General features: G+C 41.2%; 1 protein-coding gene and 1 long non-coding RNA gene across 2 annotated transcripts; one reads left to right on the top strand and one right to left on the bottom strand.

Moving 5' to 3' along the window:
• Positions 1-35,850: 35,850 nt before the first annotated feature.
• Positions 35,851-46,878, bottom strand: lsm3 (LSM3 homolog, U6 small nuclear RNA and mRNA degradation associated). Its single transcript, XM_033625801.2, has 4 exons — positions 46,749-46,878; positions 43,653-43,763; positions 43,373-43,468; positions 35,851-39,563 (listed from the first exon to the last, which is right to left on the bottom strand). The coding sequence occupies exons 1-4, from the start codon at positions 46,767-46,769 to the stop codon at positions 39,483-39,485; spliced, it is 309 nt and encodes a 102-aa protein (XP_033481692.1). The 5' UTR covers positions 46,770-46,878; the 3' UTR covers positions 35,851-39,482.
• Positions 46,879-48,779: 1,901 nt separating this feature from the next.
• LOC117256727 (uncharacterized) lies at positions 48,780-51,413 on the top strand. Its single transcript, XR_004501661.2, has 2 exons — positions 48,780-48,900; positions 50,301-51,413. It is a non-coding gene; the product is annotated as an uncharacterized LOC117256727 (long non-coding RNA).
• The last annotated feature ends 20,676 nt before the right edge of the window (positions 51,414-72,089 follow it).

Here is a 72,089-nt window from a genome sequence, read left to right as displayed (position 1 = left end):
CAACACTGCCCCCACGGTTCCCGGTGGTACTGCTCCGTTTGGCCCGTATCCGTAAGCTTTATGGAAACGTGCAGAAATACGGACAAAATGAACGCGGAGCACAGACAGAAGGCTCCGTCCGTATCCGGATCCGTATTTAATGTTGAGCATAAATAGGCCTTAAGCAGTTAGCAGATGGCACACTTATCCCAGTTCTTCCAAAATGGCTGACTTGCTGTCGATGAGGACATGTTCCTATTTCCTAAAGATACCACGATGCTTTTTTTTAACCAGGCTGCAAACATGTTTATTTTGGCTGTAAAGTTTGGCATTTAAATGTGGGGGTCTAAAGAGTGGTGCAGGAATGAGTCCTAAAACCCAGAACTGAGTTAGCATTTAAGCGCTCCCGGTTCCCTCGTCTTGAGGTCAATTGTTTTTCTGAACAGGTTTTTGGTTAAATGCTTGAAATAAAGTCTGCGATTAACACAAGTTTAAGAGACTTTCATGTTTTGTTAAGACATAAAATATGTTAGTAAGTACCCAAATTTTGAAGCTTTTAGATGTCTTTAAAAAAAAAAAAGCGGTTGCTAACAAGTAGCTAAATGACACTACAAAGCGTCTTCAGCTTCACAGCCTTGTTGTGGCGGCGACATTGAAGTCATGTAGCTGTGGTGTAGTGTCGTTCGTTTATAGCCTAATGTTAGCTTTTTACTTCTGGCAAAGGCATTAACACTTCAAAAATCATATAAGTGGTGTTCATTCGTGAAAATTATTTCGCTGAAAAAAATTATAAGTATCATAAATGTTTGTTTGCTACAGAGTTTCTTTTCTGCGATTATCCAAATTCCAACGGAAAAATTCTATTTTCCTATTTACAAAGGGAACAAGGGCAACATTAACTTCTGCATCGCTGTACAAAAAAAATGTCATCCCTGCAGCATTCTATGGAGATTGACTTGCTCTTAGAGTCAGCCTCAAGTGGCACTTTCACATGAGATTCATTTTTCAGCCCTGGAGATTGGTGCTTGGTTTTGTGGCAGCTGCAGTTTGTGACTGAGTGTCCTGTGCTGTCTGATAGTTTCACTGGAATGATTTGCAAGCTTGAAGACTTTCTTACAATCTGTGTGAAAGGTGTTTTTCTTTCTCTCGTCTGCTAATCCCAGAACAAATTTCTTGCAAAGCCACTACCGGTCATTTGTTTTATGTTAAAAGTGCTATGCAAATGAGATTAACGCTGATATGAAGCTCAGGGTTGAGCTGGTCACCTCAGCCATATCAGGTAGTTGCAAATTCTGTCTAATATATGCCCAGGGCGGTCAGGTAATTTTGCTTGGAGGGAAATAGCTGCACGGGTTCAGGATGTCACTCTGCAAAATTGGTCACCCAACAGTGTCCATCTGTCTGTCTGTCACATATGTTTCCGTCTACCTCACTGGGTCCCAGACGTCTCTGCTGGGCAGATATCTTTTTTTCTTCCTGCAGTCATGCATCTTTAATTTTTCCCCCTCATCTTTCTCACTACTTATTCCTTCGTCCTTCACTTAATCACTTTCATTCCCTCCTTCATTGTGTCTCAGTGCCTCTTGTTGTGCGCCTGCCTTCCCCTTCTCCCTTCCTATCTTCCCTCATTATGATCTCTCATCACTGATGCTGTCTAAGCCTGAATATAAGTGAAAATAAATTAAGTGTTGTTATAAGTAATGTCAGCGATAACAGAGAGGCACCAGGATGGATTTAGAGGTCACTGAAGACATTTTTAGAGCTTATTTTGCATCCAGTCACTCTTTCCTTTCATTCTTCCCTCCTCGACGCTCTTCTCTCTTCTCTCTCCTCCCCTGCACACTCTCCATCTCTCCTCCTCCTCCTCCTCCTCCTCCTCCTGGTCTGTGTGGTGAACCACATGGTTAACTGCGGTCCAAGCCCTAGCGGCTGTTTCTTGTAGACCTTGTGGCGGCACAATGACACCCTGGGCGGCCAGTTGCCACAAAGCTCCACAGTCAAAACAGCTCCATCAACCAGCAGCTGAATACTTCACGAAATTCTGTGGCCACTTTCGTTCAGGGTTAATCAGACAATTTAAGAGGAAAATATACCCATGGTTATAGAGCCGAGTGGTTGAGTCCCAGAGGAACAACGCATTACTCTGTTTAAGATTAAAGTCCATCAAAACATTCCTCTTTTTTTCCATGTGTGTCACAAAAAAATAGAATAAAAAACAAATCATATAACTGTGGAAAAAACCCCACAACCATTATATCAAGAATCAGTTTAACTATAGATACTGTCAGTATTCATGAAAACACCCACAAAACTCACATCCTTTTATGCTGAGGGGGAAAACACAGAAGTCTCCAAATACCGCCACCTTGTCAGTGATCTCGGCGTTAGACATCGACTGCAAAAGCTACCTTTTATGGCGGTATGATACGCCACCGGAAGGCGTCAGTTTGTGACATGGTCAGACCAAACCTTTTGTGGTGTTATGATATGCCACTGGCGGGCCCAACAGCACCTGTCGCGGCGGTATAAAACACCGCTGGCTGGCGTCAGTTTGAAACGCTGCCGGTAACGTAATATAAAAAGTAGAAAAGTCCCTTTGAGGTGGACAGGAGGGGCGGTCAATGGGTCCAACAAACCACACATTTCTTTAACCCAGGAGGCCAGTGTTCACTTCCTGTGTAAATATTGAGCCAAAGCATGATGTGCTTGTGTTGCATTAAATAAAATGACATGCTGTCCCGGAACATTAACAACAAACACAGGAAGATACCAAGCACACTTAATATTACACTTAATATTTTGAGTGCATAAGTGCGTTCACACTGAGAAGTATTGAAAAATGCAGTGCACTATGAGTACCCAGATGGTGCACTCAAAACGGTCAAGAAGTTGAGTGTGGAACTATGGACACTTCTCGCACTCAATGGTCGCCATCTTGGCTACGCAGCAGAAGGGGAGGGACCACTTTTCATACTGGAAAAAGTGGCTGAGGACTGTGTGACCGTGAACATCGCTGCATTGTACAAATACATGTGTTTTTAGCACTAAGCACCACTATACTGTTGTCTGGTATAAGCCAGCAGTATGTTTATTGGGTTAATTTAGCAGTCTGTAATGATTTGGTACCATGAACGATAATGCGAATGCTAATGCTAGTTTGCTAACTAGCTAATTGTGGTCGTCATTTCCAGTGAGTGCACAAAGGCCGTGTTTGGTTTGATACAACACTACTCTGTTGAAATTTGCGTACTACACCAATAAGTACATAAAGTCAGGTCCATAATTATTTGGACAATGATACAGTTGTCATCATTTTGGCTCTGTACACCACCACAGTGGGTTTTAAATGAAACAATGAATACCTGCTTAAAGTGCAGACTCTCAGCTTTCATTTAAGGCTTTTTTCAAAAATGTAGTATGAACCGTGTAGGAATTACAACCATTTCTTCACACAGTCCTCCAACTTTAAGGGCTCATAAGTATTTGGACAAACTAACATAATCATCAATTAAACAGTCAGTTTTAATACTTGGTTGCAAATCCTTTGCAGTCAATGACTGCCTGAAGTGTTGGACACATAGACATCATCAGATGCTGGGTTTCTTCCCTGGTGATGCTCTGCCAGCCCTTTACTGCAGCCGTCTGCACTTCCTGCTTGTGTTTTGGATGTTTTGCCCTCAGTTTTGGCTTCAGCAAGAGAAACGCATGCTCAGTTGGATTCAGGTCAGATGATATGACTTGGCCGTTGCAGAACATTCCACTTCTTTGCCTTAAAAATGTCTTTGGTTGCTTTTGCAATATGCTTCAGGTCAATGTCCATCTGCACTGTGAAGCATCGTCCAATGAGTTTTGAAGCATTTAATTGAATCTGAGCAGATAATGGTGCCCCAAACACTTCAGCTTTCATCCTGCTGCTCTTGTCAGCAAGACAAGACTTCACTAGAATAAATACAGAGGGTTTATCACAAGATGCAAACCGTTGGTTAGCCTTAAAAATGGAAGGCCAGATTAGAGTTTGTCAAAAACCATCTAAAAAGCCTGTACAGTTGTGGAACAGCATACTATGGACAGATAAAACAAAGATCAACTACCAGAATGATGGGAAGACAAGAGAAGGAAGAAGGGAAGGAACTGCTCATGATCCAACGCACACCACCTCATCAGTGAAGCATGGTGGAGGTACTGTTATGTCATGGCCATGTATGGCTGCCAGTGGAACTGGTTCTCTTGTATTTATTGATGATGTGACTGCTGACAAGAGCAGCAGGATGAAAGCTGAAGTGTTTGGGGCACCATTATCTGCTCAGATTCAACCAAATGCTTCAAAACTCATTGGACGATGCTTCACAGTACAGTTGGACATTGACCTGAAGCATACTGCAAAAGCCACCAAAGACATTTTTAAGGCAAAGAAGTGGAATGTTCTGCAACGGCCAAGTCATATCATCTGACCTGAATCCAACTGAGCATGCGTTTCTCTTGCTGAAGCCAAAACTGAGGGCAAAACACACAAAACACAAGCAGGAAGTGCAGATGGCTGCAGTAAAGGGCTGGCAGAGCATCACCAGGGAAGAAACCCAGCATCTGATGATGTCTATGTGTCCAACACTTCAGGCAGTCATTGACTGTAAAGGATTTGCAACCAAGTATTAAAACTGACTGTTTAATTGATGATTATGTTAGTTTGTCCAAATACTTATGAGCCCTTAAAGTTGGAGGACTGTGTGAAGAAATGGTTGTAATTCCTACACGGTTCATACTACATTTTTGAAAAAAGCCTTAAATGAAATCTGAGAGTCTGCACTTTAAGCAGGTATTCATTGTTTCATTTAAAACCCATTGTGGTGGTGTACAGAGCCAAAATGATGACAACTGTATCATTGTCCAAATAATTATGGACCTGACTGTAGTTCACATAGTATACTACATAGAAGTGTACTAATGGAAGTATGTGATTTGAGACACAGCACTAGAGTCGTCTCCTTTGCTCTGAATCAGGGACTAATTTGTCACAAAGTTGTATAATTGCCTAGAGTTGGTTCGTGTTCTCACGGCAGCATTTACAAGCGGACCAGATCAAATGCCTTGTGTGAGAAAGCTGCTCTTGATTGGTCAGAATTTCCATGTGGGAAAAATCCAGGAAGTAAAGCAAACGTTGAAGAAGAGTACACTTGCAAGATAAATGTGACACTTTCTAATGTCACAATGGAGGGACAACTACGCAGGTTGATTTTAGCGCTGCTCATCGTGGACTATATTGCTGTCATTGTTCATTTTAGTCAAACCATACAGTTTGAAAACGAGGCGCGGCTCCAACTAGAAAACAATGTTTTGATGCATTGGATGTGCTGAATGTGCATATTAAGGCAGTACAGGAGGAGGTGCACATTAATAATCCTCCAGGACTGTAACATGCTCATGTTTAACCCAAACAATGTGTCATGTGACTGCAGTTGGTTCACATCCAGGTCGGAACACCTTCTCACTACAAACCAACTGCACCAGAGTTCATTTGTAACCAGACTGAGACCACCTCTTCAAGAAGGTCTCAGTCTGGTTGTTTTGGTGCACACCTGAGTGAGATTGCTGTGTTCACACCTGCCCAAATGAACCACACTTAGAGGGCAAATGAATTTGAGTTAAACTGAAACGAACCAAACAGGGCAGGTGTGAAAGCACCCTTAGTGTCTCAAAATAAGGAGAAACTTTTTAAAAATAATGACTTGGTATCGTTTCTTAATATTTTGAGTTTTAGGTCATGATTTTGAGATAGTAAGTAATGATTTTAAGTTCTTTTCTCATTTTAATGACTTACAGGATCATTTTTATTTCATCATACTGGCAGAAATAGGCTTCTATAGAGAAGAAGAAGAAGAAGAAGAAGAAGAGAGAAGCCACAGACTCAAAAATGAAGAAAATACCATGACAGAGAGTTGCTTAACTACTCTGCTGATGTTTCTAGCTGCAATTCACATTTTCAGACTATTTTTAAGCATACCGCCAGGACCAACCTGAACTATAAATCTCCTGACACATCCATGTTTTTGCATGCTGTGCTTTGTCTTAATTGACCAAAATCGAGCCAATTATGGCCAATTTAGAAAAAGAGCCAGGCTCACGAAATTGTCTCTCTGTGGTGATGACTGGTAGACCAAAAATGGTAAATGAGTTGTTCTCTTTTGATCAAATATGTGAACTGCTTCAAACCACCAGCTTTAGATGTAAACACATATATTAATGTTGGCAATGTATGAACGGTTACCAACTTACAAATAAAGATTAAAAGGCATTTTGCCTCAAATCCTTTCTGCTAAAACCCCAACCAGCACATGTGTGAAGTGCTGTAAACTGCTCGGCAGGCAGCGTTCAGACACTTCATAAACTGCTGGATTTATAAAGTAAACTGAAATAAAAATTTCAGCTGTTGTTTGTCTGCGAGAGGAATCCTTATTTTCCTTATTTGGGAAATGTTTTGCTTCACTTTATTTAGTGGGTTATCTTGGTTAGTCTTTGTGGTCTCCTGCTGCCGGGAACCATCACACACACACATGCACACACATCTGGATTTATTATGTTTTGAATTTCATTTTAACAACATTGGAAAGTCAGATCTTTACCTCAAAACCCAGAAGGCATGCAGACGACAAAATGTGGAGAAAGTGAGGGAAAACTATCCTCCATGAGATCAACAAATTATTTCTATGATCACGTGTCCATTTATTCTCCAAGCTCACAGCCAGCTGCTTCTTTTCCCTTCTGTTTTTAGAGGGCAGCTCTCCTTAAACTGACTTAATGATAATTACTTGTTGGGAACTTACTACAGATTTATTTAATGCAGTGATATAATTCGTGCACACTTAGAGTTACTTCAGTTTGCAGTAGTTCTGACTGTAGTTAAGCTTCACCTCAGGTACAGTTTTAATGTCTTCTTTGGTTTTGTTTTGGGCAACTGTCCAGCAGTTTGGGTTTAAAAAAACACCTCTTAAGCATGTAAATGTTTCTCACTCAACAAGCCCTCTGCACTTAAAGAACGTCATATTAATTACTGCTCTGCCTCTGAATCCACACACGTTTAATTTTAAGCTGTTTGATCTATGCTGGTTTTTCTCCCTGGAGAGGACGGTCTCTTCTCATTAAATAAAAAAACTACCACTGACAAGGTCCACTGTAGTAACACCATCTTTGCTCATGAGGAACTTAGTAAAGAGTTTGTTGAGGAACATTCTCTCTGACTGCCTTCAGGAAATCAAATCCTGGTTCTCCTGTAACTACCTCTTAAATAGTGATAAAACTGAGTTACTTCTCATTGGCACCAAATCCACCTTAGCCAACACGTTCTCACTTCCACCTCGTCACATATCGACGTTTGGTCATGGACTTTCCACGTCCAGATATGACATGAAAGGTACCCTGGGTACATTGGCTGTTGACGTTCTGGGATGCTGTGTCAAGTTCTGCCTGTTACATGTGCACCGATCAGCCAAAACAACTTTGATTATCTTTTTCCAGTGCATTGTTCTGCTGGGAAACCTTTGGTTCTGGCATTCATGTGGATACCACCTGACATGTTCCACCCACTCAAACACCGTTGCAGACCAAGTACTCCCCCTCATGGCAACAGTACTCCCCAATGGCAGTGGCCCCCCAGCAGGATAATGCACCATGCCACATGGTGTTTGAGTGGGTGGAACATGTCAGGTGGTATCCACATGAATGCCAGAACCAAAGGTTTCCCAGCAGAACAATGCATTGGAACAAAACAATCAAAGTTAATCACTTCACCTGTCAGTGGTTTGAATGTTTTGGCTGATCGGTGTATTGCATTTTGTCTAAATACCCTATCTTTTTCACAGGAAATGTGCAGTTTCTGCTCGTCAGATGCAAAACATCTCCTTCAAAATAAACTTAAGTTTACACTTTGTAAACACTTTGTATTTACATTTCTTTCCTTGTGCAACAAAAGCACATGGTTAGGTTTAGAAAAAAACATCATGACTTGGCTCAGCATTCATATAGGAAAGTGAACACTGGGCTCCTGGGTGAAAGTCCAGTGTTTGTTGTCCCATCCACCACCAACAATAGTATAAACTGATGCCACTCGGCCGCGTATCAAACCGTCATGAAAGGATGCCTTTTTTCGTCGGTGTCTGATGCCGAAATCAAGCGACAGTATTTGATGACTTCATAATGAGAACAGGTTGTTTTCTGATATTCTTCACTGTGGTGACATCAGCTTTCTATGTCTGTATCATCTGCCTAAACTAAGGTCGCCTTTAAGTTGTATGTTCTTGCTTTACACTGCAGCAACAGGTGATTTTACACACATATACAGCGCCACCGCCAGGAGCACAAGCATCACACGCTGTGTGCAGGGTACCAGTGCTGTAGGGAGCACCAAAACAGCCCAATATGATCATCATCAACCAATCACACATATTGCATTCTCAATAAAGGCTGTCTCAGACACAACATGGTTTGAGCTGGGCTGCTGCTGGTTCAGTGAACACAGCACAGCAGCAGCATGAGCTCGCTTCTAGGTTATTGTTACAGTCATTAATACAGTCAGTTGCCACTGCTGAGCAAATTTTGTCATCAGTATCAATGCAGAACTCACACAGATGCTGTTGTATAGTGACCCAACAACCTCGCGGCCAGGTAATGCAGGCGTGTGCCTCTGTAGTGGAACATATATGTAAAGTTTGTAAAGTTTTGTGACTGTTCCTTTGTTATGTGGGAGCATAACAGCAAAGCAATAATGCAAAGGGCACCAAAAATGACCCACAGCAGCCTTTCACATACAAGTTAGCACAGGACAAGACATCTGTCATCAGGAGCCACAGACAAACTTAAATTTAAAAACTTAAACTCAATATGTAATGCCTCAGACAGGAAGTAAAGTGTGTGTTTCATCCTGCTGTCCTCAGCTCATTAAAACCTGTCAGTCGTCTCTCCTGAGGGAGCTGCCGTCCCATATGTCCTCACAGGTGTTAAAGAAGCAGATGGTGATAATGCAGCTGATCTGATACTAATGTTCACCATATTTCTAAAGATTTATCTTCACCGTTTTTTTTCATCTCGCTGCCTTCCACCAGAGAAAGCTCCACAGGCAAAAAATTTAAGTCAATGTTTTTGTGACTGGCTGTTTTACGCTGAAAACACACCAAGCAGCAGTGACGTGTGGCCTGTGGGGAGTTGCCAAGCAATGGCTATGGAAAGCTGCGGCTGTTGATTCTGCAGCAAAGTATGGCCAAACTAAAACTTGGAGATAGTTAAGGCTGCCCCCTAATAGTCAACCAAATGTTAGTCGATCAGAAAGGTCAATAGTCGGCAAGATTTCATTGGTCGCTTAGTCACAGAAAACATCCAACCAAACAAACGTGAAACTCGTGAGCTGCACCTATATGATTGGACCATGTGGGACTTTAATTTGAAAGGACAGACACAGGAAGTGGCCACGCTCAGCAGTCAGACAGGAGTCAGGTTAATTTCCAGGGCTGGTACCTGCGGTTATTCCACAGGCTAGTTAATAACATGTCGGGCAGGAAATCCAAAGTGTGGGATCATTTTGAGAAGGTGAAGGACGAACCCAAGGTGATATGTAAACTCATCTTCATTGGTCGACTACAAACATGACGTATCATCTGAAACATGGAAGTAGCTACATGCCCATTAGCCCACAGCGTCATTAACAGGCGGCTCGCTCAGTGTGTGACGTGCACTTGTAGATAAAATATAGGCCTATATTAATGAAGGTTCATTAGTACGGTTTTGTATTTCTCTGTAATGTAGCACAGTGTTAACAATGTTACTGATACTATTCTGCACCCGTCCAACCAATTGCGAGCAGCACCACTGAATGCAAGCCCACCAATTGGCTCACACAACTGTCAATCATGTTGTAAAATCCCAGTTACATAGCATTGAATTACTGATTAACACCAAACTTATCAGAAAAACGAATACTTAAACACACAGTAGCGTGATTAAAAACTACCTTAAATGACAAAAACATCTTTGGGAAAAATTTATTTGATGTGTACTTTGAGTTTTAAAAAACTCCATGTTCCATTCCCTAACATGGCGGGGGCGGGCTTTTTGACCTACAGCCAGCCACCAGGGGGCGATCAAGATGTTTCCACTTCACTTTTAGGGAGCTGTCATGTCGTTCATCTTTATCGACCCTTTAATTGTTAGTAAACTGTATGACGTTGTTTGGTGGGCGGGGCTTAGCTCCACAGACATTTGCTAGCACTAGCTGGCAAGTTCTGTTGGCTTGTTTTAGACAATGGAGGAAGATGATGTGAGTGGTGAATTCAGAAATATTCAATCCGAGTGCCAGAGCACACTTTGGCACAAACTGGACCATTTGTAAATTTGCAACGCTGTCTGAATGTACTGTTCAGTTATCCAAAGCACCACAGTCTTGGATTGGCAGAGTGCACTTTCCGCACTGGGGAGGCGTCTGGGGTCTGTGTACTTCACGGCCATTCGTTTTTCGTTGCAAAATAACAAATTGAAACATGGAAAACCAACCATTATCCGTTTTTTGTTTTGAAATGACCAAACAAAAAAGGAAAAAAAACATCCATCTCCCGTTTTTTATTTGATAATAAAGAAAAGAAAAACGGAAAAGGAGTCGTTATCCGTTATCCGATTTAATTTGGGAATTTAAAAAAAACCTGCGGGAAACTCCTTTCTCTATTTTTTGTTTGTTTCTTCTCTGTGACCAGTAAGTTGCATTCATGTGGTGTAGGAATAATCGGAAAAATGACCTTCCGACTGGGAAAATACACATGAACGCCTGCTCATGTCGGAAAAATAACTCAGAGATAATTTTGGAACTGGAGTTGCCGACTTGACTGAAATTGACGTCACTTTCGCAGAAAACTGGCGGACGAATAGGAACGTTTGGTCCATGGTAATAAAACTTTTTATTAGGCTAATTCACGTATTGCATATCATTTTTTGCAGACATGTAATGTGTAATGTGGTATGCTGTTAGTTGCTGTCCATGTAGAGTGACCTAGATTACTTAGAAAAGTTATTTATTAGCATAACATGTCAGATAAAGCAATATTCTAGTAGTTATAGGAAATGTACATGCTCTGTATGTACATTTCATAGCTCTTATGTGCTCAACGAACGACCCGTCAAGAGATGTGTGTCATCAGAGAGCGTCAGGCGGCACTGGGCCCCGGCAGCAATGTCTTTGGATGAATATGCAGGTTTTATTGCAGAAAATAGAAGAAATGGAATGTTCTGTGTTGATATTGCTGCTGCGTTATGTACCCCAGTTTCTGAGAGGAATGTGCGGAGGTGGTGTGCTGAGCAGGGGCTTGTCAGGACGAAAAAAGTGGTGGCTCACTCGTGGTGAAAAATAGAGAAAGGAGTTTCCCACAGGGTTTTTTAAATTCCCAAATAAAATTGGATAACGGATAATGATTCATTTTCCGTTTTTCTTTTCTTTATTATCAAATAAAAAACGGGAGACAGATCATTTTTCCTTTTTTGTTTGGTCATTTCAAAACAAAAAACGGATAATGGTTGGTTTTCCGTGTTTCAATTTGTTATTTCAAAACGAAAAACGAATGGCCGCAAAGTACACGGACCGTCTGGGGAGACGGAGCAGCAGAGCTCCGAGCAGAGTAAATGTCTGATTAAGTCAGACTGAATTTACGAACGCACCATGTCAGGTCACTCACTCTTCAGGACCGCCAGTGTTACTTGAATAAGTAAACACTGACCAACGGGACCAGACTGGCCGACCTGTATGCTCTCACTCAGTGGATGGATGATGTCACAGGAAGCTTTGTGGTTGATTACTCTGCCAATCTTACAAAGGCAGACGACACTGGAATGCTTTCCTCCAGTTTGTTTTGCTATCAAAGCTAACGTTAGCTAATGTGCAAAACAGTTAGTGTTACAGAGAAATCCAATATTCCTCTTAATCCCTCCCCAGTTTCTGATGAGGTGGACATGATAACCCTTAATACACATAACATTTTAAGCCATGACTCCTTCTATTCTGGCTCCCAATAACAGAAGACAACATTTTAAGACTCCTCTGTAGCCTACAGCCCTGTGAGTCATATTTTGCCTCCAGCTAATAAACTGACATCAGCCCTTAAATGGTCGATATGGTCTGAGTCCCAACAGCAAACACAGGAGCCACCATATGAGGTACTAGGTGGATGTTTGAGATGCTGCACAAAGCATTGGAAAACACGGGATGAGGCTTCATATCCTGTCTCATGCGTCACGATCGTGTTTGCTTTTTCAGTGCTTAACAAAAACCACAATGTTTGCTTAAAACAAGTGATGACTGTCACAAAAATAACTGATATTACAATGATAAGGCATACAGATAATATTTAATATCCCACTCTGTTATTTTAATTAAAAAAATGCTGCACATTGCTGCTCACATACACACAAGATGTGTGTGTGTGTGCGTGTGTGCGTGTGTGTGTGTGTGTGTGTGTGTGTTATTTTGAAAACGTCCACCTCGTGTGGGCGGTGTCAGCAAGCACCAACCACAAGTGACCAGTTCCCAAAAACATGTTTTTTATTTTTCCACGCCGGAATAACTCCTGTCCACTGGTCCCTGATAATTACAGCATACATGACATTATCCCAATGCATTGTGCTGCAACAGACTCTAACAATAAACCTTTAGGAGTCAGACAAAGGAAGTGGCGGGAAGCCAGCAGCGTGAAACTAACTCCTCTAGACGTGTACAGTATTGTTGCCGTGGTCATAACAAGCCAGGAGCTGTATATATGTTAACAAGCTCAGATATGCTGACCACGCCACGAGCTGCTGCTTCAGTGTTCGCTGATGTGACTGTGTGTGATGTAACTGAACCTGTGGTCATCTTGAGGTTTCTTAATTCAGAAAAGCATCAGATGGATAAAGTCCAGATGAAACAGCATTTCAAGAGTATCTAGCTTCAATGTTGTAACATATTTCTGAGTGAAACAGGTTAGGCAGTCAGGATATAACACTGAGGAATTTGAGTGCTCCATTTTATGTTAGTTGTAGAAACAGTCACAGATACAACTTTCCTTTAAAGTGGATACATTTAAGACTACAGGCCTGTAACCACTGTATTTTGGGGAAAGGAAGACACAGTGACATGCCGGCCCCTTCTAATCCCCAGGTCATCAAATAAAGATGCTTTGTCACGCCCCTTAGCATGTGATAGCTACGCCAAAGGTACACTTTAGCCTCTTTATGAGACGGACCTGGCTTTCAACTAACTAACTAATGTAAACCCATCTGCAGTAATGCTTGACACTGAGTGCAAGTGATGTGCGATAAGGAGCGAGAAAGTCTGCGAAGGGCGGACGGATTGGTGCATGATGCAAACACAAGACTTTCACTCAGGTGATCGCTGTTCATGTCCCGTGTGAAAGCCGTGTGAAAGTCAGCATTATTTTAACATAGCGTTACATAACGCTCATCGCATCCAGATGTTAATCATGTGAGGTTTTTACATCACAAACGTCCTTATTTTATCTCCAAACATGATCTTTTTTCTAAATCTAACCACAATCATTTCACCCCAGCTAGCCAAAATGGCCTGGCCCAGAATCGGCCTGAACGCGGCATGCCAGATGACGTTAGCCAGGCCACGTCCGTTTGCCAGGTTTGGCTGAGACTTGGCATGAATGATGCCCCAGAATCGGGCTAAATCAGCTGGCCAGATTGAGGCTGCCAACACTGCCATCACTGGCCATTATCAAAAATAGCCTGGCCCAGAAGTGGCCCAAACTTGGCACGTCAGATGGAATTAGCCGGGCAGCATCCGGTTGCCCGACTCAACTGATACTTGGCATGAATGATTCCCCAGAATTGAGTCAAATCAGTTGCCCAGATTCTGGCTGCTGACACTGCCATCACTGGCCGTTATCAAAAATGCATCAGCCCAAAGTTGGCATGCTGGAAGAAACAAGTTAGGCCACATCCGGTCGTTCCAGATGGGCCAGAGCCTGTTTTGGTGCTGGCCACCGCTTCATCCGGCAGCCGCGTCTCTGCCGGGATAGGCCCATGTTTACAATGCTTAATCAGGCCTAGATTTGGCAATCTACAGCTGGGACCTGTTTTGGTGCTGGTCACTGATTCATTTGCCTGCCATCTGTCAGAATAGGCTTGTATGTGTAATACCTACATCTGGGCCAGATTTGGTAAAAATTAAACGGGCCAAAGCTGGCTCACATCTGGCACCATGGAGCCAGAACACAACCAAGTCAGCCGGCACTCAGCCAGAATTGGGCCGAGTCCTTTGGCTACCTGGGACAACATTAGCCATGTGTTACAGTGTGTTTCAGCTGTGCATCAAATACAGATGCTAAAGGGTGCAGTGTACATCGCTATGAGATGCCAAGGGACGTGACAAAGCGTTCGTCTTCGATGACTTTGATGACCTGGAAATGACAACAGATTGGAAGTAGCAAGCTGTGGCTAGCTAGCTAATTTATAGTTAGCTCTGTGCACCTAAAAGTTGCAGATTTATTGAAGGGTGGATGTCATGATATTATTGGTTTGAATCAGTCACTGTATATAAAGATGGATAACATGACAGCTCCCCAAAAGTGAAGCCAAAAAAATCTTGATCACCCCCTGGTGGCCAGCCAAATTATAGGTCATAAACCCCGCCTCCTCCCTGTCTGCACATGGGACATGGGCCAAAGTAAAAACTCAAAGTACACGTCAAATTAATTCTTTCCTAAGATGGTTTCTGTCATTTAAGGTAGGTCTTATCAGCTGTCCATTCAAGTGTTCATTTTTGTAAAGAGTTTGGTTTCAAAGGTTCTGTACGTGACATTCAGAGCATATCATGATTGACAGCTGTGTGCGTCAATCTGTGTGTTTTAGGGCCGTTTCACAGTTGACGCAAAGGCACGTAGATGCGAACGCATTGGGACGCATCGAGACGCATTGGCCGCCATGGTGCGTGATTGCATCTCAAAATGTGTTGTCCATCTTTTTGATACGCGACGCAGTGACACGTGTAATACCATGCGTTGCAAGCAGGGGTGAAGATGCAAGCGACGTACTTGATATGAACCACTTTTTGTTATTTACAGAAGAAGCAGGTATGAAATATGGCGGGCAAGGAGGAAAAACTTTGCGAACTTGTACGGGCACACCCACATTTATGTGACAGTTCTAGTGCCCTGCACTCTAATAAAATTGCAGTACTAGCTAGCTGGATTGTACCGGTGACTCTGGTACCCCCTACTGCGCGAACAATGTATTGCATTTCAAGTGCCATCCGTGTCGCTTGCGTTCAATGTGTTGACTATGAAAGGAAGTGCGTTGCCCATGCCGCTTGCTCACGTTGCGTGCGTCGACTATGAAACAGCCCTAAGACTGAAGCTTCCCAATCACTGCTGCGCAGACTCTGGCCCCAAATTATTTCACCAGTGCAAGATCCAGGATATTTTAGCTTCATGTTTGTACAGTAGGAGGAAGTGGAGGCGGATGTTCATCTTTATTTACAGTCAATGGTTTAAACTGGTTGGAACTAGCTTATATAAGCACGTCATATTTTGTGTTACAGGAAGAAATCATAACTAGATTTTGATATAAGAATTTTATAAGAAAATGATTTTTATTTTGGCATATATTGTTAAATAGGTGCACAGTAAGACTGGGATGTGATCTAACAGGGTTAAAAGGGCAATTTTCATTTCAACATAAACACTGTTAACAAGGCTGTAACTTCAGATACTTTTGGCGGCACAAAGTTTTTCATCTGACAGTAGTGACAGGGAGCAGGAAATGAATCAGGACTGCGGGTGTGTTTACAGATGAGGGTGTGTACCGTGATGGTCTGACAACCAGTGAGCGATTAAACATTGTGTCTTCACTCTCTCTGCAACATTTTCTCTTTTTATTTCATTTTTTTAAATGCACAGATATGTTTAAAACCCTGGCTAGACAGGATTAGTAATTCTGGGTCAGTCTTTTTCTTTTTCTTTTTGCTCTTAAGAGATTTTAGTGGTACCCTCCCATGTTAAAAGTTCAGAATTAATTCTCCAATTGATGCATTTTCAGATTTTAATTGCAGACAGCATTACTGCCCACCTGCAATGTTTTTAACAGACAAAAGAACCTCACATTCACAAATTCACCGTAGAGCTGTGTTTGCCACATGTTATTTACTTTATATATTAACAGGATTTCATTTGAATGTCTGAATTCCAGGGGCATAATTACCACTGTGGGTGGGCATGTCCTTTTAATAAAATCCTCTTTATGGTAACTGGTAATTACGGTAACTACTATAGACCCTTTAAGGGCCGACGTCACAATGATGTAATTTCATTGGCTGGAGGCAAAACACGACTCTCCACCACAGGACTGTAGGCTACATAGGAGTCTTGTTGTGTTACTGGGAGCCAGAATAGAAGGACTCGTGGCTCAAAACCAGCCGCCACTGCCCGTCAACAAAAACAAAGAGGATCAGGATAGGGAGAAAGTATTTCCTGTTGTAGGGATGAATAATGTTATGTGTATTAAGGGTTATCATGTCCACCTCATCAGAAACTGGGGAGGGATTAAGAGGAATACTGGATTTCTCTTTAACGCTAACTTTTTGGCATATTAGCTAACGTTAGCTGCCATAGCAAAACAAACTGGAGGAAACCGTTCGAGTGTCGTCCTCCTTTGTAGGATTGGCTTCCTGTGACATCATCCATCCACTGAGTGAGAGCGTACGGGTCGGCCAGTCTGGTCCCGCTAGTCAGTAGCGCTCCCATAGAGTGAATGACTGTCTGATGCGTTACACTAAAATGAGAGCCCTGTTGGCTGAAGGGACGGAGCGTTTCATTTCTACATGAATTAACCGTGCTCCGAATTTACGAATAGTCCAGTTTATACCAGAGTGCACTCCGGCACTCGGAATGAGTATTCCTGAACGCACCACTCACATCATCTTCCTCCACTGTCTAAAACAAGCCAACAAAACTCACTAGCTAGCACTAGCTAATGTCTGTGGAGAATTGTTTTGCTTCCATCTAAGCCCCGCCCACCAAACAACCATTTTATTGTTCACTAACATTAAAAGGGTCTATTATATGGTCAATTGCCATGACCACAGCTGGACCCATCAAAGAAAGACAGCTAACACACTCACTGAATGTGCAGAAGCTGCTCATGACTCAGCAGATGTTGAAAAAACATCTGAGCTAAAATTAGCAAGCTAGGCTAGCTTTAATTTTCTGAGTGAAATACACATCGACTGTGTAATGGATGTAGTCACTGTAATGTCACTTATGATGACCTTTCACCTGTGGCAGGGGGAAAGGTCATCTGTGACCTGCCCTCCTGTGTGCCAGAGTTTGCAGCTGCAACCTGGGACGATGCAGAGAGACAATCTGCAGCAACGTTCAGATGATCAGTTTCATTTGTGTGATTGATTATCACATCATAATAGTATCAGAGTTACACAGCGTAACCTTTAAATCAGGCATCAGTTGCGCATCATTGTGGTCCTGACTGCTTTTACTGTACAGTGTTTGAGATTTAAAAGGGAAAGTCACCTCAAATTACACGACTTTCCTCATATTAGAAATCCCATTGAAACCAAATCCTTAATAGGGTATTTGGAATTTTAAAAGGATTCCTGTTCAGGATGACTCTTGTTATGTCCATATTAAATTTCATGTGATTTTACTGGAGAGATTTTGAAAAATCTAAAAGGGAGAATTAGCTCAAATGACATTCTAACACATTCATAATTTACTCTTATATTTATCACTGTCCCCTCTTTAGTTTCATCAGGAATGAGACAGTTATACTGCATATTGGTGTCTGGTGTTTTTAACAGTTGTTCCATGTGCCCCTTTATTACTTAGAGCACCTGCCCCTCTAAAGGTCTCTGCACAGCCCTGAGCATTTCCCAAAATGCCAAATTATACTTTTATACTGCAGGTGATTGTAACTGTGTTTGCACACACATCTGATGTAACCTCAAGAGATCTGAATGATGTGCAATATAAATGAAGTCATCAGCAAGTGATAAGATCAGTAAGCTGTTCAGTGATTTTATCTGCTCATAGCACAGTGTCTTCAGCTCACTCTCATTCTCTGGCCTGTTGTAACATGTTTGGTGCACAGCTTATTCTCTGATGATCCTCCATGATAGCACCGGGCGAGGTTGCTAAGAAATTAGTGATGTTAACAGCAGAGCATCTCCAGCCCGGCAGAGTCCGTCTGTGCTTTTACATTTATGTTTCATCACGTGTGCTCGCCTTTCCTTTCATGTGACCTTCTGTTATTATGATTTCTCCGAGGCCCACATGCTCTGCCTGCATCTACTGTTCCCTCACCATACCTCCTGTCCTAGAGCACAGGTGACTGAGCCACACACACACGAACAGAGGACCCAGGTGCGTGTGATGTAACTAAAGAGAGGACATTCGATATATAAACCAGCTCTACCATCATTACAGTGCACTGAAAAATACATGTTTGACTTGCAGCTCCTATAAACTGCACCTCTGCTGTATGAAGCTGCAAATCTGTTACTGCAGCAACAAAGTAAAGTGATGTCATTTACTATCAGGATTAAACAGATGTTAACAAAACAAGCATTTTTTTGGTGTGTTTTAATAAAATGCATTAGAGTCTGATTCAGGCTGAACTTCCTGTCATGGCCCCTTGGGAGCCATTTTGGCACCTGTTTGTTGACACTACAGGCGGATTTATACTTGTGCGTCAGCTCCATGCACACCCTACGCACGTGGCCTACGCTGTTGTGAGCACTTACACTTGTGTGGTGGTGTGTTTGTGTCACTCTGCAGTTACACCTCCAAAAACCAGGCAGCAGTGGGGTTTCTGTGAAGTGCTGTAAAGTTTAGTTGATTCAAAACACACATTAAACACACATTAAACATGGCTTAAAAGAGACAGTTTCAAACACAAGTACACAAATCAGCTTCACTATAACTCGCAGCATTCACAGACAAAGCACTTGTCTTTATCTGGACACATTTTCCCCACAAATACAGCATGCTAACATTTTTAGCGCAAGCCTATGGCATTTTACATTGTATAAATTAGCCTAGCAGCTAGCAGAGATTTCCTCTGCTCATATGAAGCCAGGGACAACAGCAACATTTAACAAAAGTAACGTTACATAATTCAGCTCCATTACAACTCACAAGGTTCACTGACAAAACAACTGTCTTATACTAAACATGTTTTCCAAACAAATACAACATGCTAACGTTATTAGCACAAGCCTATGGCATTTTACATCGTATAAATTAGCCTAGTGACAAGCATAGATTTCCTCTGCTCATATGAAGCCAGGATAAATCACACACAAGACTTAAAATGCTAATTTTGTGGAGGCTTTATTGTCTTCACAATTTATTGTTTCTTATTTGTGAAATTAAAGCTTTGTTTCCACTGAGGGAAATGGTTTCAGCTTACAGAAATAGGAGGTCTGCGTCGCTGTGACGTGTAGTTACATTTCTGGGGAGGTGCACATCAGGCTACGGCTGCAGCTCTACGTGGACGCAGAACCCACACCGTAGGTACAGTGTCAATTTGACGCAGAAGTATAAATCACAGGGAGACACTGCAGCAATCAGAAATTCCTCTAATTCCCTGACATGACCTGTGTGTCCTCACCTGACTGCTCACATTGTACATTATGACTTGGCTCCTGTCGCCTCAGGCTTCTGCAATAAAAAACTTTGAAGTAACAATATTTAATACATAGACAAACTGATTATCACATCACTTACTCAGGAGTGATTTCCTCTCCTCAGGCTCTCATCTCAGAGCTTGGCTCGTGCAGCCGGAGTTGCTCCAGTACTGTGAAGCTTCCGGCACAGAAAGATGAAGGCTCTTCTTCACACAGAGGAGCAGCCAAGAACTCCAAACTCACAATCCTGGCCAACTAGGCCATGACCACTCTGAGGAACTTCACCCTACAACTCTAAAACTATCTTTACTGGCAGTAAAACCACCAACTTACACCAGGCCCCGCTCCCCAGGAACAGAGACCAGATGCTCTGCAGCTCTCTTTACTTTTAACAGAGTCACTGACAGAGTCCTGATTAGACACAGGTGTAATCATTGCCTCTAATGAGTCTGTGCTCAGACGCTGTTGAGTTAAGCCTTTAAATCAACCCATCAAACTGAGTTAATGAGCTGCAACTCTTATGAAAGTTTAACAGCTCTGTAAACGAGCATTCTACTGTTTTTATTTTTATGTCCTTAACTACAAGTTTTATTATTTATTAAACTTTTTTTATAATTTTCTCAAAGCATTTTGCCTTTATTTATTGGACAGATATAGCGTGAGGGGGGCAGAGAGAGCAGGGATGACATTCAGCAGGGGGTCGTGGGCTTTGTTTATGGGGCGCCTGCTCTACCAGGTGAGCTAGTGGGTGCCCCAAAACTATTTTTTAAAACCATTTATTTCTCAGTGGTTTAACCCTAAAAATTCCATTTATAAAATATCAACTTGTTTTGCCAGTAATGTTTACAGGGAAATGTAACTGCTGCCTGGATCTTGTTAACTGGGAAAGTTGTTTCCAGTAAAGAAGTGCTACGTTATTGTACTGCCAGTCCTAGGGAGGCAGACATGGTGGATTCTGAGTCCCGCATGTGGAGGTTTTCGCAAAAAAAGTTCAGCCCAGTTTCCACCGAGCAGTCCGTTATGGTTCAGTTCAGTACGCTTTTTTTCCATTTCCACTGAAAAGTTGTGGATGGTACCGATGGAACCGTTCTGTTCGTCGCCATTTTTCGTCCCCCCTCTGTTGGGGTACCTAGCACACAGATCCGGTAATGCGCCATGCCACACTGCAAACATGGCTCAGGAATGGCCCAAGGAATGTGACAAAGACCTCAAAGTGTCGACCTGGCCTCCAAATTCCCCAGATCCCAATCTGAATGAGCATCTGTGGCACGTGCCATTAACCCACCTCACAACCCACTGGACTAAATGGATCTGCCGCCAACGCACTGGTGCCAGACACCGCAGGACACTCCCAGAGATCCTGTGTCCATGCCTCCACAGGTCAGAGCCAAGTCCCATCCAAGGAGGCCCCACCTTGGATTAGGGGTACATCTGGGGTACCGGCACATCACAAGAATCCTTGAGCAGATTGGGACCTGGGAAATTTAGAAGCCAGGTCGACACCTTGAGCTTTTTGTCACGCTCCACAGGCCATTTCTAAACAGTTTTTGCAGTGTGGCATGGCGCATTATCCTGCTGGGGGGCCACTGCCACTGGGGAGTACTGTTGCCATGAGGGGGGGGTACTTGGTTTGCAACGGTGTTTGAGTGGGTGGAACATGTCAGGTGGTATCCACATGAATGCCAGAACCAAAGGTTTCCCAGCAGAACAATGCATTGGAACAAGTTATTCACTTCAGCTGTCAGTGGCATCTCAAGATGTGATTTTGCAATTAAAATGGAGTTTTTTTTAGTGACCAAGGAACATAAGGAAACAGAAAATTTCAACATACCTGCTACATATAAACCTGTAAAAAAATAAAAAAATAAAATAAATAAATAAATAAATAAATAAATAAATAACAACACTACAGAGAGATGAGTAAAAAAAATCCAACAGAGAGGAAACTAAAATTAGTGTTGTATTAAACTGTTCTCATAGCCTCACACTGGTGAGAACAGGGTCTCTCCAATAGAACACACATGCATCATAACATCAGTGGCACACACACACACACACACATCTTGTGTGTATGTGAGCAGCAATGTGCAGCATTTTTTTAATTAAAATAACAGAGTGGGATATTAAACATTATCTGTATGTCTTATCATTGTAATATCAGTTATTTTTTTGACAGTCATCACTTGTTTTAAGGAAACATTGTGGTTTTTGTTAAGCACTGAAAAAGCAAACACGATCGTGACGCATGAGACAGGATATGAAGCCTCATCCCGTGTTTTCCAATGCTTTGTGCAGCATCTCAAACTTCCACCTAGTACCTCATATGGTGGCTCCTGTGTTTACTGTTGGGACTCAGACCATATCGACCCTTTAAGGGCTGATGTCAGTTTATTAGCTGGAGGCAAAACACGACTCACAGGGCTGTAGGCTACAGAGGAGTCTTAAAATGTTGTCTTCTGTTATTGGGAGCCAGAATAGAAGGAGTCATGGCTTAAAATGTTATGTGTATTAAGGGTTATCATGTCCACCTCATCAGAAACTGGGGAGGGATTAAGAGGAATATTGGATTTCTCTGTAACACTAACTGTTTTGCACATTAGCTAACGTTAGCTTTGATAGCAAAACAAACTGGAGGAAACTGTTCCAGTGCCGTCCTCCTTTGTAAGATTGGCAGAGTGATCAACCAGGAGGAAGCTAAAATTAGTGCTATATTTAACTGCTCTCATGGCTTCACACTGGTGAGAACAGGGTCTCTCAGATAGAACACACATGCATCATAACATCAGCGGTACGCACACGCACACACACACACACACACACACACACACACACAAAGTTCATTTTTAGAACATTTAGTCTCCCATGAGTCACTGCTGCCCCTCAACTGAATGAGCAGACATCTCACTGATTACATCAAAATAAACACACTCACATGACCACAAAGTCACGTTATACAGGCACATGTAAGAACTCATGTTCTCAGTCACACTGAAAATCTGCAATCTGATCAAAAAATATTGTTTTGCTGATACTGTGATGCTCAAAAACATGTCAAGACATTTACAGCAACTCTGTTTTCAAGAGTTTCGACTTACTGGCAAGATGTAAAGGAATGTGTGTGATGTACTGGGCTACTTCCTGTACACACGAGTGGAACGTGTACACGTGAAGTGGGGAAAAAAACAACTATAAGATAAATGACTGGAGGGTTAAATCATAATTAGAAGATGGGGCACAGAAAATCCACCCCATCAGACGGAGAACAATGCACAACGTTTTTCATATTTTCTTCAGTGTCCCACAGATGAAACAGATTCATGTATAAAAATATTTTACTGCAAAAGATATTGCGACACGTGCCAAAAATAAAGAAGTGCAAAAAGAATGGGAGATGATCTCATGTAATTTTATAATCTGAGCTCTGACTGAGCCTACATTTGGTGTGACAGTGTGCAGGAGGTTCCTCAACATGTGCGAGACAACAGTTTGTGAAAATCTCGATGCATCGAGGAGATCCAGTGCTACAAACACAGAAGTGCACTTGTGGAAAATGTGACATTCTGCAGAATGAGTACTTCTGCTTTTGAAACTTGAAGTATATTTTGATGCTCATATTTTTGCACTTGAACTGGGGAAGTGCTCATATTAAAGAATCTATCTCTAACAACAGAAACAAATACAAACAAGAAAAACCTTCGGGGGTAAACATACAGTATGCTGCAGACAGAGCAGAGTGGGCGGAGGCTAAAGGAGCAGGCTCTTCAGGTGTCTCACTGAAATGATGAAGTGCTCATGTTAAAGGATAACTTCTGTATTTTTCAACCTGGGCCCTATTTCCCCATGTGTATGTGTGCGTATGATTCATAGGTACAACTCGTTTTAAAATTGGTTCAGTACTGAGGGAGCCGGCAGCCATGAGGTAGATATGGGGGCAAATGCGTCCCGTATAAGTTTGCGCATTAAAAGTGCTTTTTTTCGCCACTGACCAGTTCAGATCGCCAGTGCTATCTCTGTAAATAGCATACTAAGTGTTTCCCTTACCTGCGCGGACTCAAAGCGGACGCCCACAAGCCCTGTGCGCGCTAAGCTCAGATTTTACGACCGCGCGGACTCCACTCCGCGCACCAGTGACTGCCCAGCATGTATTTTTCACATCGTGGGGATTTTTCACGGACATTTTTACAGGAAACTACAACGCGGAAGTGCGCTCGACTACGAAAGCCCGAATGACTGCGGACATTCCTCGCGGAGTCCGCTCCGCTTATAGTACGCCCGAGTATGGTTGTGTCGAGCAGGCAGAGGCGTTGATCCCCCCGTTGAGTGAACGTACTGAACTGAATCACTTCTGGAACTGATTCGTTCATTTCTCAGTTCAGTTGAGCTCAGCAGTGAGCATGCAGGCCAGGAGTGGAACTGCCGATTGGGTCCGTGCAAATGATGAATCACTCAAGAGTTGGGAGGCAGCCAGGGTGCAGGGAGGGACTGCCTACTATGTGATAAATCAGTCAGTGAACAAATCACTCGGTGAACGACGTAACCCCGATCCCTGTGTGATTCAAATCATTTCTTCTCAGCGAAACACTTTCATAAGGACCGTTTTCTCCAAGCTAACGACTAATGTACCCAGGAGTCAAGCCACATGAACACAATCACACACCTCCCCATTGTTTTAACAGACAGATATACAAACTTAAAACGTTAGGTTGGCCAGTAATTAGGCTCACCAATGCAGGGCAGATGCAGCAGCAGCAGCTCAGCCATGTATCAGTTCAGTGAGTCGGTAGATGTCACTAAAGTCTGCACACAGCTTCTTTAATTTGTGTGTCCACCATAATAAAAGATCCTCATTGACTTTGCATTGGCGTTGTTTTCAAGTTGCCAGCATGCAGTGTTGATGAATTTTGTGCCCACAACCAGGTAATGCGTTAAGCGTTCGTAAACAATCTCACGTATGTTTATAAGACCAGGTCGTATTCAGTGTTTTACAGTGTGGTGAGTGATAGCAGAACGCTCAACAAATCTCCATGTGACTGATGAAACTCTGAGTAAACAATACACAAGATGAGGCTGCCGAGTCTTCTACGTCCTGCTGACTGTGCCAGTGGTCAATTTTGGAGGAATTCAGACTCATTAGCAAATGAAGCCTTCATTATTGTACAACACCAGAGAGGAGACAGTGGTGGCAGTAGCTTGAGAGGTTAAAGACGCTGGCGTCTGACCAGAGGGTTGTTGGTTTAGAGCCTGAGATCCGCAGGGAAAATCTTTTTTCCCCATCGACAGCTCCAGTTGAAGTGAAGACATGTAACTGCTGCAGTAGACTGCGGTCGCACTGGGCAGCTCTTATTAAGGTATGAATGTCTGGAGTCGCCGCAAAAGCCTCATTAAAATGTTGCAAAATGGGGAAGAGCTCAGATAACATGCTGACGATCAGGATTTTATTCCTCATATATTTTTATGCAACACTTTATGTAATTTTTTTCAGTCCTCTGTCATGGATGTGACAAAACCACAGAATTGTTCACCCTGTTTGCACGTGTTTGTTACATGAAACCATTCGCTAACAGTCTGGTGTTTGCAATAAGCAAGTCATTATAGCATTTGTAGCGTGCAACCAGAAACACTTTAAAAACACAAATGGATGCAAGAAGTATCGCACTAGGGAATCTAGATTACATAATGATCACTCACAACAAACGCCACTCTGTTTTCATCTGAAGTTGAGGACATAATGGCACCTCAGATTCTTATACATAAACACACACACATAGCTGCGCCTGCTCTTCAGCTCAGCAGGCAGATCTGCGTTGGCATCATAAAGCGGTTGTGGCATCTTGGTATTTTCTGGCCATCTGTTCGGCTCTCTTGTATAACACATCCCTCTGGGCTGTAATTTTTAACCTCTACAATGGGTCACTTGTTGGAGAATAAGGACACAGGGCATTCATGTTTTTTGCATATTAATTTCAATTCTTGGCTTTGCATCTCAGTCAAATCCAGACAAATAAGTTGGCAGTGTGGGTGCTCCTGTCTGTGTGTCTATTCTCTGTTTATGCTGTTTATATGTGTTGGGCATCGTCAGCTGCATGGTTACTGAACAGTTTCAGCTCCCAGCAGGCTGTCAACACATAAACACTGGTACTGCAGGATCACAATGTCCGACACATAAAGCAACTGAGGGAACACCCAGAGGGACCGTGTGTTTTTCTTCTGATTCTTAGTTTGCTTTCAGACCTAGAGTCGTCTCCTTTGGTCTGAATCAGGGACTAATTTTGTTCCAAAGTTGTATAATTGCCTAGAGTTGGTTCGTGTTCTCACGGCAGCATTTACAAGCGGACCAGATCAAATGCCTTGGGTGAGAAAGCTGCTCTTGATTGGTCAGAATTTCCATGTGGGAAAAATCGAGGAAGTAAAGCAAACGTTGAAGAAGAGTACACTTGCAAGATAAATGTGACACTTTCTAATGTCACAATGGAGGGACAACTACGCAGGTTGATTTTAGCGCTGCTCATCGTGGACTATATTGCTGTCATTGTTCATTTTAGTCAAACCATACAGTTTGAAAACGAGGCGCGGCTCCAACTAGAAAACAATGTTTTGATGCATTGGATGTGCTGAATGTGCATATTAAGGCAGTACAGGAGGAGGTGCACATTAATAATCCTCCAGGACTGTAACATGCTCATGTTTAACCCAAACAATGTGTCATGTGACTGCAGTTGGTTAAGGATAGACCGATACATCGGCTGGCCGATATGTCGGGCAGATATTTGAGTTTTTTACTTGTATCGGCATCGGCCGATACACGCGTGGGTTCGCGGATTTATTTTTCCCTGGCATGATTTACAGACAGGCATCCACGGGCAGCTCTGTGTTGCCAGAAGACCCTGCAGCGCACATGCAGCGAATCCTACTGTGTACAGTAGTTGTTTTATTTATGCTTCAGCTTAAATATTTGTTTATTTTATAAAGACATTACTGGAAGATTTAAGAGCACTGAACTCTTTTTTTATTTGAATGTATAATAATAATAATAATAATAATAATAATATTCTACCTGTTCTACCTCAACTTTCCATCTTGTTTTAGTATTTTTTACTGTTCAATAAATGTTTCTTATTTTTAACTTGAGACCTGTAATATTTGTTATCATTGTGTCATTTTTTTTTATGTAAATTGAGGAAGCAAAAGCAGTATCGGCCCCAAATATCGGCTCAAGAAAATTGGCAGTCCATAATCGGTCATCGGCTAAGGGAGATGGAAAAAAATCGGTATCGGCATCGGCCCTAAAAAATCCATATCGGTCTATCCCTAGTTGGTTCACATCCAGGTTGGAACACCTTCTCACCACAAACCAACCGCACCAGAGTTCACTTGTAACCGGACCGACACCACCTCTTCAAGAAGGTCTCAGTCTGGTTGTTTTGGTTCACACCTGAGTGTGATTGCTGTGTTCACACCTGCCCAAATGAACCGCACTGAGGGGGCAAATAAAAGAAAAACACAACACTGAGTGACAGATCCAGGTTACAGGCATCAACAGGCGGGAGGGGGAGTCGAACTGAGACGATTTCAGGCTTACCTCTAATTATCATCAGCCAAATCGTAAATGTGCTTCATCTGTTTGTTTCAGTAAAGTCAGTAATGAGCTGTTGATGACAAACAGCATGCAGACCGGTGGTTCCTGCGGTTTTCTGAGCTGCTGTTGTCTGATTTACAGCTGGAGTGTTTATAAGACTTCAGAGACAGTAAAGTTGGTTCAGGCCAACCCCGCCGGCCGATAAAAGGTACAAACTGACTACTTTTAAGGCTCTTCATGGTCTCTCTTCAAGCTAAATCTCCGACCTCATAGTGCCGTACACACCAGGATGTACTTTGAGGTCCTCAGCCAGAGGTCTTTTGTCTGTTCCAGAGGCCCGGCTGAAAACGTGAGGGGACAGAGTGTTTGCTGTCAGCGCCCGAGGCTCTGGAACATCATCTGGGAAATCAGATTGGCCGGGTCAGTGATCTCAAACCCAGGAGGGAGCCCTTCTGTGTGCAGTCTGCATGTTCTCCCTGTGTCAGTGTGGGTTTCCTCCAGGTGCTCCAGCTTCCTCCCACAGTCCAAAGACATGCAGGTTAACTGGTGACTCTAAATTGTCCGTAGGTGTGAATGTGAATGTGAATGGTTGTCTGTCTCTATGTGTCAGCCCTGTGATAGTCTGGTGACCTTGTCATGGGGAGGTGGAGCCTGCCTGAAGACCTGAGGGCCGCAGAGACTGTTGATGTTTTTAAAAGCAAACTCAAGACCTACCTAAGTGAACTTCAGGTCTTTTTTTTAATTCTGTATGTATTATTATTGTGCATCTGTTTATTTATTCATGTCTATTAATCTGTTTTTCTAACTGGCAAATTCTTCTATTTTCTTATTTATTCACTGACTGATTTAAAATTGTTCTCTATTTTGAGTTTTTATCCTGACTCTGGTGTGTCCCCACTGACGATAGCATTTCCTCAGTTCCTGTTTTTATTTTCAGTTTTTTGTGAGTTTTATTGTTTTTATTGTGTGAAGCACTTTGTGTTGCATTTTGTTTGTATGAAAAGTGCTATATATAATCAAGTTTGATTGACTGATGGTGGATGGGGTGACCAGTGGTTGCTTTTCCACCAGGTTTTGTGCAGCAGAACGTGGGTGGATTTTAAACCAAAACATGATCTTCTGTAACCATAACAAAGTGATTTTGTGCCTAAACCTTACCACAGGTTAACCACAGCGTTGTTAGAAACGAAAACGGATGCGATGGAATGGACAAGCAGCTCAAAACAAAGACAAAAGCTGAACAAGATTGACATTAACATTTGACGAATATGTACAGAAAAATACATGCAGGAGTAAATATAGAATGTTTAACTGCCTCCATAGTGTAAACAACATGCTTAGATCATGTTTGACAGATTTTTACCTGTTCTATTAAATACATTTATGTAAATGCCGTGTTAGACACAGAGCCCTGGTTGATACAGAGCTGTTTAGTTGATTTGATGTGACTGAAAGTATGATGAAGTTTGAGAGGACCTTTGTCTTTTTCAAAATGTTTTTATCCCAGGAAGCTTCACTGACCTGCAGCTTCTGACACTGTGAAGTGAACAACTGAAACCTTTACCCTTACTTTGTCGCCCCCTGTGGTGGGGAAACGTAATTGAAATTGTGTATGATCTAAATTATATCTCAAAAAGCAGTTGCTGAATAGAAGTGCACCAGTGTTGATGTCTGACTACACTCAGACATGCAGAAATAAAGTTCCGAAATACAAACCCGTCCCTCACTGTGCAGGTTTTTCATTCATTGTTCCAGCCTCTGTTTATGCAGGGTGATGTATTTGACTCTTTTTTTGCAAAAGCAACGATCAGACATTTCGATAAACAACCTACAAATCAAAAGAGAGATAAAACATCAGCTGCTGTCGGCATCAAACTTGCGTCCACCCACAAGGACAACGTGTGCATGTCACTGAAAGGAAGTACAAATCAAACAGAAACTCTGTGTTCACATGGCAGCACTTTTGTTGTTCCTGTTTGTGCATGCACACATAAGGAACACACACACACACACACACACACACACACACACACACAAAGTAAGGTACATGTGCAATGTACAGTATATCGTCAGACAAAGAGGATAGCGGGGATTTAGCAATGATGTCACGTGCGTGTTCTGCCAGGCAGCCGTGACATGTTATGTAACACACGACACACACACACACACACACACACACACACACACAGTTAAACTGTCCAACATGTCGACAGACTCGGGGGAATGAGTGGGAAATACAATCTGATGAGGACCCCGCTCCTCCCCACGGAGCACACCCAACTCTATGTTTTTATTTCCTGTAGTCTGCAGAAAAGCTCGTCTTAACAACAGTCTCACTTTTCACAGGTTTAAAATGTATCACATGAAACCTCGAAAGTGCAAACACACACACACACACACACACACACACACACACATACATATATATATACTCCGTACCAGCAGCAGCTATGGAAACATTTGCCTGTTAAAGTGTCAGAACTGCTGGTGCTTTATTATCTTATTAAACCTGCCCAGTTGCTCAGGTCCCGTTACTGTCAGTTAAAGAAGTTGGAGATGCAGCTGCATTCCAGGACACTTGCGGGACACTTCACGTCACTTGGTAAAAGCAGCACACAGGGATTCAGGTCAATGCGGGTTTCCAAGGAGAGTTTTTGTCTCACATACAGCACATATGGATGTATAAAGAGAAGTGGATACAGCGCTGGAGGCGGGCCACCGTTCCTTCTGATGAAAGTGGCACATAAAGCCAAAAATACAAAATTTCCACGGTATCAAATTCACCTGGATCTTCCACACTGTGGTGTCCATAGAGCAAGGACACTTGAGGCTTACGGCCAAAATACATGGGACATCATGGACGCGACGTGACACGTGCCACAGCATGCCTGCAGTGGAGCACGTCCATAAGCTGCACACGACATTTGTCCGTTCTGAAAGTCACATGTCACATTACGCGATTGTGGAGTCACAAAATTGTGCTGTGACTTGGGTGACAGACATGACAGACTACACGATGGTCCACACCAATTATCCCCGATTGTCTTTCACAACGTGTGTGATGTCATCGGGTTATTCTTGTCCTATTTTTATTACTTTTACTATTATTTCAGTCACTGTGTCTGTTCATGTGCCAGCTGACATGTTGTTGTAGTAACGTAGAAAGTGCCACCAGATGGCAGGAGCTACATTTAAAGCACCGTACACAAACATACAAGTCACTGAATCCTCCTCAACAAGTTCCTGCAAATGTTTCACAATAAAAGCCTGTTTAGAAAAAGAAGGGATCCTCTCAACCGAAGTTATAAGTGGCCTTTAATTTGAAACGGATACAGGAAGTGTTGAGTTTGAAATGACGGCGCGTTACATTAACTTTGTCAAGGCAAACGGGAGCGGATATAAACCAAAAATATAAAGATACAGAGGGAATAATAAATAACGGCCCCTTTATAATGTAGTCTGTTTCAAATGAAGCTGTAGCCTCTGCAGTTGTGGTGAGTAAAAGCCACTATTTTAAATTTTCTTACTTTATGTCCGTCTCCATTATGAAGAAGTAACATTGTTTGCTAGCTTGATGCTAATGGCAGTATTCAGCGGGTTGACAAAGTGCCTCTGCTGTTTCACACCATCATTTTTCCCTTTCTACTCCTTGTGGTAACATCCCTAGAGGAAGTATCAAAAACCCTGGAGTGTTGTTGTCGTACAGTTTCCACGGCAGCAGATCGCTCTGTGTTTCTACTGGTCAAAGTGACGGCTGCGACGGGAGAAGTTGTGAACAACAAAAAGATAATCAAACATGCTAGACTTTTTGTTGGAACGTCTTGAGGCATCCCAGACGTGGCGTCAGTTGTCGTCTGCTATGACAGACTACACGAGATGAAACGATGGATTAGTGTGTACAACACTCATTGTTGTCCATGATCCGAGCCGACACCGTACATCGCTGCGTCGGGCTAGAATCGGCTGATATTGTGTGGTGTGAACGAGGCATTACGCAACCGGTCTATTTTTCTTTTCCTTGCGTCCGACTCTGTGACCTTTAAACAGGTCAAAACTACATAAAACTGTGAAATAAATCGTATAGTCTGTTTAAAAATGAAAAAAAAAAAGTCAATGGGAAAAAGTCTTTTTGGACTCAATGGCATCACATGACCAACTTGGAAATGTAATTCAACTTTTGGCCACCATTTGACGAGACGGGGCTTTGGAACGATGTTTGAGCTGCTTGGACGGAGACGGACGGCATTTTGTGGCAGTGCGTCGTTGCATCACACTGGGAAAGGAGCCAAAATTAGCACGCCAACTGAATGTCATATTACTATAACTGCCAGTCACAGCTGATCAGAGCTGGAGCCAATAGATATCCGTGACTCCTGCAAAAGCATTGGAATGAATTCTGATTGTAACCATTCCCATTAAAGAAGTCAGATGTTGGTGGGTTTTTTGTCCACTGGGAAAGGAGCTTCACGCTGATGTTACATAACAGATGAGTGTTGAGTTAAACACACAAACGCTAGTTTTGTTACACTGCTGAGTGTTAAATACAGAAACAGGCGGCAGAAAGTTGGAGGCTGGTGATATTTCTGACAGCTCCACGAGAGATGCAGAGTGTGAGTTGATTTTATTAATTCAAGGACGCCGTTTGTGTATATGTTTGTCGCATGTCTGTCCCAGCGGCAGATTTAGTGTGTGCGTGTGCCTATGTGCGCTACGTGTCCTTGTGTCTGCAGTTATTCCTGTCCACAAAGTGTCACCACGGGACAGACCTACATGAGAGTCTTTTTTCAATTCTTCTTATCAACTCTGTGACTACAGTTACAGTCGGGCAACACTGCCAGGGTTACAGGAAACAAGTTTAACCTTGATGTGAAAGTTTAACACCTTGTCTGAAAGCAGCACATCAGCTGCAGCACGAACGAGTTATTTTCTATATTAACAATGAAAGTGGTTGCTCTGCAGCTCCACTCAACATTTCATCCTTATTTAGGGGCTGTTCTTTACTTATCAGAGAAGGGGGGGGGGGGGGGGCTCCCTGAGTGACTGACAGAAAATGCTTGACTCTCCCTCCACTATAAATTAGTTATTAGATTTTTTAAACTTATCCTCTGATGTTTGAAAGTTAAAAGTTAAAGTTGGGAGACAAAATACTGGAGTTGAAAAAACCCTTGGTTTTCACTCCTGTCATGCTGCTGCTTAGTTCACACAAACGACCAAACTTTAAACGAGACAGAATAAAGTGATTCTGATGAAATCTCACCACCAATTGGCTCAGATTAGGTTTTGTTTTCTTTCCGACTGAAGTCTCCAACAATTTTTTGTTTGTTACAGTTTCTGAATTTGGAGTTTGGACAGCATGTTTTTGTAAAGAAATTCCACAGCAAAATTAATATAAAATACAACCGTTTAAATGTGTGTGCCCCTGTCCTTAGCCAAATTAAAAAAATATACAGTACAGGCCAAAAGTTTGGACACACCTTCTCATTCAATGCGTTTTCTTTATTTTCATGACTATTTACATTGTAGATTCTCACTGAAGGCATCAAAACTATGAATGAACACATGTGGAGTTATGTACTTAACAAAAAAAGGTGAAATAACTGAAAACATGTTTTATATTCTAGTTTCTTCAAAATAGTCACCCTTTGCTCTGATTACTGCTTTGCACACTCTTGGCATTCTCTCCATGAGCTTCAAGAGGTAGTCACCTGAAATGGTTTCCACTTCACAGGTGTGCCTTATCAGGGTTAATTAGTGGAATTTCTTGCTTTATCAATGGGGTTGGGACCATCAGTTGTGTTGTGCAGAAGTCAGGTTAATACACAGCTGACAGCCCTATTGGACAACTGTTAAAATTCATATTATGGCAAGAACCAATCAGCTAACTAAAGAAAAACCAGTGGCCATCATTACTTTAAGAAATGAAGGTCAGTCAGTCCGGAAAATTACAAAAACTAAAATAACTAAATAACTAACAGTCCCTTAAATTATTACTTTTAGTAGATATCTGACGGAGTTGACAATAAATCTGGGACACATCTGTAAGGGGCCAGCTTTTTCGCAAAAAATATATTTTACATTTTTACACCGATGTTATCAGTAGGTAGTGTTAGTTTTAGATTTTGAAGTCTTTCAACAAATGTTTTAATTATTCAAAGTTGTGAATTCTTGTTTGGATCAAAGGTGTTTTTTTAAAACGTTTAAAAAAAAAAAGAAATTTCATACACATAAATCCCTTAAAAATAACGTTTCTCCCCAGAAACTAAATAAGTGTGTTAGGTTAGAATTTTAAATGTTGTTTTGGTTGGATGTGACTCATCCCAGTTCTCAGAAACGGGTGCTCTACTGTACCCTGGAAATCCAGAGTTCTCGCTAGAGCACAATTTGAATTTGCTCAGTGAGTCACTCTGGCAATCAGTAATGATGCTCATTACCCATGCCCTTGGAGCTGAGCTGCACCAATCACATCGGTGTATCTGATATAGGCGGGCCAGAGGTGAGCTAAACAGATGATGACAGCGCTGTGACGACGAAGTCCGGAATCAGTCAGTAAACATTGCAAGATGGCCACGGATGAACACCAGTTGTTTGAAACGGCTTTGGCCGCTACAATGAACGAGTTAGACTTGGCTTTTTCTCTAAAAGAGGAACAGAAGACGACACTCGAATCTTTCCTTTGCAAGAAGGACGTTTTTGCTGTTTTGCCGACCGGATACGGCAAGAGTCTAATCTACCAGTTAGCTCCGCTGGTAGCGCTCTGGATACGTCACCCCGTGTATTGTTCTGATTGGTCATAATGTTATCCAATTGCGTGCAGTGATATTTACAAATGCATGCTTGGTGCCGCCCCTTGAGTTGGGCCATTTGCATTACTCATGGCTTTTCTCATGGATTTCCAGGCCAGCACTACTGATGAAAATGGGTGAAAATATGAGAGGGTAGGTGTCATTCTCCCAGTCACACGCTCACCTCTCTAACAAGTGGGCGCTGGGGGAAAACTGACAGGAGCAGATTTAAATAACTTTGGCTTCATCAGAGACACCGTCACCCTGAGTGAGAATGCCGAGCGATGTGGCCTCCTCACACCAGAGCTCCAGTGATTAGGACGCAAAAAATATCTCTGACACCAGCGTGAAGACATGTCAGGCATGAAGTCGTTTGTTGACTGACTCGAGGAACTGGGTGACATAATGTTTGAGGACTGTCGTGTCCATCAGGACCTCAGAGTGCCGCTGGAATGTGCCAAACATGACAAACTGGTGAAGAAGGAATAAAGTTATTTTACATGGAGCTGACAGTCTAGTCACTTAAATCATTTGTGTTTACATCCAACAAAATATCCATCAGGACAGACCAGAGGACAGGAAGGCTCAAATCTCTGACACAGTAATCGTCTCTGCTAAGTTCCTACTGCCATGTACAGGCCAACTGTTGGGGGGGTCAAAGGGTACAGATGACCCCAGGCCAAGGCTGCAAAGGTCTATGGTCGACCTTTAAATTAGATCAAGTACAACAATTTCCTGACTGACTTTAATCACTGACAACACAAGTTATATAAGGCCCGCCTCTCAAATCACATGATTGGACAATGGTAGAAGCTGGTAAGTGGAATTGTTTTAAATAAATTTGTTTTTAACCGTCATCACTCAGTTTGACTAACGTCTCCAACAGGCCTCATTTACAAACATTTAGCAGCAGGATGATGCTGAGCTCCTCATTAACGTGCATTAAGGTCTTGTCCTTTTGATATTACATCACAGTAATTGTCCCTCGGAGCTCGCTCTGTACGGTGATAATGGGCTGTGATGGTGATGTGGCAAGACAGGCGGTGCAGCGGAGTACCGCTGGCATCAACAAAATGCTTCATATTCCCAGTAAAAGAACCTCCTCCGGGTTTGAGCTTCTTTTATTCAAACGCTGCGGCTGCAGATGCAAAAATTAAAAACAAGAAGAACTTAGAGATTTCCATCCAGCCACAGTTTTTATGAAGAGTCAGCATCTGTCTGCCAGATGTGGAGGAGGAAAAATGACCTAACAATCAATACATAAATAAAAGAATAAATAAATAAATTAAAAAATACTTAAATAAATAAAGGAATAATAAAAGCTGAAATAAACATATTTATAAAAAATTAAATAAATAAAAGCAGGTCAGGACCTCCTGCCTCAGTAAGATATACAGACAGAAATACAGAAATTAATAAATGTAGCTGTGTAGCTAAAATATCAAAACAAAAAACAAAACTATGTATTGGTTTATGTTCTGTTTAATTGTCAACTTTATTTATGCATTTATCTATTTATTTCCATATTTATTTAAACATTTATTTTTTAAATTTTCATTTATTTTTATATTCATTTCAGCTGTTATTTTTTCTTTTATTTATTTTCCTAATTATTCATACATGCATGTATTTATTTCCATATTTATTTTTTATTCCTGTATTTTTTCCATTTATTTATTTACACATTTATATTTATTTTATTTTTATATTTATTTCAGCTGTTATTTTTCCTTTTATTTATTTTCATAATTATTCATACATGCATGTATTTATTTCCATATTTATTTTTTTATTCCTGTATTTTCTTTCATTTGATTATTTGCATATTTCTTTATTTACACATTTATATATTTATTTTATTTTTATATTTATTTCAGCTGTTACTTTCTCTTTTATTTATTTCCATAATTATTCAGACATACATGTATTTATTTCCATATTTTTTTATTTCTGTATTTTTCCCCCATTTGTTTATTTATTTATTTACACATTTATATTTTTATTCATTTTTTTTTATTTCAGCTGTTATTTTTTCTTTTATTTATTATTTATTTCCATAATTATTCATACATATTTATTTCCATATTTATTTTTTATTCCTGTATTTTTTTCCATTCATTTATTTGCATATTTATCTATTTAGTTTTGGTTGAGGTCATTTTTCATTCTCCACAGGTGCTGCTTTCAGGTCAATTAAAACTTCCTTTGCCATGATAGTAATGAGCAGACAGGTTTATTTTCCTTTTAAGGAAGATGTGAAACTACAACAGTTAAATATCTGCTGCAAATATGTCGATGATTCGGTTCAGAAATGGTTTAAATAAACAGAAATAGTCCCTGTCGATCTGACACAATCTGTGGACGATCCAGGGTGACATGTTGCTTTATATTTTTAAAGCAACACAAATAAAATTTCCATTGTATCTGAGTGGAGGCCGAAACTATCAACATGACTACATGACGAGACGAGGGTGAGAAGATGCTTCTTTGTGTGTTGGGTGAACTGAGCCTTTACAGTGTCAGGTGTGATGCTGAGTTATTGTTCAGAGATGATGTAATTAAATGGGTTTTTATTTCAGTGGTGCTGCCGTCTGTCAAAAGTTGACAGTGTTGTTAAACTGGACATCTTGAGAATGAAAATATTTTACAACCAAGTGTTCGTGACCAGACACAGAAGGATTATGGGAGTCATTGTTGTGGCCTGTGGTGGCTGAACCTGTGGTTGTTTTTCTTTGTAACCTCCACATAGTATTTAATGTATGAAACTGTATGCGTGTAATGAATTTAGATGAAGATGCATTTTGTTTTGTGCAATATCCTCCTGAGACCCGAATGTTTGTTTGGTATGCATTTTTAATTTCTTCTAGCTATGTGGGATCAGCAGGACCTGATAAGTATAAAAACTAAACACTGTCAAAAGGTAATAACGTCCCAGTATCCTTCACTGAGCTGGTGATAAATTCCCAATATCTTTAAATGAGAACTTCCTAATTTACAGTGTCTAGTCTACAAACATTATTAATCAAAACTAAATAAGTTTCAACCATAAAATGTGATCAGGTTTGTTCCTTGTCCACTTTTCCGTCGGCTGCAGACTGACTTGGCAGAGATGGCTGCCATCTTGTTTTTGCATGGATTGGTGTATTGTGCTCTTACTACCACTAGATGGCACAAAAGTGTCCACAAACGAGGACAACAGGTCTGAGTTAAACAGAATGAAGAATAAGGTCCAGTAAACCCAAACTGTGATGTCGTCATGTGAGGACACAGGGTCTCAGGAGGATATTTGCAATTAACATGTTTGTGTTTACATGATTTATATGTGGTTTCCTGCAGTTTGTGGTCTGTGACAACTCCCCAAAATGTATTTATATTAATTCACTATATTACAGCATCATCTATCCTGATACATACTAGATTATTGATTTTTTTAATATCTATTAGTGCATCCTTTTTGTCCTGAACATGTTTTTAAACCTTACACCCATTAATGTGATAATAACTGTTAGAAACTGAACTCTTTGTAGGACACTGACTGTATACTTGACGGTCAAAGTTCAGTTTTGTCTTAAAAATTGTGGGTAAAGTGAAGCCAGCAGCCTGTTCACACATAATACTGATGGATCACTCCCATCATCATCATCATCATCATCATCTGTTCAACAGAGCCACACTGTACATGGTTTATTGGGTATACACTGCCATCTAGTGGTCAAAATGCAGCAATACAAGAACTCTGAACATTCGCTCAGATACTCCCCTCACAGTAAGTGCAGTTTTAAAGCTACATTTGAAACAGCCCTTCAACAAGGGGCAGGCCACATAGATTTGGTAATAAAGCAGGAACTATAATAGTTTTTTTTTTTTTTTACTCAAGTTGTTTTTTATTAATGTACAACCCACCGACAGACCAACTGAACTTGGGCCTTTTAGGGTCTTGTAACTGCTTTCTTTCCACTTTCCAGGTTGGTGATCGAGCCTTGCAAGACTAAACACATGAATGTGATTAAAGTTAGCTCCATTTTGACTAGTTATCGCATTAAAATGCTACTTATACATTAATAAGCATCTCTGATACGGTGTATTAACCAGAGCAGCAAACTCTAAGGTAGAATTTTGAGTGATTTTCATTCACAAATGAAACCTTTTGGAGTGTTTTGAGTTTAAAATATGACAAAAAGCATTCAGTTTTAATTAAAAAATAGTTTTATGCATAATAATATAGTGTATTACACTGTTCGATGAGAGCTGGTGAAGGTGGAGCTAGTTTTCATTTAATTAGTATAGTTAAAAGCTAAAGTGAACAGATATGTTTTAGCTTTCTTTTAAAAATATTAACTGAGCTAGCTCCCCTGATCTCTGCAGGTAGTGTGTTCAATAGCTTTATGACGTAATCGTTTTGTCTCTTAAAATGTCAGAAAATTATGAAAAATAATCATTAAACTTTCAAACAGTCCACACTGACATTCAGATGTATTTTTGTTCGACCAAAAACCCAAAACGTAAAGATATTTTGTTTTATTTCACAGAAAAAAATTGCAAATTAATTTACTGTCAACTGACTAACGGTTGAAGCTCTATTGTTCATTCGTGACTGTTAATTTTCACACAACACTTGAAAGACTTTATTTTTCAAATTAGCTTTTTTATTCAAGTTACCAAAACCAAATGAGAACAAATGTTGACACATCTGAGCATGACTCCCACGTCCCACAAACACTACAAAAATATATATAAAAAAACAAAAACTAAAACCGTCCCGAAGAAACTTCCCAAATATTCACAGATCATGGGTTTGGAGAAAATGCAAGAATTCTGCTTCGAACCAACATAAAAGTTTCACTTCATCCAATAATCACATGACCCCCTGTGCTCAGTCTGTTGTCTGGTAATACTCGTGATTTACACTCGACCAATCGGACAAAACAAGTTTACATACACACATCTGGAGCAGTTCAGCTACATTAAACCATGATGAGACATTTGTAACTTGGTCTGGTGATGGTAGAGGCGGGGATACTAAGAGGTCATTTGAGGTGATTAAAAATAAAAAACCTTTCTGGCTTGAAACAGTGGGGGTTGTTAACGGTCAAATCAAATATCCTGGAAAACAGAGCTTGAGTGTCGGCCTGAAATCACCCAGAATCCCAAAATCTATTTAATAATTTGCCCAAATAAAAACAAAATAAATAGGCCCTCATTCCCCAAAACAAAAGTCCTCTTTCTTTCCTCGAGTCAAAAGATGTTTTATAATGTTGCAGCTGCACTGGAGGAAGTTGAGAATCGGTGAAGTATCTGACCTTCAGGTCATGAATGTTACGTAAAAAGGGGACGGTGTTGACAAAGAGTCTGACCTGAGGGTGCTGAAGATGTTTGAACCCAACCCGTTTTCAGCCTGTCATGACAGCACCACCCTCTCCCATCAGGGTTAGAAACCTCCCAGCTGCCACAAACGCTCCTTCACACCAGGAAGAGGCCAGGCTTAGCCCACCCTGAGGGGCGGAGCTACGAGGACAACGCCGTCTCCTCTGACAAACAGCATGGGGATGTTCCTCTTGGTCGACTAAAAAGACACCAGAAATGCACGCTTTAACTTCAGGATGCGTCACAGTACTTTGTTAAAATGTGTTTAACAGAGACACAAAGAATATTTTTATTATTCAGGGATGTTGATAGGTTTTAATGTAGTGAGCTACAGGTGCCTACAGGTGGTCATTTCAGTGGCTAAAATTTTTGTTTTTTTTTGGACAAACTGTAGATTGAAAATCTACCTGCACATTAAAGAAATAAAATCTGAAGACTTTATTTACAAAACCACAGTTAAGTCATAAACAAGTCTTCATAACAGTCTGTATCTCGGACGTCCCGATCTGATCTCAAAGGTCGGCATCAGGGCCTGTTGGAAATCAGCATCAGCCACATGCTGGTAAAAAATGCAAGTGGCTGCTAAATTTTCTTCACTCAGCAGCCAAAAAAAGTTAATTTCCAACGACAGACAGCGGTCCATCACTTTCACCATGCGGCTGCAAGCGCAACAAAACCCCGCAAACAAAGAGCCAATCAGAGTAGGCTAACAGTGGTTCCCAACTGGTGGGCTGTGGTCCAAAAGCAGGTCACAGCTCCATTCTGAATGGACGCCAAGTGATTAGCAAACATTGTCAAGTTTGTAAAAAAACACACTTTATTTTTAAGTACTGAGAATTTTTGGCACAGAGAACAGAAATAATGACTAATGAGAGATCTGGACCAGTTGGGAACCACTGAGCTAGTATATTAGATTATAATTATAATTAGATTATATGTAATCTGTGCAAAAGAGGTTCAGACGACATTAATAAACACTCAACAGAATACATGTCATTCAGGGAACAGAGGCTGCACAGAATCACTGGAGAATACACTGTTAAAGTGACAAAGAAATTCCCTCGAGACGGCGACAAGGCTAAAAAGATTTCAGAGAGAGTCTGTCGTTTAATACTTTGTTTTGTAACAAATAAAATAGAAAGAAAAAAACATTAAGGAACAGCTTCAATGCAGGGTTGTAATGCACTCCACTGCAGATATTCAGTCACATACATACACACTGAATACAGGTGCACTGTGCGTGTGTTATCTAGGAAAACAGAAATATGGGATCACTAATCAGTATCAGCAGATACTCAATATTAAATGACTCAGATCAGTATCAGGGGCATTAACAATCTGATCGGGACTTCCCTGTCAGATATATGTACAGAACACACATATGTCACATCTTAAGTTGAGTATAGAGAGAACCAATATTATCTATCCAGTATCAAGTAAATCAGATGTGATGTTTGATTGTGATATTATATGATAATCCATAATAATAATAATAATAATAATAAGCTGTGGTTTAATGTTAATATTTCAACATCTTGAGAAGTTGCGATGAAAGATACCAGGAATCTCTGTATACATATCATTCATATTCACAAATTTAGTGCATTTTATGAACCTAAAAATATCAGGTTATTGCCCATTGACAGTCCCCTCTGAGCTGTGCCAGTGACGACACCGTCGCCTTTGAAGCAAGGCAACGGCGGTGCACAGTCACAGCCTCAGAGAGCTACAGATGAGGGCAGGCAGATGTTGGATGTGTGCAGAGCACCGGAAAAGAAACACCGACACATCACCAACAGTTTGATAATAACATTCAAAACACAGGTTTTACTGTCAGTGGTTTCTGTGACAGGAGAAATACTTTTAAAATAAATAAAGTCACACAACGCCGCTGTTTTTTGTTGTTAAGAATGTAACATTTTTAGAGAAAATAAGAGTTTGTCTCCTGGACAAACAGACAGATTTTAATGTGTCAGTGATGCAGGACTTTATTTTTTATTTGCCCGATTGGACACCTGCATGAGGCACTCCACTTGCCCTGACACAGAGTTTACCTGCTTTACCTGTGTCTGAATATGCATTTATTCCATTTTGGAAGAGAAATGAATGCAAGGACATTGCTAATAGTAAATAAGTATTATTTCATTGTTTCAGGAAGGTCCCGTATGTCCAGACTAGTTTGGAACCCGAACTGTATGTATGTATGTATGTATGTATGTATGTATGTATGTATATATATATATATATATATATATATATATATATATATATATATATATATATATATATATATATATATATATATATATATATATATATATATACACACACAGTACAGGCCAAAAGTTTGGACACACCTTCTCATTCAATGCGTTTTCTTTATTTTCATGACTATTTACATTGTAGATTCTCACTGAAGGCATCAAAACTATGAATGAACACGTGTGGAGTTATGTACTTAACAAAAAAAGGTGAAATAACTGAAAACATGTTTTATATTCTAGTTTCTTCAAAATAGCCACCCTTTGCTCTGATTACTGCTTTGCACACTCTTGGCATTCTCTCCATGAGCTTCAAGAGGTAGTCACCTGAAATGGTTTCCACTTCACAGGTGTGCCTTATCAGGGTTAATTAGTGGAATTTCTTGCTTTATCAATGGGGTTGGGACCATCAGTTGTGTTGTGCAGAAGTCAGGTTAATACACAGCCGACAGCCCTATTGGACAACTGTTAAAATTCATATTATGGCAAGAACCAATCAGCTAACTAAAGAAAAACCAGTGGCCATCATTACTTTAAGAAATGAAGGTCAGTCAGTCCGGAAAATTGCAAAAACTTTAAATGTGTCCCCAAATGGAGTCGCAAAAACCATCAAGCGCTACAACGAAACTGGCACACATGAGGACCGACCCAGGAAAGGAAGCCCAAGAGTCACCTCTGCTTCTGAGGATAAGTTCATCCGAGTCACCAGCCTCAGAAATGGCAAGTTAACAGCAGCTCAGATCAGAGACCAGATGAATGCCACACAGAGTTCTAGCAGCAGACCCATCTCTAGAACAACTGTTAAGAGGAGACTGTGCGAATCAGGCCTTCATGGTCAAATAGCTGCTAGGAAACCACTGCTAAGGAGAGGCAACAAGCAGAAGAGATTTGTTTGGGCCAAGAAACACAAGGAATGGACATTAGACCAGTGGAAATCTGTGCTTTGGTCTGATGAGTCCAAATTTGAGATCTTTGGTTCCAACCGCTGTGTCTTTGTGAGACGCAGAAAAGGTGAACGGATGGATTCCACATGCCTGGTTCCCACTGTGAAGCATGGAGGAGGAGGTGTGATGGTGTGGGGGTGTTTTGCTGGTGACACTGTTGGGGATTTATTCAAAATTGAAGGCACACTGAACCAGCATGGCTACCACAGCATCCTGCAGCGACATGCCATCCCATCCGGTTTGCGTTTAGTTGGACGATCATTTATTTTTCAACAGGACAATGACCCCAAACACACCTCCAGGCTGTGTAAGGGCTATTTGACCAAGAAGGAGAGTGATGGAGTGCTGCGGCAGATGACCTGGCCTCCACAGTCACCGGACCTGAACCCAATCGAGATGGTTTGGGGTGAGCTGGACCGCAGAGTGAAGGCAAAGGGGCCAACAAGTGCTAAACACCTCTGGGAACTCCTTCAAGACTGTTGGAAAACCATTTCAGGTGACTACCTCTTGAAGCTCATGGAGAGAATGCCAAGAGTGTGCAAAGCAGTAATCAGAGCAAAGGGTGGCTATTTTGAAGAAACTAGAATATAAAACATGTTTTCAGTTATTTCACCTTTTTTTGTTAAGTACATAACTCCACATGTTCATTCATAGTTTTGATGCCTTCAGTGAGCATCTACAATGTAAATAGTCATGAAAATAAAGAAAATGCATTGAATGAGAAGGTGTGTCCAAACTTTTGGCCTGTACTGTATATATAAGAATTTGTTCAGTGAAAAGAAATGAGGCTGTCCATGTTGTACCTTATAGAGTTCTTCATAAGTCTCCTCATCGATCTCCACCGTCGTCACCGTCTCCTCCACGTCACCCAGGATCATGTTCAGGTGCTGATCGTAGGCCTGGGACAAACAAACAACCACTAACATGAACTGGGAGCAGTGCACACAAAAGCTTGCAAAACAGGAACACAAAAATTTCTGGCATGCTGCTTTGAAACGTAAAAACCCAGCACACAACCACACACACTTCCAAATGTTTATTATTTTTTAGATAGTGTAAGTAGATGCTGGGCGTGTAGCTTACATGCAGTCTACCACGGAGCTCCCGGTCGTTCCTCATCTTGACGTAGATCCTCTCATCTAGACTGAGTCTGATCAGATCCAGTGGCTCCTCAACCGTGTTGGTCGTCGGTTGCTGCAGCACACATACAGGACACTGGTTAGGTCTGAGACAGATACAGATCTCAACAACTTTGAACACATAAAGGAATGAAATATCAGTGGTGCTGCTGCCCCCATAATTCTATTTGATAGTCAAACCCAGCAAGCATTCACTGAAGAGCTGTGGGCCAATGCACACAGCATCCAGCTGCACCACTATGAAGGTAATATATGAGGTGTAACACATGATTCACAGGGTAAACTCAGCTACCAGCACACAACCACTGAAGAAGCTGTAGAAGATCTGAGACGAAGGAGCAAACAGATAGTAGAGGAGAGAAGAAGAGTTTGTTTGCATGCATAAATGGCTGAAAAGATTTGGGGAATAAAGCATGTTATTTTGGAGAAGAATCCTGCAACTTGTTTAATTTTCAGTGACTTGTAGTATCATGTTAATACGAATATTTAAATCTTCGCTTTTGTACAACTTCCTCAAAACAAACAGTGATAAAACTGAGGTTCTCCTTGTAGGTGCTAAATCTACTTTGGCTAAACCGTATAGTTTCTTTTCTCTCTAACGACTGACAACTCCAAAGTCCGTGCGTCCCCTCAGGTTAAGAGTCTGCGTGTCATCCTGAACAGAACACTGTCCTCTGAGGCCCACACCAATGATGTTACTCAGTCTGCATACTTTCATCCAGTAATATTAATCATCTTCGCCTGTCACTGACACCTCAGAGTGCTGCTATCCTCATTCACTCTTTGGTTACATCTCGTTTAGATTATTGCAGCTCTGTCCTCTTTGATCTTCACAAACTGTAACTGGTCCACAATTCAGCCGCACATATCACTCCTGTTCTCCAGCAGCTTCACTGGCTTCCCGTTAGATATCACATCGATTTCAAGATTCTGCTTGTCACCTTTATTCTCTACCCCATGACAGTAAAGGCGGCTCAGGGGGTCGAGTGGGTCGTACACTAATCAGAAGATCAGCATTCAATCCCTGGCTCCTTGAGTCTGCATGTCGAAGTTTCCTTGAGCAAGATACTGAACCCCAATTTGCTCCCGATGGCTGTTCCATCAGTGTGTGAGTGTGTTAAAAACAGGGATGCGCACGATTAGACGTCTAAACGATTAAACGTCCACCACCTCGCTAGTCGGCACCACAAATATTAGTCGGTTAAACCAATTAGTGTTTTATTCATGTACAAGGCCGCTTAACTGTCATGCAGCCGCCATGGTAGTTGAAGATTGTGATTAAAGGCTTCAAAGGGCTCTTAAAGGAATGGCCACTTTAGAATGAAAATACAGACAGTACTGACTGACCCTCATGCCCACAAGAAGTCCAGTGTAGTTTTTTAATCCACAAAACTCATTCGGGTATCGGAGGATAACAGCTAGCCGAATTTTCCCATACACTTGAAGTGCATGGAACCCACGTCCAAAATCATTTTGAAAATGTAATAAATCTCCGCTAATGCATTTCAAAAACATCAGAACAGCTCATCCGTCGTAATCCAAGTGCCCTGAAGCCACAGCATGCAAAATTGACTTGAAAAGACGCAATTTACTCCACTTTTATAGCATCATTTCTCACCGTGGTCAGTTAGCCTGCAGGCGTGCTGTGTTTACACGGCAACTCGCGCGAGACTCGAGAACGTTCAGAGACGTTCTTGTTCTCAAGTCTCGCAAGTTGCAGGCTAACTGACTGACTTCTTGTTGGCATGAGGGTGAGTAAGTACTGTCTGTATTTTCATTCTAAAGTGGCCATTTCCTTTAATGCACACAATATTTTTTGGGAGAATGTTTCAAATACTTAACAATAGGTTGTGCTAAATTTTGACATTGTTTTTTTTTTTTCCTTTTTTAGACTGGTCGACAAGTAATGAAAATTTTCATTTAGTCGACAGAGAAATTAGTCGCCAGGAACATCCCTGGTTAAAAACTGAGTAGCAGGTGGCACCTTGTACAGTAGCCTCAGCCTCCAGTGTATGAATGTGTGAGAAATGGGTGAGTGTGACTCGTAGCGTAGAAGCGCTTTGAGTGGTTGGAAGACTAGAAAGGCGCTATACAAGTCCAGGTCCATTTACTATTCACAATATTGACTCCTTTTCTATTTTCAAATCCTGTCTGAAAACACAACATTTCAAGCTGGCACAGTCGGTCTGATTTAATGGTGATGTTGACTTTATAATCATGATTTCATAACTAACATTTATAACTATGATTTTTTTTTGTGTGGTAATTTCATTAACTTTTATTGTGCATTACTGAATTGTTTGACTTTGTGATCTGTGGATACGTTGCTGCTTGTTTCTAAATATCTTGTAAGGTGTCTTTGAGTGCTCTGAAAGGCGTCTATGAATAAAATGCATTATTATTATTATTAATATTACAACTAATTCTGCTACCATACAGCTGGAAGTTAGGTAAAGTAAATGACAACACTTGGAGGACAGACTGAAAATAGATGGACAGCTGACATAAAGCTGTGGAGAAATGTTAATAACTTTACATTATATTCTTCACTGCAGACACCACTGCCTTCTCTACATTTCACCTTTAAGCATTTAGATGCATTTATAGTCAGGTTTTAAGTCCAACCCTAACGAGTCACACTCGTTTAACCAGTAACGTTATTCAGTTATTATCGCTCACAGTAAACACAGGAGCCATTTGGTAGGCACTGCTAACTTTCTTCTGTCTTATATTTAACTGTTTAATTCTATATTCCGCTCAGTTTATCGTGAACCAGAGCTCTGACAGCTCAACACAACACACACCGCTCATCAAACACGTTTTGTCATTCTGACTGTAGCATTAGATGCTAACCGGGCTAATGTAGCTAGCTTGTTTGACAGGCCGCTCGGAGCCGTTAACCCCCCAAAAACAAATTACCAGACACGGTAACCCTCCTAAAACACACACACGGGTAAAACTATCTGCTGACCCTCTTTAGGTGTCGTTACACACCCGCTGTGTTGGAGAATAACAGTACAATTAACGCTTCTGCACCGACCTGCTCAACTTCGTCCGCCATTAGTTTGAGTCTGCGTCCTGTCGTCTGACCGGTGCGGGGGTTGCCAGGTCCGTAAAAAGCACACGTTTTAGAAAGAGGTGCAGAGCGTGGGCTGGCAGTTTGGTTTGCAAGTAATTTGTCAGTTTAGTCTGATGAAAAGTGTGTGTCAGTGTTACTTTTGAAATGTAATGGATTACAGATTACAAGTTACCCTATTAAAAATGTGATAAGTATTGCAGCCATTTTGATTACTTCATCAAAGTAATGTAGCGCATTACATATGATTTTTTAAAATTACATTTCTGAACAAAAATGTTTTAAACTGGGCGATAAAGCTGTTTTATTCTACATTTAAACTATTTACTGTAAAGTATAAATGCAAATGCCACCTTTTGTTATCATCAGAGGCCCCCACCGATACCATATTATCACGATACTTGGGTCACAATGCAATATTATTGCCAAATGCTTATCATTGTGATAGCATATATTGTGATACACTGTGATGTATTACCGTTTTGAAACTGAAAATTAAAGACAAACTTCATCTTAGTGCATAAAAAACATTTTTTTTCATAATATGATAATGTTTTCAGTCTGTTCATCTCACGTCTATCATTTTTATTGCAGCATCATGTATCTAGTGGACTGAAAAACAAACTGATTACATTATTCTAGTTTTTATTCTAGGCTACCAAAAGTTTAAATTGTATTTGCAACAGTAATTTATATTATTAATAATTTATATAATAAAACTGGCATCTGTATAGCGATATACTATTGGCACACAAAGCGTTACTGTGGGGGAGGTAATCACTTCACTGGGGTCATCAGGTGGGCACCCTCCTTCATTGGTGTTTCACTGATAAACCCATGACACCCCCAGAGGGCTCAACGGTGACACCAGTTGCCTCCTTTGCTTCTACCCCTCATGTTGGACATCTTCCAGACCAGTTGGGGTCCTTCCTCTTCACCCAGAGCCAATTGCTGCTTCGCTCGGCAGCCTCTGATAGCGACTTGAAGGCTTGTCGGAAGGCCTGTCCTCGTATCCCCACACTCTTCAGAAGCCTGGTTGATGATGTGGCTACAAACCTTATACAGGGAGCACCTGGGTACGCCAGCCAACCAACTGCTTATTCGGTCCACTAGATACATTTTGCTGCAACACAAAAAAATGGCTGAGGTGAGATGAACAGAATGAAATAATAAACGGATGTTGACTTAATTCAGCGTCTGCAGCCTTTGAAGGACGCGTCCTTTGAAGACTGCATCAGCCAAACCGAACGGTCTCTGAAATGGGGCGGTCTGGTCTGTGGAGGATTTCCTGGGTGCATCACCAGTTGTTCTCGCCCCGACCCGTTGCCGTTAGTTACCTAGCAACCAGCTGCTCTTAACAAAAGAAAGAGTAAGCTAGTAAGTTTGTTCGCACTTAATCATGAACCCAGAGATTGTTATTATATAGTTATATTTCGTCACTACTTGAGGAGATAATTCACCAACGGAGACATTTCAGGCTCTAGGACCGTTTTCAGGTAAACTTATTAAATTTGATTGTTTAAGCCGTGTGCTTTTAGCTCATAGTAATATCAACAACAGTTAGCTAGTTAACAACTGTTAGTCAACTTAACTTAATATATAGTCGTCACTGGTGCGCAATGCATCTTGGGATAGGCTGTGCCATGAAAGATTCATCTGTTGCATCCATCACATTCTGGGAGAGAAGGCCGCATTTTAAGGAGCCTTCAAAATTGGACAGCTTTGTACGCAACAAAGTGACACCAAAGGCTGCGGCTCCTGAATTGAGTCACAGCTATAGTTTTCCTTTGGGGACATAATTTAGAATTGAAAAAAGGCAGTAAATCACAAAATATTTTATCACAATACTCAGCATATCGCAACATATTTAAAATCACAATAATACTATATCATGACTTAAATATCGTGATAATATCGTAAAGTGAGTCCCACCCCTAGTATTTGTACTGCTACCTGAGTAAAGAATCTGAATACGTTTTCCAGTGTGCAGGGGGATAAACAGCAAACCTGGCAACGCGCCGGTAACGCTAAGTACCACTCTCCTCTCTTTCTCTTTCCAGACCTTTCCATCCTCCATGTCGGCACAAAGCGACACTAACACTCCAGCTGCTCTGAGGTAGGTGATAAATACCACCTGAACATGTATGTTTTGTTGCCAGTTTAGACTCATTGTCATTACGTCATAAAACATAGACCACAGTCGCACAGTGTGTGTTGTGTTACTGGAGCGACTGTGGAGCAACAACTGAAGTTTGCAGCGTCACATTTAAACAGCAGGACGATCACGTTACACGGTCAGAGGTGAGTTCAGGTTCAAACGACTGTTAGCGACTAAAATACACGACATTAATATCCAGAGGGTGAATAACAGTTATATTACGTCAGCTATGACACTGACACCTATTACCGCTGGCTCGTGCATGTGAGAAGAAAACTGCAACATGAGCGGTGTAAATAAAAACGCTGACATCATTTAGGTGGATTTTTACAGTGTCACATTCATGTCTGCGATTTAATCTGAAAATAAGTAGGTTAATGTCGAGGCATTGTGAGTGCGCTCCCACTGTGTTTCTGCCACGTATGCACGTGTCCTGCAGCAGAGTGGAAAGTTGAAGAAGACGCCAGAGACAATAAAACAATAACCCCATAAGAATATTTGACACTGTCCCTTCTGCTGTGTAGAGTTTTAGTTTGGGCTGAATGTTGTTAAAACTGTTTGAGGTGACTTATTATTTTTGTTTTATTCTAACATGCACATCTCTGCTACACATGAGCAGATATTGATTTTTCTAGAAGTTACCTTTCTTCTACACTTGCACTGAGAAGTGGTGGAAGTGACATATGATAATGTACCTCATTTTTTGTCCAACCAGCAGTCTAAAAGCCAACAATACTCAATTTAGTGTGTGTTACACAAGAACAAAAGGTTATCTACACATCTAAGAGGCTGGAGCAGTAACATATATAATATCTTTGTACTAAAATTGAATTTAACTACTAATTAATCAAAAGAACTGCTGTAAAACTCAGTTGATCGACTAATCTATTGTTATAACTCTGATTTTAGAAACTTTTTTTGTGCTTTTGTGTAATTAATTTGAAACAAAGCTCATTTACTCTTTTTTACACGTCTCATTTTTCTTTGTGTGTCGTCTTTTCAGTTGATACATGAAGGATTTGTGTGTTGCTGTGTGTGTGTGTGTGAGCCTCTTCTCCCAGTTCAGCCCAGTGCTTCATACTGGGTGTTTGTGCAAGCTGAGGAGGCAGAGCAGAGCAGTGGCGATACCCATTCCACCCTCAGCTGTAGAGTGGCTCTGTGGTGGAAGAAATCCCTGCTACAAACTAAACATAGCGGCTAACATGTTGCTCAGAACCAGAGTTTGACTGATGGAAGTAAAAACAGCCATTACGCACAGTGTCACATTTTCACACCAGCTGATATGTTTGAATTTGACTTCTTGAATGCTTGTTCGCTGCTCCCCTCACTCCTCTCTGCTCTGTCATCACATCCTGCAGGATCCACACCGGCCACAAGATGGCGCCCAACGCCAGGAAGAGAGGAGGTGACGTCAATGTCTGCTGAAGGTCATCAGTCCAACTGAGTGATTCAGTTTGTTTTAAAAGCTGTGGTAAACTTGAAGTATTTGTCATTGCAGAGAGGTCACTGTGTCCTTGTGTAAAAAAATAACTTATGTAGGTAGTAGTGCAGGATTTTATTTTATTTTTATTTATTGCATTTAAAGAAATAAGATAACAGTAATCCTGGAGGAACAGATCATAAAAAGAGAACAAGAAAATGACATAATTGAGGAAGTTTTCAGAAGTTTGTTTTAGTAAAGAAAGCGAGGACATTTAAAGTAGTTCTCCCCAAAGGTCAAGTAACATTACAGATTGACAATGTCACTAATAATAATAATAATACATTTTATTTATAATGCCCTTTTCATCAAAAGATCTCAAAGTGCTATAAGTTAAAAACAAATAAAGATAAAAAAAAAAGGAATGGAAGAGAATAAAAACAAGATGAGCAGTTATTTAAAAGGATTTAAACAAAAACATCTAAGGGGGACCAAAAGCTTTGCTAAAAAAGAAATGTCTTGAGACCTTTTTTAAAACAGTCAGTGGATTGTGGTGCCCTCAAGGTGTCAGGGAGGGCATTCCACAGATGTGGGGCAGCAGCACAGAAGGCCCTGTCTCCCATGGTCCTGAGTCTGGTTCTGGCTATTTGGAGGAGGTTTGAGTGGACTACAGGATAACAAACAATTTTACAGTTACTTTAAGACATTTACTGCACTGTATTTGTTTTCTTCTCTTTTGTTTTCTCAGAAGCACACTAACAAGAAGGGAGAACTTACAAAGCAGATGTAAGAGCTATAAATGATCCAGATTGTATGATGTGTTTGAACTGTGTATAATTAAATGTTGCTGTGACAGATATTTTGCTGGATATAACCATTACATTAAAAGCTTTTTTTTTTTATTTAATTTTATTTTTTAATTTTTTTAATGAAATTGTGTCAAAGTTTACAGAAGTTGAATGTTGCTCTGTTTGTGTCACTGGAATTAAAATATGTCTGAATTTAATGCAGACTGAGAACATTAATAAAGTCACATTTTATCTCATCATAATGTCTGTTGAATCGTTCAGTGATGGTGAGTGATGTAACTTGTTTAGGAGCAAGAATGCAAAAAAATAAAATAAAAACAGTAGAGACAGGGTCAGTATTTCCTCTAAGGAAACCATAAAGGAAATATGGCTACTGACAGTTGCTAAAGATAAATGTCAAATACAGTGTGCCAAAAATACCAGGATGTGCTACCACATCTGGTCCGATTTTGCAGTTTGCAAGTCAGCATGGCTCCACAGCTATTCTGACCCACAATCCTCTGCACACACAGCGGAAGACTGGCCTACATCACATCAACTGAGCCACAAACAGATGACAGCTCACTGACAGCTGTCAGAGGTCATGATGATGGATGACAGCGAATTCAAGTAACTGATGACCAGTTGAATAGCCCTAATAGGAATATTAAACGATTAAGTGGACAAAATAATCCAAAATAATACAAACAATAGGACATGACTATAAAAATAATTAACATAAATGCAAATGTAGCTTCACTTTTGCACATAGAAAATATTAGAATCTACAATCTGTGCAGTTATAGCTGAACTTTATTGCAGAGTAACAACAGCAGGTTGATCTTTGTCTCTGGCAAACTTTTTGTTGTGTGCATACTGCACACAACAAAAAGAAAAAGTATGCTATTGGGAACGCACCCCAGACTAACAGAACTACTGTTGTAGGAGCTACTGTTGCCACGGAAACGCGCAGTGACACCTGCTGATTGGTTTTCATGGTAACAGTCAGTGACACCTGCTGACCAGTGTTTCCATGGCAACACAACATGACAGATAGGAAACATGAGTCTCAGCTCTGAGTTAGCCCGGATGGTAATGTGGCTCATGTTTCAGGCTTCAAATGAGTCTGTTTGTTTGTGAATAACAAATTAGAAAAATCTAAGAGTAAAATCAGGAGGGGATGGTGCCATAAAGGGGGAGGCTTGTCAATTTGTTAAGCACTGGGGAGGGACTGAGGGAGGGGCATATAAATTTAAATGGTTGTATTTTGTATTTAACGTTTTAAAGAAAGCGTGCTTTCCAAACCTGCGGGCACGTTTTCACCATTTATCAGAGCCAGAAACTGTAAAAACAGAAGTCACTGTTGGATTTCCGACGGTCCTGGGACACATCATGTGGAACGAACGCTTCCATCAGGACTTTGTAAAAAAGGGTGAAATTGAAAACGCCTTGATAATGTAACACTTAGCAAACTAATTTGAGGATAGCGCGCTGTACCGAGTCCTACATAATTTTACAATTGTTATTATGCTTATTACTTTAATAACTATTACTTCTTTTCATATGTTATGCCATATGTTCTGTCTTGTGGGGGTTGTATATGTTTGTACAATTTCTTAAATGTTTAAAATCAATAAACATGTTTATAACAAAACAGACATCCAAACCTGAGTTTAAAAATAGTGATATTTAATCAAAATCATGTTATTCTACTTCTCATTCAAAAATAAACTGCTTGCACAAGAGTGAAAACTCTGGCTTTTTTTCTCCAGGATGTCATCTTTAACTTTTGGCTTTTCACTTTCAAACATGAAACGGTAAGTTATAATAATCAAATGACTTATTTATGGTGGAGGGAGGGTCACATTTTCTGCCAGTCACTCAGGGAGGCTCCAGGAAAAATATTGATAGCTTCTGAGAGGGTGGAAAAAAAGACGACCAGGCGCATGCAATCACATCAACGTCCACAGCAGGTCAGTGTTGGACCATACAAAGCAGAGCTCCTCTTCCTGAACAGTCAGAGCTTCAGCTGACAATACATTTTAACTATGATGAAAAGTTTACATGGAGAAAAAAAAATGTTGCAACACTTCTGTTAACCTGGATTTGAGCTGTTGCTCCACTGTGCTCTTAACAATAACCCCTAAATGCCTAAAATGAGCGATTCCACTGAAGGAAATCTTACAATCAAATCAACTATACATGAATTCTTTTTAAATACTGAATTACTGTCAAATTAATGTAACAGATCAAAGTATGGAGAGGCAGGTGAAATAAGGAGACGGAGACAGCGTCTGACAAAGGTCATACATCTATACATCATCCATGGAGTAATCTGTTAATGATTTACTTGATGACAAAATGTGAGATGCAGCATCTTTAAATGTTATTTAATGATCCACTACGACTGGCTCATCGTCACACAGCCCTCGACTCATCTGGAAAGACTCTCCACAACATCTGGGAACCTGGCTGCAGGGATTTGCTCCCACTCGGGAGCATTAGTGAGTGTGTTCCAGTTCGTGTTAAATGGGGTTGAGGTGGAGGCTGTGGGCAGGTCTGTCAAGTTGTTGCACAACAAACTCAGAAAACATTTCTTTATGGCCCTGGCTTTGTGCACGCAGGGCACTGTCATGTTGGAACAGTAAAGGTTGTTTCTTAAATTGTGTTAGAAGCACACTATTGTCTAAACTATTTTTGTGTGCTGTAGCATTCAAGGGACCCCAAAATCAAAAATATATATTTTTCCCTTTACCTGCAGTCCTGTTAATCAGTCTTGATTGTTTTGGTATGAGTCGTCAAGTGCTGAATTTATCAGCCGTACAGATGTTTGCCTTCTCTCCTATAATGGAGCTCTGCATCGATACTGGATCGTTGATCATTAAATCGACATAGGTAGGGGTGTTTGGATACTTTTGACCATTCCGTCTGTTTTGTACTGACAGAGACTGTGTATGTAGAGAGCAGAGACAGGAAGGAGTCACCGTTATAGAAGTCTAACCCAGTTGCAGCTGTCCAGTCTCATCATGCAGCAAACACACAAACACACAAACACACACCATTTAATGCACACACACACATACAATAGATTCACACCTCGTCACCAGCTCTGTTCACCTACATTGTTTCCTGAAGATTACTCATACTGATGCATTTACATGAACAAGATCTTCTCCATCTGAAAGGAGACAGAAGCAGCTAAAGAAATCTGCCATGTGTGTGTGTGTGTGTGTGTGTGTGTGTGCGTGTGGCTGTATTTACACAGACTGTAATGTTCTAACACTGACCCAGTTAAGACAACACTCAGCCATAAAAACAGCATCTTCTGATTACCTCGCCAAATATGGAATATGGTCTCTGCTGCATATTGTAATGTTGCTGTTGAAGCCATTCAAAGCGAAGTGGCTTTTTGCATTAAATGATTGACAAATTCTAGTTCAAGTCTTGTACTGTCAAATGCACCACGATCAGTGGGGCTGAAAAGGAAGATGACCACTTGAGGCTGACTCCAAAGCGAGTTGATCCCCACAGAGCCCCCGTGTTAAAATGCTCACGTTTACAGCACAAATAAATATGTTTACAGCCTGGTACAAAACTGTTTTGGTCTCTGGCTAATTTCCTTGTTAATGAGAACTGTACAGAGGTTGAATTTTCATATAACTCACCTCTTTAAATGTTATTAAAGCTTAAAGCTAGTCGCTTTGAGTGACAGGTGGGTGCCATCCGTTGACACATCGATACCTTGGCAAGACCATTAGTAAGGTAACATAACCATCATGTAACCCCAGTTTTGCAGAGTATAGGTGTAGCTGTCGCTGTTTCAGTGTTTATCAGTTCATGACAGTTAACTAACATTTTGGTCGCCTAAAAAAGTCTCATTCAGTGTCTGGCCGTACTAAAAGACCCTCTAAGGAGTTTAGTATTCAGCTTTTCTGGATAGTTCATTTAGTTTTAATGGTTTTAAGCCTATTTTTTTGCTAGTAAAATTTAGCATTAGCATTATCACAGGTAACCATAGCTGTACATGCACCATGCTACGCAAGCTAGCAGTTAGCATTAAGGTTAGCTTCACCTTCTCAATCAAATACTGGGTCCGTTCCGAATCGCATACTTTTTCTTTTGCTTTTAGCAGGTACTGCAGCTGTCCTTAAAAAGTACGATCAGTAAGATCACTCCAAAATTGTCACATACCATTCTCGGAACCCATCGGCTGTATTCGGCGTCTGACTTCCGGCAGACAGCGATACAGCCTCTGGGGGCAGACCCCCGATTTTTTGGCATTCCGGTTTGATTTGGGCGGAGGAGGCAAATTTCCGTTTCCGACTTCCGTTTATATATAAGTAAATATGCTGAACCATTGCGATGGATTCAGAGTTTGCAGTGATGCCAGTTATGTTCCGCCTCGCTAGTTCACCGCACGGACCGTTTAACCTGGCAACAACTGCAGCCGACTCAAACGTGATTGATCAATATCACACTACAAACAGCCTACAACCGGAAACCAGGGCTCTTCCGCTCTTCTTCCAGAGGCAAGATCTCCGGGGTTTGCCTACAGACTCTACATTCACTGAATGTAGAGTCTGTATATAGAGACTAGTCACATATTGACGTTTTGTCATGGACCTTCCATGTCCAGATAGGACGTGAAAGGTACCCTGAGTGTGTTGGTTGTTGATGTTCTGGGGCTCTGTGTCAAGTTCTGCCTGTTACATGCGTTGTCTCCTTTCAAAACACACATGCAACAAAAACTCGTGGTTAGGTTTATGAAAAAAGAACAGGGTTTGGCTTTATAATCTTATGGGACTCTCCTGGCTGAAAGTCAGTATTTGTTGGACCTGCCCATCCTACTTGGACTTTCGCTGCCTTAACTTTCGTTCTTGACCCACTGTGTTTCCCCCGCCGCTGCCGAGTGCTGTTAAACTACAATGGTGACCATCTGCGAATCATGCCAACGTTAAAGAACCGCTTTTTTCGTCAGTGTCTGACGCCACAAGTCACTGCCCAAGCACGATTTCTGAGTAATACTGTTGCAGACGCACACAATCAGGACATACTACTTCCTCATAACGTTACACCCTGAAATTTGACCCTTTTACTCATATATCCGTGACCACAGAGGTAAAACAAAACGTCATTCCCTGAGCTCGACAGAGACAGAAATCAGCTCTGATGTTGTTACTTTGCAGTAAGTGCATACATTGTTGATTCTAACATATTCACAATAGTAAAACAACAGAAACAATACATTTCTCTGTCATTGTTATTTAATACTTCAGCCCTTTTGTTGTTGGATAAATTTATGATTATTTTATTCAATTAAACAATTTATATTCCTAATATTACTAAGTGACTGGTCATCACTCACCTGAATGTGCTGTCATCTGTCATTGCGACTTCTGACAACCGATGTGACGTATAGTGTGCTGTGCAGAGGATTGTTGGTCAGAATAACCAGTAAAGCATGCTGGCTTATAAACTGCAAAAGCCGACTGGATGCAGTAGAACATCCTGGTAGTTTTGGCATACTGCATTCATTATATATTGGGACACGCTAAATCTTTTTCTCATGTTCTATATAGTATGGTTGTATGGGCACTGGAACACACAGACTGGAGCCTTCAAAATGGGACTCCCCAAACCAATGGGTGATGTCACTGTGATTACGTACATTATTTCATAGTCTATGAACACCATACACAAAGTAAAAAACATGATGTTCCCTGGGTTAGCCAACATATCTATAAATTCATTAAATTTGACTGTGAAACAATAAACCTAAAGTAATTTTTAATTTTTTAATTTTTTTCACATTTTACTGTGCTGCTTAGAGGTCGAACTGAAAGGTTTTCTTTTGAAATGAGATACACACATTTTAAAAAAGGCACCTCGTCTGACAAAGTGATTGATGGAACACAATTAAACGTTATGACTTTTTCAAAGGACATCAGGTTACCTGCAGCTGCACTCACCAGCTTCTGATTCTGGCAACTCCAAGGTGGAAATGATTTAATGTGACGTCCGAAAAGTGCAGAGTGCGCTCATGTTTGGAAATGCATTCAGTCCCGAAGGTTTTGTGCCAAGAAAAATTAGATTAAAAAGGAATAAACATTGTAAAGACAAGAGTTGTCCAGCTTGGACACTTATTACTGCTGTTTGTGAGACAGCTGAGATTCAGCACTTCTTGTGAGTGGAGATTTCCAGACAGCGACCACTGCCAATGTCTTAATGTAAGTTGATCAGATTGGCCAAATCAACAGTGTCTCAATTAGTGTCGATGGAACGGAATTAGAGCTGGATTCTAAAGAGACAGTTCACCGCAAAATCAAAAATACATGTTTCCTTTGTTGTGTTTTATTATACTCTAGATTGTTTTGGTGTGAGTTGACAAATGTGTTGGAGATGCCGGCCGTAGAGATGTCTGCCTTCTCTCCAACATAATGGAAGTAGATGGCACTCAGCTTGTGGTGCCAAAAAATATTTCTGAAAACTCACCAGCAATGAGTTAACGAAAGCATTTGAGTTTGGCATTTCTGCCATCGCCATCTTGGCTCTTTAGAGCCAGAAGTGTCCATATTTGGACCAAAGAGTGGAGCTGTGGCGGCGCGAGAAGTGGATCTGACTCACAGACTGTAGCACTAGCCTGCCACCTTCCCTTAAATATGCCTAACTTTAAGCCTAACCCAATGTAAACAGGTGAGTTATATAATAATTAATATTTATAGTCGCCATGAATGTGGAAATTAGCTATAGGGAGGGACCAAAACTGTTTTTGTACCAGGCTGCAAACATGTTTATTTTCTGCTGTAAAGTTGGACATTTTAACGTCTGCGGAGGTTGTCTCACTCCTGGAGCCAGCCTCAAGTGGCCATTAGAGGAACTGCAGCTTTTGGCACTTCTGCTTTGGCTTCACTTTCCTGCCCCTCAGATTGCAGCTTGATTCACACTCATTCAAGATGATGCATCACAGCCTGATGGCAGAAAATATCAGTCCAGCCAAATGACATAACAACATGTCCTTCAAAACATGGCAGCTCCAAACCACAACGTCCTGTCGGCAGGGTCGCCCAAATCTAAAAATGAAGCACTAGAAGTCACAGTGCCATGACACCAGCATTTGTCTATTGACTGATGTCATTTTTTTGGCTCAGTCTGAACACAGACTCGCAGCCAAGAGTCAGTCTGTTGTCCTGCGTCAAAAAAACAAAACAGAAAAACATCCTATCATCAACAGTGGTGACTGTGTAATATGCCCCTTATGGTCATTTTCAAATGTCTAATCCAGATCAGCTGATACAACTGATATTAACGTGATCTGTATGTAGATATATTAACTGGATAATGGCATAATATCCACAGGCCCTTGCACTTACATCTGGTATTAGAAAGCTTTCTCATTATCTTGATTTGAATTCAATCAGATCTCAATAAGAAAATTAGTAAGGCGTGACTGGAGGACTTGTATACAAACACAGTGTGTCGCAGGTCAAGGGAGCAATGGATTGAATGGATTTGAAATAATTTTTGACAGAGTTCTGGAGTCTATCCCAGCTGACATTGGGCGAGAGGCAGGGTTCACCCTGGACAGGTCACCAGACTATCACAGGGCTGACACATAGAGACAGACAACCATTCACACTCACATTCACACCTACGGACAATTTAGAGTCACCAGTTAACCTGCATGTCTTTGGACTGTGGGAGGAAGCTGGAGTACCTGGAGGAAACCCACACTGACACAGGGAGAACATGCAGACTCCGCACAGAAGGGCTCCCACCAAGGCAGGCCCAATCTCATTCTCGTGAATGCTATATCTCAGGCACACCTTGAGAAAATTTCCTTTAAGTTGACACAAACTTCCACTTTGACTCAGCAATGACCTGATTAGTGTTTGGTGGTCGACTTATCATAATGTTCTGCATAATTTTCTGGCCATTATTCAACGTCATTTCTCAGGAACAGAAGGGGAGACATTTGGTCAGATGCTAAATTGGTGACAATAATCTTGGGTGCCCACCTTCAAACTGTGTTGAGTGTATAGACTCTCTGTGCTGTCGGGGGGAAGATGCATGTGAAGCTTCCATGTTCCACAGACATGGACATAAACTGTAAGTGTAACTTGACTGGTGCATAGAGGCATTCAACCACAAGGCGGTAATTCGGATCATTCAACACTAAACCTTTACATTTTTGGAGTTTTTCCTCCGATACCCTAACATGACGTGACAAGAGACCAGCTGAGGACGTGTTCACACCATGACAGACTGCTGTTTATCCGCGCTTTGACTTCACTTGTGCAACTACATCTCCTCCCCTCTAAAAAAGATGAGATTTATATTCCGTGCAACGATCTAAAAATATACTCTGACAAGAGGAGGATGGGCCAAGAGATGAAAGTAGAAAATGGAGGGATGAGTATAGAAGAAGAATAATTAATGGCTCAGTAAGAGTGATGAAAGCGGGTACCTGTTAGGTCGGTCTGACCCTGGAATAGCCCTGCGGTCATTAAAATGTCATTCAGCTCTCCACATTACAGCAGTGACTGACAGACTGATTTAAATGGATTTAATTATGGATGAAGCCAAAGTCAATGGAACAAGCTGCAATACAAATGTATTTACACGTGCACATACTAATATGTATGCACTGGCAACAACACAAAGTCGTTCAGTGCAGTGTGTCCTCTCTGTAGCTATTTCTATGAGATCTACTTAAAACACGGGCTGAGGAGGAGTTGAGGACGACAGGGGAAAAGCACATGATCCATTAACATGTCCTTTTCATTAGTTATTCCAAAATGAGAAAAAAACAATACGTAACAAAGCCCTTTGAAGATGAGCATCCAATCAGCAACCAAAACACATGAAGGGAAGAAGTGTAAATGGGGTATCTGCCTTATTCAGATTACTTTTGATTAAAAATAAATAGTCAAAACTTTGTGACTTTCCAATAAGGGACAACTTAAATGTACAAATCCCTTCATTTGTTCTTCTCTAAAAACAGGTTAAACATTATTCAGCAAAGTAAATGAATGCCTACAAGAGAAAGAAATTGAGGTGCCACTGAAGTTTCCTGCACCAGAATAAGTTCTGGTGCCTTTGAACTCGCTGTGTCGGTTTGCTTTCTGTGACAGAAACCGATTACGGAGAAGGGAGTCACAGCAATTTAGGCTGTGACCTACTGCTGGCTATTTGGAGCTATGTGAATTAGAGCAGGCAGAAATGATAGCTATCTGTCATGAGGCTAGATGTCCTACACTACTGAGGAGCAAGAAGGGGAGAAATGAAGGGAAATGAAAGAAGAAAGGGAAAGGAGATGAAGATGAAGATAACAAGACAGGAGAACAGAAAAGGAGAGCTGAGGAAAAGGCAGGATGAGAGGAGAAAATTTGAGCAGGGAAGATGAGAGCAGTTTTTATTGAAGGCCTGGAGCCAGGGGGATCTTACCTGCATTTGTGGGAAAAATGAAATCTATTTATCAAGTAAAAACTCTGCAAGAGATCCTCTGGGATCCCTGATGTAAGTATTTCTCTGTGTTTGTGTGATGACATTATTTGTGTGAAAGATGCAGACAAAAAGTGATAAAACTTCAAGGCTGTTCTGTAAGGTTGGGCTGATGTAAAGTCAAGCACCCTGCCCATTTCTTTCTGAAAGTAAAAATTTGTTTCTTTAAAGAAGCTGTATCTAACATTCAGAACATTAATATAGCAGCAAATCATTGTGTGCTGTGTAAAGATCAAGAAGCATCCTCTGGGGCTGAAAAATGAAACCAACACCAAGTGTCAAAGCTGCAGTTCCTCTAATGGCCACTTGAGGCTGACTCCAAGAGCGAGTCTGTCCCCATAGACCCTCATGTTGAAATGCCCAAGTTTACAGCAGAAATTAACATGTTTACAGCCTGGTACAAAAAAATGGTTTTGGTCTCTGTAGCTAATTTGCCCGCTCATGACAACTGTGCAGGGTTAGAATTTTTAGTCACTTCTGGCTAAAAAAACAAACAAACAAAAAAAACACAAAGATGGCGACGGCCAAAATGCAAAACTAAATGCTTCAAAATGGGAGACCACAAACCAGTGGGTGACATTACAGTGGCTATGTCTGTTGATGTTATACAGTCTATGATGGAGATATAATGGAGTAATGGCCTACTGGGCAGAAAATGAAGTCACGCAACCTCTCTGTGTGTGTGTCGCCGCTCAGCGCTGCGCTCACAGTGATAGCAGGATGACGTTGTTGTGGAAGCATTGCCCCCACTCTCCGATTTCCACCTCCCAGAGGTTATCACCATTTGCTCTAACGTTGCTGTTATTAGCACTGTTTATTGAGTTAGCACTGTTAGCTGAGCAGCTCAGCTACCTTCACGTTGAGAACCGTGTGCAGATCTTGCCCCGTACTCAGAATCACAGACAAGCTCTGAATGCCGCATAGAGCTCCTAACCATGACCACACTCTCTGTCCGACTTTAAACTGATATAATCATTATCTTTATGACAACAAAGTGGCATTGCAGCACTTTATAGCGAGTTGCAGCTCATTTAACGGTCAGGCCCACGGTGTTACTGTTTTGGTTTTTCCTCGCCGCTCTCATAGCATTGCTTTCAGCCACAGCAGACAGCTGTTTGCATCAAACAGACTGCAAACACAGTCTGAAACTTGCTGGCGAAGGTAGTGGAGCATTTAGCTGGTAAAGAGCTAGATAGTGATGTTACAGCTGATACTGCAGTCCCAAGGCCTGTGTCAAGCAAAGGGGGCGTGTCCAAATGAAGCTTCTGTCGAAGCCCGTATCATTTTTCAGGATATCACGTGACCAAAGACAAACAAGGCCCCGTTTCTCTGGAATCACGTGACTGCCTTGTTGTGTGATTCGAGTCGGGAAATACATAGGGTCTCATTCATGAAACGTGAGCAGAAGGAATTTGTGTGTAAACTGTTGGCAGACGGAAATTTACGTGCGTGTCCGCATTCATCAATATTTTAGTAGCTCCGATCTTTTCGTAGCTACTAACAAAACTACTCCTGCTCCTGACCACTCGTAGTGCTTGTGTAAATTTAGTAAAGCACATAAATATTGCTTGTCACTATTGGAAATTACAATTTTAATTTGTATTGAGCTCTGTTATGCACACAATACACAGATGCCTTTGAAACACGCAGCCTAAACATGACAAAATATTAAAAAAATATAACACATTTAGTTAAATTAGTTGGCAGTTAGCAGGTTTAAGATCCAGATTAGGTTCATGATTGTGAATTATCTATGTAAATCGACTCAATAGATTACATGTTCTTTCTACATGTTGAATGATGATAATAAAAAGGAGAGCCGGCTCACAGCCTCTTCGGCCTCGGTGCCTGGGTTCAGCAGGGGCAGCAGGAGCAGCAGGTGGTGGAGCCACGAAGGAGAACGAGCCAGCTGAAAGAATTATTTGAGACAACTCGTTTTTGTTTTTTTTTTGGGTTTTTTTTGTGGCTGTTTGATCATTCGAATGAATAAATCTGATTTGAAAAATGTTTAATTTACGTTGTATAAAACAGAGCTTTAGGCTATTAAGATTCAAATAATTTGAAGACGATGCATACAAACTGCTGTAGGCTATATGTTATCCATATCATTTGTTAAAATAAATGTTAAATAGCTCTACATTCCGACAGCCATCACTGATTTAGAGTTTATCCATTACGCACAAAACATCTCTGGTTTCCCGTTCCCACAAATGAATCTTCTGTTTGTTTGGTGACCGCTGTATTTTTTGTGTGTGTGCTTATGCGTTTCTTTGCCTCCAGTTTCATATCAAACCATTTACGCTTCACCTCTGACATGGTTCTTTGTACTACAGCGACAACATTAACAGCATCTGTTACCTCCCTCCAGGCCTTCGCTTTGCCTGTCCCTGTCACACCACTACTAACTGAAGAAAATAAAATGTTTTTTCTGAAGTCCACTTCACCCAAAAGTATTTCAATCTCTGCTTCGGAAAAATTCTTTTTTCTTTCTCTCTCTTTCTTTGTTTGTGCCATGACTGACAGGTCGACTGGATGCACCTACATCTCCTTATATGGTGATCATTGGCTATTCATGGGCGGGGATTTATGCTAACTGCTGATTACCGGGAGCGCGCTGTCACTTTACGATGGATTGGCATTCATGATCATACACACGTGTTTACGATCAAATCTGAGTTTCCCGCGGCGTTCCTGAATCCAGAGTAGGTTTTTAGTAGCGTAGGCTTTTATGTGCAAATCTACACACAGACTGACTCACTTTCTCACGTTCAGGATAGATTCATTTCATCTCGCTTTACAATACCTCATAAGGGGATTCTGACGTAATCATCATCATTAAGCATCATTATGTGTATGCCAGATCCACTGGCATGTAGCCCACATGTAATATCACAGTAGGACTGCTGTACATCAAATGACTAGCAGATGTCAGTACTCCTAAATGAGCTGTTAAACAGGGCTTCCTGTGATTGGCCTGAAAGATTCGACACATTCACGGGGCTTCATCACACCATCACTAGAGCTAGATATTTAATTTCAGGAACTCCTAAAAATGAAATATCTGGTAGACAGCAGAAACTGAGGTAGAGGAGAGAGAGAGTATGGGACTTGCATTCATCACGTGACCAGAGACACGACTCCAAATGAATAATAATGTTGCTGGATGTGTAAATAAGCAGCTGTTTGCTAAAAAGTTCACCATGTCAAACTAAGATATTTCAATGTCATGTTCACAACTGGTTTCCACTGTCCCCAAGTGGCCAAAAAATAAAATTACTGCTGGTTTAACAATGCTGTCTTGTGCTTAAAGGTCCAGAGTCTAACAGTGAAGCTGCAGATTGAACAAACTGAAAATCCCATGTGCTAAGCATGTAGGAGAACTTTGTTTGCTGATGGGAAGACATGAATGGCCCTGTCCAGAGCAAATGTTTGATTTGTATTCTGGGCTACTTGAATCAACATGGTGGACCTCATGGTCTCACTCTGTATATAGATATAAACGACTCAATCTAAAGCCAGATTGTACTTCAGCTCTATGTAGAGCCTACATCGTAGCTTACGCACGTGGCCTACGCCGTTTATATTTGTGCCGCGGCGTGTCTGTGTCACTCTGCAGTTACAGCTCCAAAACACTAGTTTATCTGGACACATTTTCACCACAAATACAACATGCTAATGTTTTTAGCACAAGCCTATGACATTTAACATTGTATAAATTAGGTTAGCAGCTAGCAGACTTTTCCTCTACTCATATGAAGCCGGGGACAACAGCAACATTTAACAAAGGTAACGTAACAAAAGTCGGCTCCATTACAACTCCACCAAAAAAAAAATAACTCTTATACTAAACACATCTTCCAAATGAATACAACATGCTAACGTTATTAGCACAAGCCTATGACATTTAACATTGTATAAATTAGCCTACAATCAGTTTGTTGCACTAGATTTCATTCAAATGTTTTGGAGGGACCTCCTGAGAGTATATAAAGTAAAACATTTTCTACCTTTGGCAATAAAAATGAGAGGTAGTTTTAATTTCTAATCATACTGGTAAGTTACCCATCTACATATGTTGAAACTGGGGCATACAACAGGAGCAGTACATCAGACACAGTGTCTGTTACAGGGCAGTCCAGCAGCAGATTAATAATATCTGAGTGTGTTTGTGAATCAAGGACTTGTTAGTGGGTCAGCGGCTCATTTCCGTGGCGCAGCAGCAGGACGCACTGACATTAACGGGCTCTTTATGATGGTAATGTGCTCCAGCAATGTCAAACACAAACACTCAGAGGTGAGCACAGTAATAGACCAGCACACAGCAAATGACAACAGTCAGGAGGTCAATATATATTTTTATAGAACAAACACACACGTTTGTATCTCTGTACCTGTGAGGACCCTCACTGACATCATGCATCCCCTTACCTTAACTACAACCAAGACAAATGCAAACACTGTTGAACTGTACACACAGGTACAGTACAGTCACACACCTTACACACACACACACACCCATGCAGAGCTCTGGGCTGGACAAGACATGAGAGGCGTCTCCTGTTATAACCAACAGCTTGTTACCCAGACTAATTAATCTATCAGAGTGTCAGCTGGTGGAGCGACTCCTCACAGCAGAAACCCAAACGTATTTCTTACTGGATGACACAAGGCAAACTAATGGACACCAGCAGTACGTCTCCATGGAGCGATGGCTCTGCTAACACATTCATTAATCACAGAGCTTTCACCAGTAATACAGAAAACATTATTTATAAGTCACTCTCACCCTCTCACTCGAGACACAGATCTTTTTTTATACCGAACATTGTGACCGTTTGGTAACGTAATATCACACTCTTAGTTTGTTTCTGTATTGAGTAAAAAAGCGGTAAATTCAGTTTACTGAACAATGATGATGCAGGTGAACGGATGATACCAGTATTACTTCCAGGGACACTGCATTACAAGGACCTTACATATCCAAAAACTGACTGTGCTTGACCGACATCTTCCTTAATATGTAGACCTCTATCATCAGTACATGAAGGGTGATAAACTACAGTAAGTCCTAGGGCTGCACGATCATGGCCAAAACGATAATCACAAGTATTCATCACACTTATTTATTGTTTTCAGGAACAAAATATTTTTATTGCACTTTCACCTTTAAATAAACAGAGCCCTGCTTTCACTTCCATGCTGAGCTACATTTCTGCTAATGTTCAAATATTTGCATCAAATAAGCATCTTCTTCACCTGAAATCAGTGCATCTCCTAGGGATGCACAATATTGGATTTCTGCTGTTATCCCATATGCTGATATATGAGAACAACTCAATTTAGCTGATAACCAATACCGATATCGATCTATCCCCTTTTTCCCTCCATAATTTTAGTCATCATTAAATCCTTCTGTTGTGGAATTAACATCATATTATGCATGCTCCAGCGGGAGATCAACAGGCGGATTGGGGCGGCGTCAGCAGTGATGAGGGCGCTTAACCGGTCCGTTGTGGTGCAAAGGGAGCTTAGCCAGAAAGCGAAGCTCTCGATTTACTTGTTGATCTACGTTCCAACCCTCACCTATGGTCACGAGCTCTGGGTAGTGACCGAAAGAACGAGATCATGAGTACAAGCGGCCGAAATGAGTTTCCTCCGCAGGGTGGCTGGGCTCAGCCTTAGAGATAGGGTGAGGAGCTCGGACATCCGGGAGGGACTCGGAGTAGAGCCGCTGCTCCTCCAAATCGAGAGGAGCCAGTTGAGGTGGTTCAGGCATCTGATAAGGATGCCTTCCGGACGCCTCCCTTGGGAGGTGTTTCGGGCATGTCCAACCGGGAGGAGACCTCGGGACCGCCCCAGGACACGCTGGAGGGATTACATCACCCGGCTGGCCTGGGAACGCCTCGGGGCTCCCTCGGAAGAGCTGACGGAGGTGGCTGGGGAGAGGACTGTCTGGGCTTCTTTGCTGATGCTGCTAACCCCCATGACCCAGACCTGGATAAGCGGAGGACGACAAGTACGAGTTATGCATGCTGTTATCATGATGGCCCACCAGCAGATGGAGACATGACGTAGAAGGCTTTACAATGTATGTAATATTAATTCATAGCGCAAAACAAGAAAAAGCATGTAGCCGATTCTGATAGTTCATTTTAAAGCCAATATCGGCTGACACCAATGACGTGCCGATATTATCGTGCATCCCTTGTATTTTCTAGATGCAAAATGAAAATAAAATTGTGCTTAAACTTGCTACCCAAAATTAAACAAACAGATTACTGTTCTCACATTTACCTTGTACCTCATTCCTGCCAATTTCAAAAATCTTTGCATCAAATTATGACTTAAAATGAGATTCTTCTTCATCTGAATTCAGTGCATCTCTCATGGACAGATCTCTGCCGCTGTATTATTTTTTACTGCGGTCACAGTACCATAAGGCGCTGTACAGCGTTGCTAGGACAAGGATGGGGATTCTGGTTTTTTTTGGTGTAGTTGAAAACAAGTTAGTTGTGTTGCTTTGCTGTGCGGACACAAGTCTAGCGCACTCTGTATATGATTTGTTCTCACCTAGATCCAACACACTTCCAAACAACAGATGATGACAGATAACTTTTGTTTTGCTCGTCTTCAGTCGCAATATTCAGGAAAGTTTTTCACATGCTGCTCCTGCAGAGTGCAACTGTAGCCGACAGCTCCCCCAAAGTAGAGGCTGAATGTTTAGGATGTGCTTCATTTGATGTGAGTGTTCTATGAGTAATAATTGTGGAATTAATTGTGCAGCCCTAATCGGTCCCTCCAGATCTTACGATCGCAATAATTAACGCAAATTCAACTTAAGTCCGCAATATTTGCAGGGACTAGCAAATTTTCAAAAGTCCAGCGATTTTTCCGTGTTTTTCCACATTTTCCGGCCAACTGGAAGTCATCACGCATGCGACATCATTTGAAACGTCATCACACACGTCATCAAATTGCGCTAATGGCATTGCAGTATGGAGAAACACTCTGTATTGACATAAGAATTTGCACTGTTTAAATGCATACAATGTGTGTTGAATGTATTAAAATGTTACGTTTACAGAAGATGTAGCTTACATGTTGTTTTACAGTCACGTTGTCTGGTTCGAGAGCTACAATATTCACTCAGGATTCTTTGCAACATTATTGGAGTCATGTTTTGAAACTAATTCAACAAAACTAAAGAGAACTATAAAAAACATTTGCAGTTATTTTTGTAATATTCAGTATGATGATCACAGCAAGTGATTACATGACTTATTTTTTTTGGAGGTAGTTTTAAAAAATCACATTTTTTTGTCATTTGCAGCAATTTCACACAAAACACTTTTTATCGCAATTTTTTGACAAAATTGGCTGCAAATTCAAGGTTTTTTTGCTGTGAGATCCTGGAGGGACTGCCTAATGAGTCCCACAATGGCTAACATTGTATTAAACAGGCACTGTGAAAATATGTTTTAAGCAATGATTTAAAAACAGGTAATGTGCTGGCAAGCCTCCTCTCCTCCTAGGGACCCCCGATGGCAAAGCCCAGTCACCTTCGATCACCAGTCTTGACCTAGGGACAACTAGCAAGGGATCTCAAGTTACAGTTTGGAGCATTGGGAGTCAGAAGGTCAGTAAAACTGGGGGCAAACCATGTTCAGCCATTACAAATTTTCATCACAATTTATCCAGTAGTTGCTGAGATGTTTCAGTGGTTCGACCGACATAATTTGCTTTTAATCTGACAACAGTGACAAACAATACACAACAGCAGCAATATTTTTCATCTATGTTAAAGTTAATGCATCATTTATCTCAGCGCTTGTTAAATGAAGATGCAAACAATGAGGATGAGCGCTGATCCAGAAGATGTAATTGTCCCTCTCTGACATGAACCCCTCATTAAAACTGAAAGATGGTGACCAATAAGCACCAGAGAAGAAGAGGCTGCACACGGCTGCGGTTGCTGCACATGATGAATATATTAAAACCATATTTGACAGCAGCAATATTTTTCTGTGCTGCGGAGCTTGTTGCAGAATGAAGGCATCATTTGTTACACAGCTTGTTAGAGCAGGAACACTTGTTACTATGCAGCCTGCACGTAATGTGCCCATATCTGGTGTTAGTGTTGTGTACTGTACACTGCAGACATCCTTCCTTGTACATATGTTCTGCATCTGACCTGCATTAATTCAACAGAGTCAGAGAGAACCGTGTGGGATGCATCTGTGTGAAGACGATGAGTTAGCAGTCTTTCTTGCTTCCTGCTGATTTCTGTCGGTTCCTCAAAGAATATGCAACGCTAAGATGTTTTAAATAGTTGTAATAACATTGAAATATTGTTGATGCTTTTTAGCCAATTACAAACTGAGCGTCCAGGAAACGTATCAAATCTATATATTCCACATTGTGTAAAGAAAGTTGAGCTGAGGACGGCATTATCTGACTCCATCACAATATTAGCTCCATTATCTAATGGGCTTGGATATGACTGCGCCGCTGCACTTACAGCAAGTCTGCTTAAACACTGTGTGTCATCAGAAATCTTCCACCATTACAGACTCACTTATTGAGCTGATTATTGCAAAGGAAGGAAGGAGCAAAGGAATGAGAGAGAAAACACAGGCGAAAGCTGAGAAGTGATAAATGTTGACAATACTGTTTCTAATATCACATATTAATCTCCATTATAAGAATGCAGCCTCATTTTCTTTATCACAACAGCGAGAGGGAGAAAAGGAGTTGGAGAGAGAAATGGATGGAGCGACGCAGTGACGACAAAAGAGAGGAAATGGAAGAGAAATGATTGTTGGCATACTGTTGTGAATTTCACTTTACCAACTAAATTACACAGCAAAACACAGCGAAGCTGTCCACACGGCTAATGTGTGTATGCGTGTGTGTGTGCAACTGCAACCCACTGACCCCCAGGGTTGGGCAAGTTACTTTCTAAATGTACTCCACTAGTTACTTTCACTGTCTGTGTAGAGGAATGCATTACTGATTACGCTTCTTTTGCGCTACTTTTACCAAGATAACCTCAGAAGTACCGGCCCATTCCCTCCCAACTTGTCAAATACTGGCACTTTGTCAGTGGATGTCAGCGTCAGACAGCGACACACAGAGGGACCATTCGCGGCGGTATGAAACCCACCAGTTGGCTGCAGTCTGTAACGCTGGCGGCAGCTACTCTACAAACTAGAGATGCGCGCGATTACACGTCTAAACAACTTAACATCCGCCCCCTCGCTAGTCGGCACCAGAAATATTAGTCGGTTAAACCAATTAGTGTTTTATTCATGTACAAGGCAGCTTAACTGTCATGCAGCCGCCCGCCACTAGTGGGTGCTACAGAGCTGTCAGACAGCAGTCCCCCTCCCTGTGGTAATGCTCGAGTAGACTGGAGTTTTAAAACAGCGCGGTGGGAAATTGGAGAGATGTCCTCTCACAAAACCAGCGCGGTTTGGCAGTACTTTGATCTGTGTTTTATTAACTTTAAAGGTAGTTGCTATCATTTCTGTCAGATAATCTGCAAGGTTCAATGTGCCCCACATTTCAGAGGCAGTTTATTTGTTTTAGATGTTATTTTAGTGGTTAACTTTTGCCGTCATGTTCACATTCATACCGCACGGCGCAAAGTGTCTCGTACTTCAGCAGCATTTAAAATCTGACATGGTTGTTGAAGATTGTGATTAAAGGCTTCAAAGGGCTCTTAATGCGCACAATATTTTTTTGGACAATGTTTTAAATACTTTAAATTTTGACTGTTTTCTAAGTGTTTCAGACTAGTCGACTAGTCTCAATTAAAATACAGAAATTAGTCGCCATGAACATCCCTGCCGTTGAATGTGTGTTTGCATGTTGATCAGCGCTGCCTAGTTTGCCACTTTGACTGCAGTTGTGACATCACGTAAAGCAGAGACTACAAGCAGCTGACAGACAGCCCTCGAGACTGTTTTTCTCGTTGCTGTGGAAACATTAAACTACCGCTGCTGTCATATTTACATATGTCATGTAAGCTGATGAAAAGTGCCGACTCATCTGTTCCTGCAGATAAGATATAAATTGCATGTATAACCTTTTTCTGTGACTAAATAAAGTCAATAAATTGGGTATTTACTTACATTTAAATACATTCTTTTGTTGTCTTTCAGCCATATTTTTAGCCTATGTCACTGCACAGTCTGATAGGCTGCAATAATAAAATGTATTTTCAGGCCCTCTACAGCCTATGCTTATACACTTCTCTGTATCATGATGTGGTTGAATATTATTTCTGGGCGACACAATTCAAGTAGCATTTTAATAGACCTAACTTTCAATAACTATGTTCTCAGTCTCCAATTGTTTAAATTATGATAGATTAATTTATTTATTAACATGCCAAGTGACTAGTGACATAAAAATAATAGTTAGCATGTTAGCCGTTAGCCTAGATACAGCCGGGGCACATAGTAGCGTCAGACCTGTTAAAACGTAAGTGAACGGGCAACCTTCAAGTGCAAAGTTAGTCCAATAAACAAGCTTTTTTTCCACAAAGACCGCCTCATATTGTTAGGATAAATGTCAGAGAACATATAGAAAATGACATGTAAACGTGTTATCTTACCTTACCGGTGTGCTGCCATGTTTGTTGTTTACCATTTAGCTCTGCTTTCCAAAGCGCGGCCGAAATCTCGCGAGAACAAGCAGCAACAGCTGGAAGGCAGAACCGGACAGTAGCCTGAAAAGTTCATTCATTTATTTTATGAAAGATTTATAGAATAATGGCTGACTTTTTGCCAGACTTTGACTTTGTGGAGGAGGAATTTGATTTTGCAGAGTTTGATGGCCGCCCTTATTTATTTGAGCCAGAATACACTGACGAAGAGCTTCGTGAAATTGAAGAACGGAGGAGGAGAGAGAGAGAGAGAGAGGCGCAACAGGTAGAGGACGAGAGAGGAGGAATGGCTGCCACAAGGCTTTAGCTCTGGAGATTGGTGGTGTACCTGTGAATGCTGTGCCCCAGTGCCCACAGAAGAGGAATGCCTCTGTTGCAAGGAATGGGACCGGTTGCAGCCTTATTTTCAAGGTCTGGATGTGACCGAGGACGAGACACCTCCACCTGGAGTAGTATCCAGCTGGGCTTTATCTAGAGCTCGCGAGATATATTTCGGCTGCGCTTTGGAAAGCAGAGCTAGATGGTAAACAAACATGGCAGCACACCGGTAAGGTAAGACAACACGTTACATGTCGTTTTCTATATGTTCTCTGACATTTATCCTAACGATATGAGGCGGTCTTTGTGGAAAAAAAGCTTATTTAGTGGACTAACTTTGCACTTGAAGGTTGCCCGTTCACTTACAGACCTTTTAACAGGTCTGACGCTACTATGCACCCCGGCTGTATCTAGGCTAATGGCTAACATGCTAACTATTATTTTTATGTCA

The sequence above is a fragment of the Epinephelus lanceolatus genome, chromosome 1, assembly GCF_041903045.1.
Source record: "Epinephelus lanceolatus isolate andai-2023 chromosome 1, ASM4190304v1, whole genome shotgun sequence".
In the NCBI taxonomy this organism is placed as follows: domain Eukaryota; kingdom Metazoa; phylum Chordata; class Actinopteri; order Perciformes; family Serranidae; genus Epinephelus; species Epinephelus lanceolatus.
The sequence above is the reverse complement of the archived record's forward strand: the minus strand, read 5'-3'. Positions and strand labels throughout refer to the sequence as shown.

Excerpts from the sequence above, each read along its gene's own strand:
- lsm3 (XM_033625801.2), bottom strand. The coding sequence starts at position 46,769 with ATGGCGGACGAAGTTGAGCAG. Across the intron at positions 43,764-46,748 it reads TGGCGGACGAAGTTGAGCAG|CAACCGACGACCAACACGGT; the intron begins GTCGGTGCAGAA and ends TGTGTGCTGCAG. Across the intron at positions 39,564-43,372 it reads CTTATGAAGAACTCTATAAG|TCGACCAAGAGGAACATCCC; the intron begins GTACAACATGGA and ends GTGTCTTTTTAG.